This window comes from Alosa sapidissima, chromosome 12 (genome assembly GCF_018492685.1).
Source record: "Alosa sapidissima isolate fAloSap1 chromosome 12, fAloSap1.pri, whole genome shotgun sequence".
In the NCBI taxonomy this organism is placed as follows: domain Eukaryota; kingdom Metazoa; phylum Chordata; class Actinopteri; order Clupeiformes; family Clupeidae; genus Alosa; species Alosa sapidissima.
Window position 1 is genome coordinate 35,246,651 of NC_055968.1, and position 71,367 is coordinate 35,318,017.

At 46.5% G+C, this 71,367-nt stretch overlaps 3 protein-coding genes and 1 long non-coding RNA gene across 7 annotated transcripts in view; 2 read left to right on the top strand and 2 right to left on the bottom strand.

Annotated features, from left to right (window-relative positions):
* mllt1a (MLLT1 super elongation complex subunit a) overlaps positions 1-9,722 on the top strand; it is a 14,329-nt gene extending 4,607 nt beyond the window's left edge. Inside the window, exons 2-12 of one of the 2 annotated variants that reach the window (XM_042111554.1) lie at positions 1,013-1,193; positions 1,572-1,654; positions 3,549-3,692; positions 4,203-4,328; positions 5,776-6,450; positions 6,907-7,000; positions 7,685-7,793; positions 8,537-8,633; positions 8,961-9,029; positions 9,180-9,251; positions 9,333-9,722. In XM_042111554.1, coding sequence (XP_041967488.1) covers positions 1,013-1,193; positions 1,572-1,654; positions 3,549-3,692; positions 4,203-4,328; positions 5,776-6,450; positions 6,907-7,000; positions 7,685-7,793; positions 8,537-8,633; positions 8,961-9,029; positions 9,180-9,251; positions 9,333-9,461 — 1,779 coding nt within the window. In that variant the 3' untranslated portion in view covers positions 9,462-9,722. The remainder of the gene's footprint in view (positions 1-1,012; positions 1,194-1,571; positions 1,655-3,548; positions 3,693-4,202; positions 4,329-5,775; positions 6,451-6,906; positions 7,001-7,684; positions 7,794-8,536; positions 8,634-8,960; positions 9,030-9,179; positions 9,252-9,332) is intronic. The other variant, XM_042111555.1, reaches the window with a different exon arrangement.
* A 3,608-nt stretch (positions 9,723-13,330) lies between these two features.
* Positions 13,331-40,913, bottom strand: acsbg2 (acyl-CoA synthetase bubblegum family member 2). Of its 2 annotated transcripts, none has more exons than XM_042111536.1 (15): positions 40,620-40,913; positions 30,877-31,015; positions 29,798-29,868; positions 26,703-26,986; positions 26,009-26,097; positions 25,229-25,349; positions 25,003-25,083; positions 24,389-24,538; positions 23,551-23,727; positions 20,287-20,468; positions 18,856-19,098; positions 18,250-18,467; positions 17,900-18,039; positions 16,003-16,249; positions 13,331-15,723 (listed from the first exon to the last, which is right to left on the bottom strand). In XM_042111536.1, exons 2-15 carry the CDS (start codon positions 30,990-30,992, stop codon positions 15,605-15,607), a joined length of 2,238 nt encoding a protein of 745 aa, XP_041967470.1. In that variant the 5' UTR covers positions 30,993-31,015; positions 40,620-40,913; the 3' UTR covers positions 13,331-15,604. The 2 variants fall into 2 exon arrangements, with proteins under 2 accessions (XP_041967470.1, XP_041967469.1); XM_042111535.1 differs by lacking the exon at positions 40,620-40,913 and adding an exon at positions 34,023-34,181.
* LOC121724790 lies at positions 27,446-29,538 on the bottom strand. The gene is made up of 2 exons (XR_006035299.1): positions 29,035-29,538; positions 27,446-28,908 (listed from the first exon to the last, which is right to left on the bottom strand). It is a non-coding gene; the product is annotated as an uncharacterized LOC121724790 (long non-coding RNA).
* A 3,408-nt stretch (positions 40,914-44,321) lies between the features above and the next one.
* The window catches only part of rfx2 (regulatory factor X, 2 (influences HLA class II expression)), a 45,245-nt gene continuing 18,199 nt past the window's right edge, over positions 44,322-71,367 (top strand). Inside the window, exons 1-6 of one of the 2 annotated variants that reach the window (XM_042111533.1) lie at positions 44,322-44,537; positions 61,392-61,505; positions 61,638-61,727; positions 65,337-65,416; positions 67,646-67,913; positions 69,649-69,723. In XM_042111533.1, the coding sequence (XP_041967467.1) occupies positions 44,337-44,537; positions 61,392-61,505; positions 61,638-61,727; positions 65,337-65,416; positions 67,646-67,913; positions 69,649-69,723 (828 nt within the window). In that variant the 5' untranslated portion in view covers positions 44,322-44,336. The remainder of the gene's footprint in view (positions 44,538-61,391; positions 61,506-61,637; positions 61,728-65,336; positions 65,417-67,645; positions 67,914-69,648; positions 69,724-71,367) is intronic. The other variant, XM_042111534.1, reaches the window with a different exon arrangement.

Sequence of the window (71,367 nt, forward strand, 5' to 3'; positions counted from 1 at the left end):
ATCAGATAGCACTGTAAAATGTGTGCGGGAATTTCTCGCATTATGATGGCTAGAGCTGCGGGACTTGAATCTTAATCATGCACTATACCCACAATCCCGCGCTGAAATGTAGGCGTTGACGTTGGCGAACATGCAGGAATTTGATGACTGTGTTTTTATTTTTCCAGTTCTCGGGATCTACTGGGAAAGTCCCAAAGATCTACAGGTCGACTGCGATCGACGGGTTGGCAACCCCTGTTATAAACAGTAATTAATAAAAAAAAGCCACACAATTAGTAGTAGTCAGATGAAATATGCTCAGCAACAAGTGTAACACCTCCAGTAATTTCTTGTTTCCATTTTTCAACTGGCCTCTGTCATGTAGTACCTGGGGATAGATACATACCACTACACAGGCAATCAGTAAAACCAACTCTGTAGAACACAACATCAACATGGTTGTCATTTCTGAGCCGCCTTCAGTCATTGTATGTCAGCAATTAGGTGGGGACCACACAGAGCAGCGGCAAGTGGCAGGGTTCCTCTTGTTCTCTACGGTTCGGCAGCGGAACGGTGGCAGTGCTGGCGTTGAACAAACTGAGCGTTGAACTTGGTTCAACTTTCAAAGCGCAATGCGAGCATATTCAATTGTCAGTTTAGGCAAACCGTTTGTGTTACTTAGGAACGAGGTAGAACTTATTATGGTCTGAGCGCTGCGTTACGCTTGCCACTGGCCAATGTGATCCCTGCCTTAGAGTAGAGCCGTGTGTGTGTTTGGGGGGGGGTCAGGTGAAGATGGAGCTGGGCCACTCTGTGTGTGTGTGTCCGAGTGTGGTCCCTTAACACACCATGTGCTCTGCCTCTTCCCTGTGTGTGTGTGTGTGTGTGGTCCCTTAACCCATCATGTGGTCTGCTCTTCCCTGTGTGTGTGTGTGTCTGAGTGTCGTCCCTTAACTCATCATGTGTTTTGCCTCTTGTGTGTGTGTGTGTGGTCCCTTGACCCACCATGTGGTCTACTCTTCCCTGTGTCCAGTGTACGGTCCAGGTGAAGCTGGAGCTGGGCCATCGAGCGCAGCTGCGTAAGAAGGTGACGTCGGAGGGCTTCACGCACGACTGGATGGTGTTTGTGCGCGGTCCAGAGACGGGGGACATCCAGCACTTTGTGGAGAAGGTCGTCTTCCGGCTGCACGAGAGTTTCCCCAAACCCAAACGAGGTTAGGCAGAGCTCGGCCGTGCGGCTGCCGCAGTGGCTCTCGTTATGAGTCATTTTGTGACGTAAAATCTGTATTGTTACTACATGTACAAAGAGAAATCTTTTACTTCAATTTTGTGAAAGCTATGTGAAAGAGTGCACTTTTATATAAAATATAAGGCCATTTCTGCTATGAAGCGCTACCACCCCCTGTCTGGGGCTGTGTGTTCTGAGGGATCAGCATGAGCAGCATGATGCTACATGTTGCGTTAGCTATGATGCTACATGTTGTGTTAGCTATGAGCAGCATGATGCTACATGTTGTGTTAGCTATGAACAGCATGGTGCTACATGTTGTGTTAGCTATGATGCTACATGTTGTGTTTGCGTTTGATTGCAGTCTGTAAGGAGCCGCCCTATAAGGTGGAGGAGTCCGGCTACGCAGGGTTTCTCATGCCCATCGAAGTTTACTTCAAGAACAAGGTCAGTGTCCCCTCCACACACACGTCAACACACACCTGAGTTCCGACGTCACCAGTGGGGTATACTACGAAGCACGTTAGACATATCTAGGCTATGTAGACATATCGAGGCTTGACAAAGCCTTGACTCAGGGGTATACGTTAAGTGATACTACGATTGCAGTTATGTGATATATTTGTCAAACTAGGCTTTCAGCTCAGAAATGTGTGCACGTTCTCGGTGTTGGGATGACTTTGGCCAATCGTGTAACGTGGAGACGCACAAGACTGCCTCTATTTAAAAACAATTACTTCCGCATTCATGAGCGATAGCTTAATCTACACTGCGGTCATTTTTTGTGTCTAACCTATAACATCAAATAAATCAATTGGCATCAGTTGTTGTATGGTATGCACGTCCATAGTGGGATATTTGCACACACAGCACTATTAAAGCGCATTCGAGATCCAAAACGAGCTCCACCTGTAAGATATATGACAGAATCCTACACGTGAGAACTTCGTTTTTAAGACAATTGATTGGTCAGTGTGCGGTAGATTACAATTTGAGCTATAACTTAGCGCACAACCTCCTCCCGACCAGGTTTGGTTGACCGCATAAGATACCATGGTGATATAGCGACACTAAAACAGATCCACTTTCGTGTCACAGCATAGCCTGGCTTTGAGCGCAACATACCTCGCTAACCCACTAATCGAGATTCGTAGTACACCCCACTGTGCCCCCTCCACACACATACATCAACACACACCTGATCTATGACATCACATGACATGCCCCCTCCACACACACACACACCAACACACACCTGATCTATGACATCACATGACATGACATGCCCCCTCCACACACACACACACCAACACACACCTGATCTATGACATCACATGACATGCCCCCTCCACACACACACACACCAACACACACCTGATCTATGACATCACATCACATGCCCCCTCCACACACACACACACCAACACACACCTGATCTATGACATCACATGACATGCCCCCTCCACACACACACACACCAACACACACCTGATCTATGACATCACATGACATGCCCCCTCCACACACACACACACACCAACACACACCTGATCTATGACATCACATGACATGCCCCCTCCACACACACACACACACCAACACACACCTGATCTATGACATCACATGACATGCCCCCTCCACACACACACACACACCAACACACACCTGATCTATGACATCACATGACATGCCCCCTCCACACACACACACACACCAACACACACCTGATCTATGACATCACATGACATGCCCCCTCCACACACACACACACCAACACACACCTGATCTATGACATCACATGACATGCCCCCTCCACACACACACACACCAACACACACCTGATCTATGACATCACATGACATGCCCCCTCCACACACACACACACCAACACACACCTGATCTATGACATCACATGACATGACATGCCCCCTCCACACACACACACACCAACACACACCTGATCTATGACATCACATGACATGCCCCCTCCCCTGGGGTGTCCTGTTTAACACTTACAGCTCAGAACCACTTCTGCTCAGTCAAACTGTAGGTAGTTTAGAAATGTTGATGGCAATTCTGGTGAAGGGTAATTTTGTCAGTAATCTCATACTCCGGTGTGGTTGTGTTTGGTGGAGTGGGTAATCTGCTCTGGTGTGGTTGTGTTTGGTGGAGTGGGTAATCTGCTCTGGTGTGGTTGTGTTTGGTGGAGTGGGTAATCTCCTGTGTGGTATTTGTGGTACATGTGTTTGGTGGAGTGGTATTGTGTGGTATAACATGCACATTGGGTATTGTGTGGTATAACATGCACAAGCTGCTTTGCTGACAGTCTGTCCTCTCACAGGAAGAGCCAAAGAAGGTGTGCTTCAACTATGACCTCTTCCTGAACCTGGAGGGCAACCCACCTGTCAATCACCTGCGCTGCGAAAAGCTGACCTTCAATAACCCCACCAGTGAATTCCGCCGCAAGCTCATCAAGGCTGGAGGGGTGAGCAGGGGCCGGCGGCCGAGGAATCATGGGATGGGATGGGATGGGGGGGATGGGGGGGGGGGACATGGAGTGGGTCTGTCTAGACTAGAGGCAGTGGGATCACTGTGGGACTAGGGGCAGAGTGTGTTTACATGTGTGTGTGTGTGAGAGAGAGAGAGAGAGAGTGTTCCTGTGCATGTGAGGGTCTTCCTGTATGACATGTCTGTGTGAGAGTCTTCCTGTGTAACACATATGAGTGTGTGAGAGAGAGAGAGAGTGTTCCTGTGTGTGTGTGTGTGTGTGTGTGTGTTTCCTCCTGTGTAACACGTGTGTGTGTGTGTCCTCCTTTGTAACACGTGTGTGTGTGTGTGTGTGTGTCCTCCTGTGTAACACGTGTGTGTGTGTGTGTGTGTCCTCCTTTGTAACACGTGTGTGTCTGTGTGTGTGTGTCCTCCTGTGTAACACGTGTGTGTGTGTGTGTCCTCCTGTGTAACACGTGTGTGTGTGTGTCCTCCGTGGCGTATGCAGATGCAGGTGGTTCCTGAGGGAGCCGAGGCCGTGTCCAGACCCAGTCCCGACTACCCCATGCTGCCCACCATCCCCCTCTCCGCCTTCTCCGACCCCAAGAAGACCAAGAGCTCGCACGGGGCAAAGGTCAGTACGGAAGCGCTGCAGGCTCATCTCTGCTGCTGCTTAGTTCAGCGGCTTAGTTCCTACAGACGCGTTTCCCTTCAAGTCCGAGACGCTGGATGTAAATACTAAATGTATGTAAAACGACACGCCGTTAGAAGAGCTTTGATGGCTTTACTGTCCTGCGACTGGACGTAGTTACATAATAACAGCTGAGGCGAAACACTCGTCCTGTTTCACTAAATCAAGATGGTTGTAACATAGAATTTTGTTCAGGTAAAAAGGAATCTAACAAATTCTAATCAAGCTATGCTCTGTCCAGTGATTCCAGATAGTGGTTCCCCAGATATGAGGAGACATGCAGATTAGCGGTATCTGCGTCTGCCTGTGGCTGGCTAGCTTTCTAGCCTGATAGCAATAGCTCTTGTATAATATACAAAGCAATGTGCACACAGCTCTTTAAGTAACTGAAAAGGCAGTGTGACTGCTTGCAAAACCCCTCTCTACGTTGTGTAATGATAAGTTCAGGTTGTGATGAAAAGTTGTACTGCTTACAATAACGTCACATTGGACAGTCAGATTGTTTACGAGCCTTTGTTGAACAGTAAGCTATGCTTGTCTGTTTACCTGCACCAGGGAAGTCAATTTGTCTGACGTGTTCATTAGAAGTTGTTAGTTAGAAGTGAGAAGTTGTTTGTTTGAAATAAGAAGCTGTCAGTTTATTAATTCGTTAGAAGTGAGTGTTGTTGGTTAGTTAGATGTCTGAAGTTGTTAGTTAGAGGTGAGAAGTAGTTTATTTGAAGTTAGAAGTGTTTTGTTTGCAGTAAGAAGTGTTTTGTTTGCAGTAAGAAGTTCTTAGTTTGTTTGACATGTGAAGTTAGTTAGTTAATTTGAAGTAGCACGTGCCTACCGCCTGTGTTTGTTTGTTGTATATTGTGAGGCAGTTAAGTATTGTAAACGTGTCTGCTTGTTGGTGAGTTCAGTTTAGTGTTCTGATCGTGTCTGGTTGTTGGTGAGGTCAGTTTAGTGTTCTCATTGTGTGTGGTTGTTGGTGAGGTCAGTTTAGTGTTCTGATTGTGTCTGGTTGTTGGTGAGGTCAGTTTAGTGTTCTGATTGTGTCTGGTTGTTGGTGTGGTCAGTTCTGATCGTGTCTGGTTGTTGGTGAGGTCAGTTTAGTGTTCTGATCGTGTCTGATTGTTGGTGTGGTCAGTTCTGATCGTGTCTGGTTGTTGGTGTGGTCAGTTCTGATCGTGTCTGGTTGTTGGTGAGGTCAGTTTAGTGTTCTGATCGTGTCTGGTTGTTGGTGTGGTCAGTTCTGATCGTGTCTGGTTGTTGGTGTGGTCAGTTCTGATAGTGTCAGGTTGTTTGAGAGGTCAGTTCTGATCGTGTCTGGTTGTTGGTGTGGTCAGTTCTGATCGTGTCTGGTTGTTGGTGTGGTCAGTTCTGATCGTGTCTGGTTGTTGCCCTGCAGGACCCCAGTAAAGAGGGAAGTGGTGGGAGCAAAGGGCCCAAGCCCCACAAACTGACCAAGGAGCATCGGGAACGACAGCGCAAGGACTCCGAGAGCAAGGGCGTCTCCAAGGGCGACGGAGAGCGCGACGGCGCAATGAGCGGCAGCAGCAAGAGCTCCCGCGAGCCTCCCACCTCCTCCTCGTCCACCTCGTCCAAGAAGCCCTCCGAGACGAAGACCAAGGATGAGAAGGTCCTGCCCAAGGCCGCCTTCAAGGAGCCCAAGCTCACGCTGAAGGAGGCCAAGCTGGAGGGCATGTCTCCCAAGGGGGGGGGGTGGGGGGGGCGCGGGGGCAGGCGGGGGGTGGGGGGGGGGCTCCCGCCCGATGCCAAGGCGCCCAGCAAGCGTCCGTCGGCCGTGGAGTCGCCCAAACCCAGCGTGAAGAAGCAGAAGAAGAGTGCCTCTGGCTCCGCCTCCGAGCCCAAGGGTGGCGCCGGGGGAGGGGTTTTCACCGGCACCTCCCCCCGCGTCTCCTCCTCCTCAGTAGTGCCGCCCTCTTACACGGACAAGAAGCCGCCCAAGGAGAAGGGCCGCTGGGCCAAGACCAAGTCCGACGCACCGGAGGTCAAGGAGCCCAAGAAGATTCCGGAGTCGGATGACTCCAACTCGGAGGATGAGGCATCGTCCAAGTCCGAGGTTTGTGGATGTGTGGCGTTTGGCTGGAAGAGTATGTTTTAGTGTGTGTGTGTGTGTGTGTCCATGAGAATATTAGTTGACATCCTGTTGTAATATGCAATATAAAGCAAATTATATACATTATGAAGACCATGCAGTGTGATTGCTATGGAGACCTGGAGTGAATGTCCACTGATGACCATATGTAGTCAAAGTGCGCTGAGCAGCTTTGTGTTCTTCTTTGGAGGGGGTGTCACTGGCTGCTCTTGTGAACAGCTCCACACACACACACACACACTGCTCAGGCAGATATTAATAGCCTCCTCTAGCCCCCTCTGCGGTGTGTGTGTGTTCAGAGCACAGGGCTCCACTGCCACCGCAGGCCTGACTCAGGCAGCAGTGGAGCGAGAGATGCGCTTCCGCACCCGCACTGGCTGAAGTGTGTGTGCGTGTGTGTGTGTGTGTGTGTCTTTTAAGCAGCAGTCGGCTCCCTCCAGTCCCACCAACTCCAGTTCCAGCTCCGACTCCAGCTCTGACTCAGACTTTGAGCCCCTGCAGAAACAAGGCCAAGGTGAGCCTGTGTGTGTGTGTGTGTGTGTGGTTTATGTTTTTGTGTCAGGTGTGTATTAGAGCAGTGAGATCTAAAGAACTTAAACATGTTTAGTTTCCTTTCTGTACACTATCAGAATAGACTACACACACTCTCTAATACTCTAAACTATCAAACGAACATGGAACAGTCTGAGAATGCATTTGAACTGTAAAATATAGATTCTGCTGGGATGTTTTTTGGTCACAATATGACATGAATAGTTGTTTGAGCATGGACAGGTTATAAAGCAAGAAACCACAATTTGCATAAGTAGTATTTATACTGATTCAATGTGGTATCAATTAGTCCTGAAGGTCTGGTATAAATTCCTAATTTGATGCTTCAGACCCAGGGTGCAGTTCTGTATCCTTTGGTGTGTGAGTAATGATCCGCAGAGTGTTATCTGGACGCTTTAGAGTGATCAAAATTCTATAGCTGATGTTTTTAGTAAGGTCCCACCTTTGAAGGTTTTAGAATATCTTATTAGCATAGATTTTAAAAAACATATTTAAGTTTCTGTAACACACAGTGCTCTGGCCATTAAATAGCCTTAGTTGCGGAAATGGCCTTAAATTAAACAAACAAACAAACGCTTTAGAGTGTGTGTGAGGCTTTAGAGTGTGCCTGAGGCTATGCTGGCTAACACCCGCAGTCCTCTCCTAGGTCCTCTGCGGTCCATGGTGGAGGACCTGCAGTCGGAGGAGTCTGATGAGGACGACAGCAGTTCTGAGGAGGAGACGCCTGTGAAGAACAACCCAGCCACCCGGGACAGGTGTGTGTGTGTGTGTGTGTGTGTGTGTGTGAATGAAAAACAACCCAGCCACCCGGGACAGGTGTGTGTGTGTGTGAAGAACAACTCAGCCACCCGGGAAAAGGTGTGTATATGTGTGCATGTACGTATGTGTGTGTGTGTGTGTGAAGAACAACCCAGCCACCTGGGACAGATGTGTGTGTGTGTGAAGAACAACCCAGGTGTGTGTGTGTGTGTGCCCTCTCAGGCAGACACAGTTGTGCAGTGCCTGTCAGAAGCTGTGGCATTAGGAGAGTCCGTGTTGTGCTCATGGTTAACGGGGGCATTAGGAGAGTCCATGTAGAGCCCATGTTGTGCTCATGGTTATTTAGCACTTCCTTTAGCACATGCTGTCGTTGCTAATGACCTAATAAGCTAATAATTGCTGATCTTTTAGTTGAAATGCGCAAATCCCTGCTCCAGTCAGATTGGTCAGCATATAGACCAGTGATCATACACTTAACAATAGATAGCTGGACACTCCTTTCCTAAGCAGAACTCTAGAGGAAGTGAGTTAGCTGCATGGATGACTCATTTTATTTGATGTTGCCATACGGTCGTAAGATGCCTTTGTGTACGTAGTGAAATCAATCCTTCATCACGTCTCTAGCCAAGTTCCTGTTCCAGGAAGAATGTTCCCTACATCAATACTATGTTAAGTCTTTGTCAATGACTAACTAACAATAACTAATTCGACATTCTGCTTGACCTCTGACCTTTTGCAGATTGAGCATGGACAGTGAGAGTGACAGCAGTGACGGACCACACCGGCCCAACAGGGACCTGGCTCCCCCGCCCCAGAAACACAGCTCCTCCATCAAGGTGAGACACACACACACACACACACACACAAATTGAGCAAATTTGGAATTAAATTTGGATTCACCCAGGCTACCACACCTCTCCATTAATTTAATCTGTGTCCCGTCTCTCTCTCTCTCTCTCTCTCTCTCTCTCTCTCTCTCTCTCTCTCTCTCTCTCTCTCTCTCTCTCTCTCTCTCTCTCTCTTTCTTTCTTTCTTTCTTTCTTTCTTTCTTTCTTTCTTTCTTTCTTTCTTTCTTTCTTTCTTTCTTTCTTTCTTTCTTTCTTTCTTTCTTTCTTTCTTTCTCTCTCTCATCCCCCCACCCCCCCCCTTCATTCTTGGTGCAGGTGTCGGGCAGGAAGAGTCCTGACCAGTGCTGTCGTCCTGAGAAGGTCCTCAAGAAGGGATACGACAAGGTAGGTGGAGCTCCTTTACTCTCTCATTCTACAGGCCAGTTTATTTCTACAGCGTGTGTGTGTGTGTCTCTGTCTGTCTGTCTGTCTGTCTTTGTGTGTGTGTGTGTGTGTGTGCTGACCTTCTGTCCTCCCTGTGTGTCCACTGTTCAGGCCTACACTGAGGAACTGGTGGATCTGCACCGCCGACTCATGGACCTGAGGGAACGCAACGTCCTTCAGCAGGTGTGGGTGTGTGTGTGTGTGAGTGAATGGGTTCTGTTAGTGCTGTTGGTGTGTAACTCTAAAGTCTGTTTTTCCTCCCAGATCGTCAATCTGATCGAGGAGACGGGCCACTTCAACGTCACCAACACAACCTTTGACTTTGACCTTTTCTCATTGGACGAATCGACTGTCCGTAAACTACAGCGCTACCTGGAGGCCACGCCCACGTGACTGACGGACGGCCAGGGGTGGGCTTCTCTCCCCCCCCCCCCCCCTCCCCAGGCGCCCAGAGAGTGTGAAGAGGAGAGAGAGAGAGAGAGAACGAGGGAGAGCAACAAGAACAAACAGAATACAAACTGTGGTGAGGAGAGGAGAGGAAGAGAGGACAGCGGCAGCAGATAGAACCTTGTAGAAGGTTCTGGAGCCTGACAAGCAGGCAGGCATTCCAACTATTCTTCCCAACAGACCGCCATAGCACTGCGCTGGGAGGGAGGGGGGTGGGGGGGTGGGGTGGGGGTGTGGTGTGGGGGTGTGGTGTGGTGTGGGGGTCAAGTTCAGTTGGCTGCCAGGTCCGTCTCTTTTGTGGAATCTTGTATACACAACCAGAATGGCAGGAACAACTCTAATACTACCCCCTCATCACCACCTCCAAAACACACACACACACACACACACACACACACACACACACACACACACACAAACAAATAAACAAACCCATGAACAGGTGTACTTATCCTGTACTAAGCTCTGTGATCCTCAACCCTCAACACTCACACTCCCTGTCCCCCTTTGGAAGTGCACCTTCCTCTGTGTATGAGGAAGATTTGAGTGTGTGTGTGTGTGCGTGAACATGTGCATGCACGTGTGAAGAGTAGCCACCTCATGCTGTTTCTAAGAGGTTCGAGCACAAGCTGCTGTGGCTTTGTCTCAGTTCTTGTGTGTGTGTGTGTTTGTGTGTGTGTGTCAGATCCACCTCCATGCCTTCTCATAGTAAGTTGCTTCATCCCTGGGGGTCCCTTTATGCTACCCTGTGCCCTGTGGGGGGGTCACTGACTAAACGCCTTTCCCAACGCCACAAGCAGACAGGAGGAGCCATATCACACCAATTCGGAAGAGGAGAACACGGGCCAGTTTTTACAGTTTTTATTTTTCTACCGATATGTTCAAAGTATTTTAGGGAATGCTGTTACCCGTGAAGAGAAATTGAATGTATGCTTTTATTTTTCTAGGGCTAGATGTTAGTGCCTTTCAGCTCCCGACAGACAGAGTGCCAGTGGAGTGATCAGTGAGGGGTCAGAGGTCATGGGGGTTGGGGCAGTGATTGGGGGGGTGTCACATGATTGCCGGTCCTCGCCGTTAACAATGTTTCAGAGCCGCTAGTCTCTAGAATGGTCCACTGAGGTCTACTACTGTGAGAACGTGTGTTTTTATCAGTGTTGGTGGTGTCTAATGAAGGCCTTACCTTTCACCAGTTATGGGTGTTGTTAGTCTGCTTGTTGGCATGGTTACCAGTGTCAGTGTTAGCAGTTATATCATATCCTAGAGGCTGATGTGCTCTCGTCGCGGCAACAAGCCTGGTCTGCTTCTGAATCTGTGGCCATCCTCTACTTCTGCTGTGTGTCTGGATGCGTGTGTGTGTGTGAGAGTCATAGTTGCCCCCTCTGCCCCCCCCCCTCCCCCTCCCTGAGAAGAATTAAAAGCCCTCTAGTCTCCAGACTCCCACTCGCACTGAGATTCAGAAATGATGCCCCCCCCCCCCCCTCTGGTCCTTTTCTATTTATTCGGATGCTAATGCTAATAGCTTTAAGATTTGTGTTGCCTTGCCTGAAGAGCGAGCCCTACCCCCCAAATGTCCTCCGTCCCTGCGCGGTGGGGGTGGGCAAACAGTGTCCAGTGTCTCCTGCGGAAACAGAAGACGTCTCTGCCCTGTGGTCAGCATCCATCATGTCTGCCTGCGGAAACAGAAGACGTCTCTGCCCTGCGGAAACAGAAGACGTCTCTGCCCTGTGGTCAGCATCCATCATGTCTCCTGCGGAAACAGAAGACGTCTCTGCCCTGTGGTCAGCATCCATCATGTCTGCCTGACAGATCCCAGGTTTATTCCTTTAAAACTTTGCCATTGTTTGAGCAAACAGCAGTTTGTGTGTGTGTGTGAGCGTAAGAGAGAGTGGGTGAGAGTGAATTGAGGGGAGGGGGGGGGGGGGGGTTGGGGGTGCGAAAGATGTACTGTCCTTTATTTTTTGCTTTGTGAACTTTTAACTTCCAAGTCCGAGTTCATGAACTTTGCCCTTTGACCGGGCGTGGGGTCATTTGCTGGTCATGGTGGGGGCTGGAGGGGTACAGGGTCAGCTCCGAGGAGAGAGAACCCCGTCGTTTGTATTTATGTACCTCTGCACTTTTGGCTGTGGTGACTTCAGTACTTAATTATCTGAACTGTATTTTTTAAGAATTTTATACACTATTTACATGCAATATGGTATTGATTGAAATTTTTTGCCAACTGAAAAAAAAGGAAAAAAAAAAAGAATTTCTTTTTATTTTGTACTGGCATGTTTTGTCATTACCCATCTGAGACATGTCCATGAACCAGACTGTTATTTTCAGGCATAGTGATGTGTGTCTCAAAAGAATGTTGTATTGTGTTCATAGTTACTTGCCATTGGACATCATGGGACTAGTGTTGACTGGTTAAAGAAATCTGTTTGTTGACAGAAGTGTTTATGATGCGTATCAAAGAGGAACGAGTCTTGTTTCCATTGAGGATTTCTCATGTTATTGTGATGCGTATGTCCTGCGGTGTTTTGAGTGTGATTTGACTCAAAGGATGTGGCAGCACTCTGTGAGGTTCGGTCATGCCAACCGCGGCGGTCTGACACAGACACACACTCACTCCCCTGCCTCCGTTGGGCCGCGCGCTGGGATTCTCCTCCAGGACTGGCCCGGCCTGCCCGAGTCTGACCTGCCGGTACGACCCGAAGAGGAAGAGCAGCGTCCACGCCACCTCAGGAAGCCATAGCAACCAGGACCGGGCCCGTGGTGAGCAGAACTCACAAATGAACTCTACTCCTACGTGGATTTGTTTATTTTTTTAGAGCCATGAGTGGACCTGGGCAGCGCCTATGCTATTCTGGAGCGCGCTTCCCAAAACCATAGTTGCTAACCTGTTAGCAAACCTGTTAGCAACTTAGTTGGTTGGAAATGGGAAATTGCATTGTAACCAACAAAGTTAGCTAACGTAGTTAGCAACTATGGTTTTGGGAAGCACGCCCCAGATGGACTTCCTGTTGGCTGGCCGTCCTCAGACGCTGCTGTCTGGATGAGCGAGTCGAGTGGCTCGTGTGCGGGGCATGGATCGGTCACTTCCTGTGTCGGTGGTTTGTCCTACGTGTTTGTGCTGGGGGGGGGAGGACTTGGCTGTATTTATCTGAGTGGGACTGAGGGTGGGGGAGGGGAGGGGTGGTTGTTGTCGGGAGGGTTCTTGTGTTCTGGTGTTCTGGATCGCTGAACAGTGGGATCTCGTGTTATTTAACTTGGCGTACAGGGCCACTATGTGGCCATGTGATTGCAAGTTGCAAGGACAAAATGTTATTTTAATTTTTATTTTAAAATCATATAATAAAAGTCATCAAGTACTGTCACTTTTGTTTTGCTTTTGCTGACTACACGAACACTTCTGCACAAATGTGAGCAGCATTATCAGGAAGCAGCATGACCAGGAAGTCTTATCACAGCTGTTTCCTCACGGTCACTTCACTAGATCGGGGGGGGGGGGGGGGTCAGTTCCTCAGGGTTCCCCACGGTCCCTTCACTAGATCAGGGGGGGTCAGTTCTGTGCCAGAAACTGTTTCATGCTCTACTCTGCAACACAAGCTCAGCTTTACAGCTGTAGATGTGCGCAGGACATTCCTCTCTGGGCCGTGACCGTACTGATCCCATAACGAATGTTACCTCATCTGTTATCAGTTAACTCAGAAGCAACACTGTAAACACTAAGCACAAGTCCCTTCTTATCTAACAACAGTGTCAAAACACAACAGGAAGTCTGTGTAAAAAAAAAAAAAGTCCTTTTTCAGCCCAGTAAGAGACAGGAGGCGTCATCAGGATGAATCAGATTTATTTCTGTATCTGCGCACACTCACATGCATCCAGTCTGAATATAGACACACACACACACACAGAGGGGTTGAGTGACTCCACATAAAGCCAGGAGGGCTTGGGGACAAACAATGACATGCACAAACACTACACACACCGCGCAGGTGTCGGTCAGCTCGTCTGGCTGCGGTCAGGTGAGTACGAGTCCTCGCAGGCGGGTTTTGTACCGAGTGGAACTCCCATCGCACAACTTAGACACGTTTGTTAGGCTCAGTGGCCTCAGGTAGAAATAACTGGCACAGGATGGCAAATGTGTTCATGTTTGGAGATCGTTTATGGACGGTAAATATATACGATAGTCCGTCAGGGTATGTGTGTGTTCTTTTAAACACAAAAGCCATCAGATAAATCAATAAAATATGGTAATTATGGAAATTACAAACTTATTTGAACCCCGTAAGATCACCTTCATACCCACTTTCATCAGAGCTCCAACAGAGTGTTTGACATTTCTGTACGGGAAACTATATACACCTTTAGTCATTCTCAATGGATGGCCAATTGGCCTTTCGCTGCACTAAGTCTGACTAGTAATGACATCTGACAATTCTCTTTGGATCGAGCCTACGATGCTGTCAACTTTAACAGACACTTCATTTGATGTAAATAAATAATGACGGGCCCAGTCTAGGGACTAGATCTTTGAAATGGCAAAAAAATTATGAACTATGCTTCAGTGGCAAAACAGTTCTTAACCCTTCACGATTTACAAATGTCCAGATGTTCCTAACATTACCCCGTCCATAAGTAATCTGAACCTACATTACCTAGTCTAGATCATAGATATTACCCCATAACTGCATTTAGTGCACCCTCCGAGAGCCTTCACATTTTACATCTGCATTCAACTTGGCAGTCAAATACATACCAGACATTCTCTCTATTCTCTATCCACCACACATGGATTTTTCTACTTCAAAAGGACCACTCTCCCAAGAACCTTTTCTACTTCAAAAGGACCACTCTCTCAAGAACCTTTTGAATGCAACTCTGCCATGACCTCAGCTAGGATTGTCAGAGATACAACGCAACGCATATGAGTGACAGGCAGGTGTGCGGGTCCAAGTCCGCTAGCTTAGGATCGTATAGTAGGTACGGCACAGCGCCCGCGTCCTCTCTCGGACAGGGCAGCACTCAAATGAGATCACAAAGAGCACAGATTGGTATGCAAAACATATTTAAACACGAAACAATTACAATATTTACAAAAGAAAGCTTACACGAGGCTCATCACACAGCTGCACTGGCCCGCATGTCTAGCTCCAGCCATCGGCTTCTCTTTGCATAATAAACCCATAAGAATGGCATTTATGGCTTAAATGACCTGGTTTAGAGGTTGCTCCAGTGCAGTGCACGACCGCTGCTCTCAACGCTGATTGGTGCGAGTGCTGACCAATCGGCTGGCGCCTGCACTTGACCAGTACCTGGAGTAGTTCCCCCAGGACCGTCAGTAGAACAACCAAACCAGAACACAAAAGAAATCAAATAGAACAAAAACGTAAAACACAAACAAAAACGCAATGCCCCGTCATTCCCCGTGTGTGGTTTGTGTTGAGGAGCAGTGGTAGTGCAAAGAGCAACAGAGTGAAGCGCATCCACTCAAGGCATCTGGCATCAGTTCTGTCAACATTTGGCCAAATAGGTGTTCTATGTATACATTAAGAGAATATGTGGCTAAATGTAAACAATAAATATGAGATATCAACATTTCTATCAGTATCCTCAAATCTCTATTAGGTCCTTATAGCTTTGGATTTCATGCAGTTTGTCCTGTTCATTAAAAAAAAAAAACGAAAATCTCAATGATATGGCTCACTTCATCCAATCGTACTATTGTACTTCATCACAATAATAACAATAAATAAACAATCAAATTAACCTGACAATTCCTCTCTTTTTTGGAATACAGATATTTCACCAATGGCTTATGACATATGTTCTTCACCAATGGCTATGACATATGTTCTTCACATACAAATCACACTGCACAAATGTAAACAAAAACAACGAAGACCCCAAACTGACCCACACACTAGAGAACACGGACAGGACAACAGGAACGCTTGAGTGCACGAGAGATCAGTATGTAGGATTTAAACTGCGCGCCTGAGGGTGACCTTGCTTGTGTTTGTGTGTGTGTGTGTGTGTGTGTGTGTGTGTGTGTGAGACCAGTGCCGACGTGCCAGTCTCCTGATCCGATGGAGCCGTGTCTGTGTTTATTTGGGGGGCAGCTGGGCATCTGGGGTGGTGGGGCTTGGAACCTCTTTGTAAAAGTTCTCAATCTGCTCCTTGTACATCTTCATCACCACCGGCCTCTTGAGCTTCATAGTGGGGCCTGAGGAGGAGAAGCGTGCAACTTTAGCTTCTGTGTGATGTGTGAGGGGTGTGTGTGTTTGTATGTGTGGGGTGTGTATGTGTGTGTCTGTGGGTGTGTGTGGTGTGGGGGTGTGTGTGTGTGTGTGTGTGTGATGTGTGGGGGGTGTGTGATGTGTGCGTGTGGTGTGTCTGTGTGGGGTGTGTATGTGTGTGTCTGTGGGTGTGTGGGGGGTGTGGGGGTGTGTGTGTGTGTGTGTGTGTGATGTGTGGGGGGTGTGTGATGTGTGCGTGTGCTCACCCAGCTCGCCACCGGTGATTGAGAAGTCATGCTCCAGGACTGTCCACTTCTGGACGCGCTGGGCGTTGGAGGAGGCGCGCTCGTTGACGCGGGTCACCCCCTCCTGGATGGCGGCGTGCACCAGGCGGTCGCGGCCCCCGGCGAGGTCGGACACACGCGTGCTGCTGCTGCCCAGCTTACGGCAGAACTCCAGCGCCTCGGCCGTCAGCTCGTCCTCCGGGGCACCAGTCTCTGAGTTCACCTCACACTGACACACACACACACACGTTAAACTCAAGTCAGAATATCACCCTGGGAAATGACCTCTCCGTCAGGTCTGCTGATGGATGGCTTTTCCCCTCTGGCTCTGTGCCCACTACCGGTTCTGCAGTTCTACTGGTTCTGCAGTATTCATGAGAGAACTTAAGGCGGAGAGAGAACTGAAGATGACTGAACCTGTTCAACTCATCGCAGAATCATTTTTTACGTTGATTGGGCCCATTGCATTGAAACATATAGAGCTCACGGCTCACGGCTCACTAACATGTTATGTTACTCACTACCTAACAGAGTAATAGGACCCAAAAACCCTCCTGTTTAGCAGCTACAGGGCTAGTGGACAGACCACCACAGATCACAAGAGCTACAGGGCTAGTGGTCAACAAGAGCTACAGGGCTAGTGGTCAGAATCTACCACAGATCACAATACTGAGCTAAGGAGAGAGAGAAGTTGACTTTTTAACTCTTCAAATGTTTAGTACAGAATGCTAAGAGAAGAGTGAGAAAATCTAATGTTGAAAAGACTTCAAATGCAACACATACTACTCACAAAAAGTCTGGGATTTCGGGTGAAATTTCAGGATGAACCTAAAATCCACTATAACCTTCACAGGTGAACTTAATGTGACCTTCTCTATACTTTTGAATGTGCATGTCCAACAGTTAATGTCATTTAACTGTTAGTACTTTCTGTACTGAAACATTAAATTCACCCGAAAGCCAGATATCCCTAACTTTTTGTGAGTAGTGTACGATAGAGTTGTTATTTTTCTTTCCCACACAAATACAGATTGCTTTATTTCATGAAGTGTATTTTCTACTTTGTAATTAGTTATTTGTTGAAGCAGAATTACTGTGAAGCCAGCAGTGTCTATAATCCAGTCTTTCAGTGTGTGCAGCGCTGTTCTGCTCTGAACACCTACTACTATTTTACTCCACAAGGTGGCAGTATTTTATAACTTACCTTAAATTCTATAACTTTTATAGCCAAGTATTTTAGTTATAAAATACTTAGTTATATAACTAACTTTACGAGCCTGCGGATCTACCAAAGAGTTTTATGACTGGGAGGCAGCTCTAATCTATGTATGGCAGGGTGTGTATGTATGTATATATATGTGTGTGTGTGTGTGTGTGTGTGTGTGAAGCAGGTTATCAGAACAGATCTAATCATCATGCATGACCTCCAGATGCAGCTGAAGTGCACATGCCAATGAGGAGATAACAAGTTTACAAGAGCTGTAATCTCTAAAGCGTTGTCCGATTCCGATCGCTGCCTTATCCAATATGGGACTGCAGATAATGTCAATATGAACAGACAACAGCAGTTCTGTTCTTGAGGACGACTTACACAAACAACTGGGAGTCCAAACATCCAGACACTGACTGACTGACTGACTGACTTATTAGGGCCAGTTACCTCAGAGCAACTCCGGGTGAAGTGCCTTGCTCAAGGGCACCGGGAATTGAACCCTCAACTTTTCAGAATACTGCCTGCTAGCCCAGTTCCTTAGCTACTATGCTACACCCCTGGGGTGGTGCTGTTGTCAACATTACAGTAATGTAATGTAAGTAAGGTGATGGTGTTGTTAACAGTAGTACCGTAATGGTATGGTGATGGTGCTGTTAATAGTAGTACCTTGATGGTGAGCAGCATGGAGAGGAACTTCCTCTTGTCTCCGATGAGCATGGCGTTGCTGATGAGCGGCACGGCCTCCTTTAGGGCATCCTCGATGGGCACAGGGGGGATGTTCTCACCTCCAGCAGTGATGATCAGCTCTAAGCACACACACACGCACCCGCACACACACGAGTTAAACACAAGGGTTGATACAACTTGGCTGCATATGAAGACAGCACTGCTCTGCTGTGAGTGAAGACAATGCCTGAGTGTGTTTTGTATGTGTGTGTAAATACACGTGTGCTTGTCTGTGTGTACACATGTGTGTGTTTGTGTATGTGTGTATAAATGTGTGTGTGGTCCCGTACCTTTGATGCGGCCGGTGATGAACAGGAAGTCCTGTGTGTCGTGTTTGCCCAGGTCCCCAGAGTGCAGCCAGCCGTCAGCGTCCAGTGCCTCCGCGGTCTTCTCGGGCATGTTCAGGTAGCCCATGAACACGTGGCGGCCCCAGAAGCAGATCTCGCCATTGCCCTCCTCATCAGGCTTAAATATCCTCGTCTCGCAGCCAGGGATCACCTTCCCACAGCTACACACACACACACAGACACACTTTAGATCACAGGGAAGTAATGTATAATGTATGCGTTAATCTGGACTAGCTGAGTGTGTATGCATCTCTATGAATGTGTGTGTAGCTGGTTAAGGAGAAGGTGTTCCGCAGTGAGATCCTGTGTGTGTGTGTATACCTAATTAAGTGGAAGGCATTGGGGAGTAAGATAGTGTGTGTGTGTGTGTATGTGTGTACCTGGTTAAGCGGAAGGCTTCGGGCAGTGAGATGGTGTGTGTGTGTGTACCTGGTTAAGCGGAAGGCTTCGGGCAGTGAGATGGTGTGTGTGTGTGTGTGTGTGTACCTGGTTAAGCGGAAGGCTTCGGGCAGTGAGATGGTGTGTGTGTGTGTGAGTGTGTGTGTGTACCTGGTTAAGCGGAAAGCTTCGGGCAGTGAGATGGTGTGTGGTCCGGTGCTCTCGCTCATGCCGTAGAGCTCGTAGAGCGGGATGTCCAGACTCAGGAAGAACTCCAGCGTATCCTTGGTGATGGGCGCCGCACCCGTGTAACACTTGGTGCAGCGGTCAAGCCCCAGGGCCTTCCGCACCTTCCGGAACACCAGCTTCTTGGCCAGACGGTAGTTCATGGGCTTCCTGGCCACAGCGCCGTTACTACAGGGGACAGAGGAGACACTCGCCCACTTCAGTAAAAGGAAAAACAAACTAAACACAAAATACAGAATACAGACGCCCAACGGGCCCAACTCATCACTTCAGCCATGTTATGTTACTGGTCACCGTTAATATAGAAAAAGTAAACAGGCACCAAAAAAGGAAAGGGCCTCGTAGATCTGAAATACAAAAGCAGCAGCAAAATAACGCCAGCTTGTCTGAATGTTAGCTTGATGTACTTCAGATTAAGACCAGATGAGAGTGCAAATGTGTGCAGTGACCGCTCTTGTTGTGACAGGCCGAGGGGGGGCAGTGGTGCTGCTGAGGAGTCTTGCAGGCACTCAAGTTGACCTGGTTTCACTTCTGACTTCCCCCAAACGTGGGAAGCAGCAAGTCAAACAGCAACCGGGCCGGACATGATGCGCAGCACACACACACACACACACACAGTCTTGCCAGTAGGCCTGTCCTACACCACCACCACCACTGTAGTAGTTTCCTCACTAAATACTACAGTAAACACTGTCTGTAGTTTACTCACTAAATACTGCAGTAAACACTGTCTGTAGTTTCCTCACTAAATACTGCAGTAAACACTGTCTGTAGTTTCCTCACTAAATACTGCAGGTTCTGTTTTGGCACTCACTCGTTCCATACTAGATAATGTGTGCTCTGGGCGCTGAAGGGTTTGTGTGTTTTATAGTCTTGGCCATCTAATAAGACACCACAACACAAAACAGGCGACCACGCTGTGAAAACGAGTGGCCTACCTTATTGACACAACGCAGGGTGCAATCGGGCATGAAAGGGTCGAGTAATGGGCAAGGCACTCCTTAAAATGTGCCTTTCTCGACTACAAATGTCTTTATTGACTGGACATGTCCTTTATGGACAGTTGCTTATCTTTTTCTAAGAAAATTCACGGAAGAAATTGTGGCTGTGCAGTAATTCATCTACAGAGAACTTCCTTGTTTGTGCTCCACACCTGAGCACACCTGAGCACATGACGGAGACTCTGTTCTCGACTCTGATGTGGCGTGTGGTCTTGGAGAGGCTTGGTGCACCACTCACCCCTCCATCACACACACACACACCCCTCCATCACACACACACACACACACCACTCACCCCTCCATCACACACACACACACACACACACACACACACACACACACACACACCACTCACCCCTCCATCTTGCTGAGGTTGGTCTGCAGGCCCACTTCCTTGGCCCAGGACGCCACCTTCCTCCTGACTGTGGACGACTTGGCGCCGATCGACTTCATCTTCTCCTGCATCTTCTCCCAGACGCGCGGCACGCCCATGAACGCCGTAGGCCGGACATCACGCAGCGTGTTCGCCAGAGAGCCCTGGGGGGGGGGGGGGGGGGGGAAGAGTCAATGTTTGCACACAGATAATGGACGTTGCACATTTAATGTGTAACTGATTGATGCTGTACAGTCATCCTGGCTGCAGACGCCCTCTCGTCTCCATCTGATCTCCAGTACACTCCAGCACTGAGGACAGGGACACACTCCAGTACAGTGCAGTACACTCCAGCACTGAGGACAGGGACGCACTCCAGTACAGTGCAGTACACTCCCGCACTGAGGACAGGGACACACTGCAGACCGGACGCCTAGAGAGGAGAGTCTCTCACTGACACACTGCAGAGAGGACAGGCTCTCACTGACACACTGCAGAGAGGACAGGCTCTCACTGACACACTGCAGAGAGGACAGGCTCTCACTGACACACTGCAGAGAGGACAGGCTCTCACTGACACACTGCAGAGAGGACAGGCTCTCACTGACACACTGCAGAGAGGACAGGCTCTCACTGACACACTGCAGAGAGGACAGGCTCTCACTGACAGCAACTCTACTCAACTCCCACCAAGACTCGGAGGGGAAAGTACACCCTGGAGAAGGAATGAGGGGGGGGGGTGCAAATGAGAAGAGGGGAACAGATGGAAAGAGGTTGATCTGTGCACCCCCCTACCCCCCCCCCCACCCAAGACAGCTGCTCTGACTTCCTAAGGAAGGAATGCATGACCGTGGAGGCCAAGGAGTGTGTGTGTGTGTGTGTGTGTGTGTGTGTGTGTGTTGAATATCATTTTAAGCCACGTCAGCCCTGCAACACTGCCATTTCCAACGCTGTGGTTCCCCTCCTAGTACAACGGCTTCCTGACTGCAGTGGTGTTAACAGCTATCCACCGAGGGAGGGGCCGCACGTATCGCCCCCACCCCCACGCACGTACCCATCCCCCCACCCCCACACACACCCGGACACTCTGAACTTGAATTGCCGCACGTACACTCACTGAACCCGAGTGCCCGTGTTCATTAACAACTTTAAACACCCGAATTGTCGCACATATGGGGTATATACGGCCCCTAACCCACACACACCCACCCATAACTACACACAAACATGTATGAACCAAAGGTTGTTTATATAGACACACGTACACACACACACACACACACACACACGCCCTCTGCCCCAGCTGGCCTCTAGACACCCAGCACACGCCAAGCACCATGACTGGAGTCACGAGTCTGGGACAGCTCGAGTGCCATGCCTGTCAATGCTGTGTGTGTGTGTGTGTGTGTGTGTGTGTACATACGTGTGTGTCTATATAAACAACCTGCTTGTTCATGCATGTTCGTGTGAAGCTATGGGATTGTTTGCACTCTGAATGAGGTCGTTGGCCTTCAGACATTTTTTTTTTTTAAACACATCTATCTGTATTCAGCAAGTTCAATATTTTGCATAATTACTTTTGATGCCAATGGAAATATGATCGACAACGTATGCCTATAAAGACCACATGTGTGTGCATCTTAAAAGGTCAAAGGGCGTGGCATGCAGGCCAGGCCTGATGTGGGGATCATAGAAATCACAATTACGACACACTAGCCACCTTTACATGGACACTGTCCCATAGAAATAGAAAAGGAATAACTGTTCAATCGGAATGAAAAATTCTCATATAAACACCTCAATCGGAATAAAACTGCCTGATCTGATTAGAATTTTATTCGTAATGAGAGGTGTAGTCCGTTCCTATTCCGATTGAACAGCATGTAGACGGTCCATCGGATTGCCTGCTGTATCCTGCTGCGCTTGAGAGCACCTCGTCGAAATAGAACATACCCCATGTAAACAGGAATGACAATGCAATTACAAATTAGCAAACTGAACTTGGTTTATAGTCTCCAACATAATGAGGACATGTATTTGCAGTAAACAGGACTATAACGAGGATGTGTATTTGCGGTACACACAGGACTATAACGAGGATGTGTATTTGCGGTACACACAGGACTATAACGAGGATGTGTATTTGCGGTACACAGGACTATAATGAAGACGTGTATTTGCAATATACAGGACTATAATGAGGAGAGGATGTGTATTTGCAGTATACAGGACTAACGAGGATGTGTATTTGCAGTATGGGTGTACAGATAAAGCTATATTGAGACTAATCAGTCACTGAGAATTTCAAAGCAATTTAAGTCAAGGCACATGGCACAAGGCACTACGTATCCCATAGTGCAGTGCCAACATGGCATTGGCATGTGTGTGTGTGTGTGTGTGTGGACATCTGGTGATGAGTGCGTCATCTGTGTGACTGGAAAAGACATCAGAGGAGAGGAGAGTTCCACTAATACTGTCAATTAAAGTTGTGCCAAACGGCCGCCGATCTGAGGCTAAACTGGATTACACACCAGGTTTACTCTAACGAGATTACCACACTCGGGTGGGGGCGGGGAGGCAGCACTGCAAAGACTAGCCTTAGAGGACCTCCCTCTCTCTTTCACATCTTAAAGGATCTCTCTCTTTCACATCTTAGAGGACCTCCCTCTCTCTTTCACATCTTAAAGGATCTCTCTCTTTCACATCTTAGAGGACCTCCCTCTCTCTTTCACATCTTAGAGGACCTCCCTCTCTCTTTCACATCTTAGAGGACCTCCCTCTCTTTCACATCTTAGAGGACCTCCCTCTCTTTCACATCTTAGAGGACCTCCCTCTCTCTTTCACATCTTAGAGGACCTCCCTCTCTCTTTCACATCTTAGAGGACCTCCCTCTCTCTTTCACATCTTAGAGGACCTCCCTCTCTCTTTCACATCTTAAAGGATCTCTCTCTCTCTTTCACATCTTAGAGGACCTCCCCCTCTCTTTCACATCTTAAAGGATCTCTCTCTCTCTCTCTCTCTTTCACATCTTAAAGGATCTCTCTCTCTTTCACATCTTAAAGGATCTCTCTCTCTTTCACATCTTAAAGGATCTCTCTCTCTCTCTCTCTTTCACATCTTAGAGGATCTCTCGCTCTTTCACATCTTAGAGAGAAAGAGGTCCTCTAAGATGTGAAAGAGAGAGAGAGATCCTCTAAGATCCTCTTTCACATCTTAGAGGATCTCTCTCTCTCTTTCACAACTCACCTTCAGGGCGTCCGGCTGGGCAAAGTAGGTGGCCCCACCAATCTTGATGGTGAGCCAGATGTCAATCATCTGTGCGGCGATGTGGCTGAGTGGTAGGTAGCTGACCACCACTTCCTGAGACTTATCCGCGTCCGCCAGACGCACGTTTCGGCCGGTGGCGAACGCAGTCCACGTCAGCTGCAGGGAAATGACCAGCAGTAAGGATCAGGACCATCATACTGACCAAGAGTTTTAAGGAGGGCCATTACATTGTCATGACAACACGACTCTGCTGGTTAACACGTGCAACAGGGGTGGACATTATGGGATGGTGATCTGAGCCATTACATCGTCATGACAACACGACTGCTGGTTGACACGTGCAACAGGGGTGGATATTATGGGATGGTGATCTGGGCCTTTATATCGTCATGACAACACGACTCTGCTGGTTAACACATGCAACGGGTGGATATTATAGGATGGTAATCTGGGCTCTTTACATTATCGTGGCTGAACATGAGGGGAACTTGATAACATACACGAGTGATCGATATTATGGGATGTGTGAGAGGTCCCTTATGTTGTCATGGCTGAGCATGAGAGTAACCTGGTAACATAAGTGAGTGAGGGTTATTATGGGATGTCTGAGGTCCCTTACATCGTCATGGCTGAGCATGAGGGTAACTTAGTGACGAGTGAGTGATGGTTATTACAGGATGTGTGAGGGGTTATTATGGGATGTGTGCAAGGTCCCTTACGTTGTCGTGGCTGAGCATGAGGGTAACTTAGTGACACAAGTGAGCGACAGTTATGGGATGTGTGAGGGGTTATTATGGGTTATTATGGGATGCCTTACGTTGTCGTGGCTGAGCATGACTCCTTTGGGCTGGCCGGTGGTGCCCGAGGTGTAGATGAGCGTGCAGCACTGGTTCGGTTTCTGGGACGACACGATGGCATCCAACTCCTCGTCCGCCTCGTCCTTCCCCAGCGCCATGAACTCCGCCCACTGTGGGTCACATGACCAGAGTCAGCACGCAGCATTGCAATGTAGCCGCCGTACAGCAACCGGAGTTGCAGTATTATACAGTACACCGTACCTACGGCTACCCTGCGGCCACTACTGCGGCGCCTTTTCTATTTTTATTAAATCACTGGAGTCTCAAACTTGTTAAACTAGTGAGATTGGATTATTAGCTTGGAATGTGACTTCATTGTGTGAGCAGATACCGATACTGTGGAGCACACTAACAAAAGTCAACAAAAGGAAACACATACATACCGTGTAGAGGTTGGGCCTTTACATATATACAGTGTAGAGGTTGGGCCTTTACATAAGTATAAGTATATATACTCTTTTGATCCCGTGAGGGAAATTTGGTCTCTGCATTTATCCCACTCCGTGAATTAGTGAAACACACACAGATATACACAAATATATAGATATATAGAGTAAAGGAAACTCATATATACCGTGTAGAGGTTGGGCCTTTTCTCTTTGAGTTCATCTTTGTACTGAATGATGGCTTTCAGATGCGGGAGCTGGTCCTGAATCTATGACGACGACGACAACACACACACACACACACACACAAACACACAGGTTAAAAGGTCAGAAGAACATATTTGTAGGTGTACTGGTGTGTGTGTGTGTGTGTGTGTGTGGAGACTGTGGCCATGCTCTCAGGTGCTCACTCACCTGTAGGATCTTCTGCAGCTGCTTGTGGTTCTCCACCACCAGGATGTTGGCCTGGCAGTTCTCCGCCACGTACTGGCACGCCTCAGCGGAGTTGGTGGTGTAGATGCCCACGGCAAACCCACTGCAACAACAACCAGCATGGCACTTGCCATTAAACAAGCCGCAGGGCACACAACATTAGACAACACAGCAGGGCACTTGCCATGTCACTACTCCATAACACTACTCTATATACTATTGACAGCAGTGCTAAGGACTAGACTACTCCATAACTCTATATACTATTGACAGCAGTGCTAAGGACTTGCCATGTCACTCCTCCATACACATAGTCATTATGGAATAAACAACCTAAACTAAACTAAGAATCACACGCCACAGACAGCGTGCTAGATGTGTAGAGCTTGAGAACACACTCCTGCTTTTTGGACACATGAAACTGCTCTAGCCAAAAACAGAGTGAATCACTGTGTACGCGGCTGTACTGGGGGCAGGTCCATTAAAGCTGCGTAGCTCCTGGCTGCGGGCCTGGTCGGCGTGGACAAAGGGACAGTAAAGAAGCCGCACAGCGTGACGTTTTGTTTAGGAAAACAAACACACACACACAGGTATTCATGCGTCATGTGTTGTGAGCTCAATGAGCGACCTGCTCAGTCATCAACACAGAGGGGCCGTGCCACACCGTCTCTGTTTACAACCTAGCACATGGGGCTCATATACAGTTACACCTACACACACACACACACACACACACACACACACACACACGAGCACACTCACCCTGCCAGGATGGCTCCGATGTCCGCGATGAACCACTCAGCTGAGTTGAAGCCGAGGATGCCAACCCCATGGTAGCGCTCCAGGCCAAGCTGTTAAGAGACGCGCAGTAAACACACACACACACACACACACACACACAGGCAGACACACACACACACACATTGTTATATTCACTCTTCCCTTTTGTTTAAATTTCTTCTGTTTGGAGAACTGACCGCTTCAAGAGCACTTCCTCTGAGTATGATGGAACTTGAGCGCTTGGCTTTAACAGCTGACTGAAGAGGAAACAACTCATGCCTTTCAAAGAACACCAATAGGTTTATCAACTTAATATTCACAAGATTTTCCCCCACCAACCAACACATTAAATTCAAGTGTTAAACCTCAACATGTCTTTAGCACTCTACCAGTTTAGAGTTAACTCACCGCTTTAGAGTTAACTCAGCGCTTTACCAGTTTAGAGTTAACTCAGCGCTTTACCAGTTTAGAGTTAACTCAGGACTTTACCAGTTTAGAGTTAACTCAGGACTTTACCAGTTTAGAGTTAACTCAGCACTCAAAGCTGCTTTTCATACACTAAACATATGTTTTCATGTAGCTTTTTGGCCTACGAACGGGATCCTCTACGTTTCTTTCTCTCTCTCACTCACTCACACACTCACTCACACACACACACACACACACACACACACACCTTGAGGAAGCTCTTGGCGGCGTTGCGGCAGCTGCGGTAGTACTCCCGGTAGTTCATGGTCTTCCACTGGTCCGCCTCCTTCCAGCCAAGGGCGGTGTAGCTTCCGAAGCGCTCCACTGAGGCGTGGAACATCTGGTGCACGGTCAGCGCCGGCTCGGCCCCTGGGCCCGACTCGGACATCCTCAGCTTGACCTCCCCGTCGCCGTGCGTGGTCCATAGACCCGTGCTCGCCGATGCGGTCGCCGCCGCGGTCACCGCCAGAGAGTTGGGCCGCACGGCGTTGGCTGCAGAGAGCAGGTTGGGCTTATTAATGGGGTTTTACTTTACGAATTCATTACTTGATCTTTACTTGATTAATTACTTGATCATCTCATTTGTCTTATTAATTCATTCCAACAAACTGCAGATATACAGGAGAATCAGAGGGCTAGGAACACCCAATTGGCCAAAGATATCAATGTGATCTGTCAAGAATGATGCGCGTGTAAAAACACACGCACACACACACACACACACTTAGGTGTTGCAGTGCCCTTCCCCCTTATGTCCGGTCTATTTAGTCTTCCTGGACTGGACCGGGTCAGAACCAGATCAGGGTTCCAGAATCGGAATCAGCAGCCATGTGGGTTCAGGTGCGACAGACTGGACCGTGTGCAGCTAGACTGGGGACACTCATGCTGAGCCACGACAGGCGCAAAATCACCCCCCCCCCTCCACACACACACACAATGTCAAAATCCCCCTCTTTTTCAGGTATCTTCATTCATCATCATGACTCCCACTCTGACTCATATGATCTCCCCAACAGTGCAACAGTGGAGATTGTGGCCTTGAGGTTGCATCATCACTACTACTAGAACACTCTAGTCTCTGATTACGGGCCAGCAACAGGGCCTTGGATTAGGGATTAAGAGATGAATTAAAACAATGGTACAGTAGGTTGCAACATGCCCAAAAAACACATTAAAAGGGACGTTTTTTTAAAACGGATATTAAGAAGCAACTCATGACACAGTGCGTAACTAAATCTGTCAAGACCATCACACACACAAGGATTAAGATAACATAACAAAGTGACACGTTTTTTTAAAACGGAGATTAAGAAGCAACTCATGACACAGTGCATAACTAAAGCTGTCAAGCCCATCACACACACACACACAGGGATAACATATGGGCTGCTGTCCATGTGTCCAGTGTGTGCCACAGAGCTGTAGCGCACGGCAGCAGGCTCACTGACCCAGATCGGCCGCGCGGGCGGTTGTGTAACCCCAAACAGCAGCAGCAGCAGGAGGAGCTGGGCAGAGGAACGTTCTGGAGTTGGACGCTGACAAGCTGCTGAGCGCCGTGCTGTTCTGCAGCTGTGGAGCACTTTAACGTAAACAAGGTCACGGCGCATCCGGGAGCCTGAGAGCTGCCTACACTTTATCATCAGGGCCAGAACAGCAGAGGTCACACACACACACACACACACACACACACACAGGGCCAGGTCACCCACTCTCCACAAAGGCCACACAGAAGGTCACCAGTAGTATTTCTATGGGAGCTTTTGTACTCCAGAGTAAAAGTAATAGTCAGATAACAGGGCTGAAATGGCTCACAGGGCATATTCTTCATTTGATACGGTAAACGCTGAACACAAAGAATATGACGCCTGTCATTTAGTGGAACACAGAGCAAAATTCCTTTGGGGTCAGTCAGACTGGCGTTGCGTAAGATGCGTAGGGTCACTAGAGAATGCTGACTAGGTTAGTGAGGCCAAACAGGACATGCTTTCCCATTGTCCACCATGATCCCCATCAGCAGGAAGTGATGACACTGGGCTGGGCTCAGCGCTGGAAACAGGAAACAGGGGGCAGGAACAGGATGAGACCCTGAACAGAGCCAAGTCACAGGTGTCACCCTCACTGGCTGCTGCAACCTCATTGGCTCTCTGACTGGTTGCCACAACCTCATTGGCTCTCTGTGGTGTCTCTGATTTGGGTTCCGCAACCTCATTGGCTCTCTGTGGTGTCTCTGATTTGGGCTCCGCAACCTCATTGGCTCTCTGTGGTGTCTCTGATTTGGCTGCTGCAACCTCATTGGCTCTCTGTGGTGTCTCTGATTTGGGCTCCGCAACCTCATTGGCTCTCTGTGGTGTCTATGACTTGGCTGCTGCAACCTCATTGGCTCTCTGTGGTGTCTATGACTTGGCTGCTGCAACCTCATTGGCTCTCTGTGGTGTCTCTGATTTGGGCTCCGCAACTTCATTGGCTCTCTGTGGTGTCTATGACTTGGCTGCTGCAACCTCATTGGCTCTCTGTGGTGTCTATGACTTGGCTGCTGCAACCTCATTGGCTCTCTGTGGGGTCTCGGACTTGGTGCTCCATGCGGGGTGGGTCACAGTTGAGTGTGACGGAGCTCGTTTCCTCTGATCAGGCCATCACATGCTCAGGCCCGGCAGCAGCAGAGAGATGGGCAGGCCAATGGCCATTTGATTCAGCTGACCTCTGGCTAGTTACACACATGACAACACGACAAAAAGTGTCCATGTAAATGTGGCTACTGTGAGCAGACACACAGTTTTAGCATGTTGTTATGTGTTCTATAAAAACTGAGTTCAAGAGCTAAGGCCCAGGGGTGTGTGTGTGTGTGTGGTTGATGTGAGGTTGCTAAAAACAAACTTGGCTCTTCAGTTTTTGTTGGGAAGATATACAAAATACAGTGTAACCTGAAAGAGTGTGTGCGTTTTGAGGGCCATATAAAAGGACCATCTGCCTGTGGATATTCTTCTGTGTGTGTGTGCTCACCTTGTGTGTGTGTGTGTGTGTGTGTGTGTGTGTGTGTGTGTGTGTGTGTGTGTGGTGTGTGTGCTCACCTTGTGTGTGTGTGTGTGTGGTGTGTGCGCTCATTTCCTCCTCTCCCTCACCGTGTGTGTGGTGTGTGTGCTCACCTTGTGTGTGTGTGTGTGTGGTGTGTGTGCTCGTTTCCTCCTCTCTCTCACCGTGTGTGTGCTCACCTTGTGTGTGTGTGTGTGTGTGTGTGTGGTGTGTGCGCTCATTTCCTCCTCTCCCTCACCGTGTGTGTGTGTGTGTGTGTGTGTGTGTGCTCACCTTGTGTGTGTGTGGTGTGTGTGCTCGTTTCCTCCTCTCTCTCGCAGGCCGACTCCTCCTCTGACGACTCGCTGGAAAGTCCAGCGGAAAAGGGAAGAGGGAGAGGAAGGGGGCGTTAATGACATTCCCAGAATCCCAGAATTCCCAGAATCCCAGAATTCCCAGAATCCCCCCCCCTCTACAGCTACAGCCAACACGGAGGGATTAAAGGACATCTACCTTCCTACCGTCAAGCCTCAAACACACACTCAGGACTGACAGGGGAATTCTGACATTACCCATTTCTAATCTATTTCGTCATATGGCGCAACATTCAATTCTAGACCCCCCCCCCCCCCGGTGTGACATCACCCATTTCTAATCTGCCTGGTCATGTGGCGAAACCGCCACTTCGCACCTCTGGCAGGGTTTTTGGGAAATTTCAGGGACATTACCTATTCTGATCCATGTTACTATTAATCCATGTTATTATTACCCCCCCCCCCCCCCCCTTTAAAACAATAACTCAACCAACTGAGCGCAATAATCTTATAAACTGCTCTATTATTAGTATACTAGTACACACAGTGTAAAGCCTGATGGGGAGCCTACACCAGGCACGCAACTGAAGCGCTCCGTTAGAGGAGTGCGTACATTTGAACAAATTAGACCAAGTCTCCTAAAAGTATTTGTACTACCTTCGCAAACGGATCGCTTCAACTGTGCACCCGGTGTAACCTGGCTGTGACAGCCATGTAACGGATCCAGCCATGATGCCCTGGCACACACACACACACACACACACGCACACACGATGCCCTGGCAGCAGGCCACACCCTTCCTCTCTCTCTGAGCAGCTCTTATCTTAGGCAATTCTTTATGAACCAGAGAAGGGCTATCTGGTTTACAAGCAACAACCAGCTGCACCATAAACCACACACACACACACACAGATGAGGAGAGGGTGAGAGGGAGAGGACAAGAGGGATGATGACAACAAGGAGGAAGAAGAGGAAGATGAAGATGACAAGAAGCAGAATTAGAGAATGATAGAAGGGAAGAGGGAGAGGAGGAGGAAGAGGGAGAGGGGTGTTCCTCACTTGGCTGCCGACTCCACGGTAACGTCCTCCAGGGATGCGGCGCTGTTTCCCGTCCCGCAGGACTGCAGGTAGCTGGCGTCCCCCGCGGAGGGGTCCATCACCACGGCACCGGACATGGAGGCAGGCTCACACGCGGTCACTGTCAAGGTCAAACAACAGATGTACACGCGGTCACTGTCAAGGTCAAACAACAGATGCGTCTACAGGGGAGTTTATTGCTTTATGGAGCCTCAGTAGACCCATGGCGTCATACAATCGGGTGGTCATTAAACCGTGTGTGTGTGTGTGTGTGTGTGTGTGTAGACATTTTATGATGACTGATGATGCCTGATTAATTAGCTCAGGCAAACCAAATATTGTGTTTGTGTGAGGGGCAGGGAGGCAGAGAGATTAAGACATGAGGAAAACAAAACACAGTTCATTTACTCTCCGCTAATTCACTGGCCTGAATAAAGAGTCTTCCTGCCGGACAAACAACTCCACCTCATAAATGCATTGCTAGCACCGGTCCATCATACTGGACACTTTATTGGATTTCACGTCCCTGCCAGGGCCAAACACACACTCTTTGGCTTTTGCACTCACGCACACACACACACACACACACACACACAATCCAGAGAGATTTACTGTCCACTGAGGACAGTCAGCCAGCACTGCGGCCAGCCACGAACGGCCAAGGCCACTGGTCACTCAGCCACACGGCTCACACACACACACACAAGGCCACTGGTCACTCAGCCACACGGCTCACACACACACAAGGCCACTGGTCACTCAGCCACACGGCTCAGCACCATCAAGACCTCAGGCAGACGGAGCTGATGGCAACACCTGGGTGGAGATGTGTGCACACTGTGTTTTCGTGTGAGTATGCGTGTGCGTGTGTGTGCGTGTGTGTGTGTGTGAGAGAGTGTGTGCAAAAGCCAAAGAGAAAACACAAGGCACTGGAGCATCTCTCACTACTGCGCAACATGCTCGTCAGTCCACTGCTCTCGGAAGGACCTGCAGACTGATCTCCATAAACATGTGACCAAGCCATGGGTTACCATGGCATCCTCCATAAACATGTGACCAAGTCATGGGTTACCATGGCATCAGAGGCAACCTATAAGATACACACACTCCAGCCACGATACACCTCCGTCACCACTCATGGACGCCATTGAAATGTGTAATAGTCAACAGCCACTGTACTGCACTGTAGGCTAAATCTCTAAACTGAGGGCTGTGTGGGTAAGATAGGGAGAGAGAGCAGGCTTGTGAGATGCCTCTAGCCATACGCACAACCAAATGACCAATGGCAATCTGTCCACCCTCCTTTTAAAAGAGACGGCTATCTCCTCTGCTGGTTATCTGTGTTGATTAACAGTGCCGGACAGTTGAAGCTCCGAGATCCAAACCCATATTACCCAGATGAGATTAGGTAGACATGACAGCGCAGCGCAGGTAATCTGATGATCTCAACCCCACAGGCTCTCTGCTGCTCAACACACCACTGCATTCCTCTAGCCCACACACACTCCACAAACACACTCCTATAGCCCACACACACACTCCTCTAGCCCACAAACACACTCCTCTGGCGGGTCACACACACACTCCTCTGGCGGGTCACACACACAACACTCCTCTGGCGGGTCACACACACACTCCTCTGGCGGGTCACACACACCCACAGTGCTCAGCCCACAGGAGTTCATATTCCACACATTCCTCAGGAAATATCCCCCCTGGGTGTTTCCCCATCTCTCTCCCACTCATCCCCCTCTCTGTCACTCTAATGACTAAACTAAACTCAAGTAAGTGAGACATGCCCTGGCGACTAGCCACCTGACCTTCCAGTAGCCAAGAGGAAAACCTCACCTCAGTCTGTTACGTGCGAAACGCAAGCTCAGGTAAAAGGCAATACATGAAATGTGACTAAACCCTGAGCATTTCATATGTTCACACTTGAGGTCTTCTGTTGATGGTTTAATCAGCAGTGACCAGAGCAGTTGGGCTTCCTGCTCCTTGAGGTGCTGCTTGTTCAGCTCAGCTAATTGTTTTGCTTCCCCCCTTGGAAGAACCCTACAGGGATCTTACCCAAATGAGACTCCTGGGAAACACACACACACACACACAGAGTACTAATGACATCACCCGTCACAGGGCATTATGACCTCGATCATGATTCAGAGAGCTGAGCAAAGCTTTGAGAGAACAGGGCACACATCCACACACACACACCTGTCCTCCCCTGTTGCTCACGGACACACTGCATCCACACACACTCAGAGGGTAGCAACGGCTGCGCTACAGGCTGAAGTGTGTCCTGTGCAGGGTCATGTGTGTAGGGGGTGGGAGGTATGCAGCTCACACTCTCTGGGTGGGAGGATAGCATTATCAAACGACAGCTGGGGGAGGGGTCCATCCCACGCCAGAGAGCCCCCCTTACACACACACACACACACACACACAGCCACACCCAGCGCCTGAAATGTACACAAACCAACCGACACGTAAGCACAAACACAACATAGCCGCCACAACACTGATCTAGAGCAGCTGGTGGGGTAAAAAGCACCACATCTACCACTAGGACCAGAGTCTGGATGCCCCAGTTGCTGAGCTAGACGGCCAGTCCTGTTGATGCCGGCTTTTAATGTCCGTTTGTATGGAAGCCAGATCTGCCTCCTGCCTTCTGTTGCAACTCCGTCTGAACGAATGAATGGCCACTAAGCGTGTGCTCCTCCCAGCGCAAGCCGTCTCCCTATACTAACCAGCCTGCTGCTGGCGACCGTCTGGATCTCTGGATCATAAGCCCTCTCTCTCTCTCCCGTGTGTGTGATCACATGCAACAAGCCCCAGAAGAGAGCCTCACATCAAATAAGATCAAGCACCATCACCATAAATGAATCATAGACTGCAGTATCACAAGAACGCACCACCCAGTCCAGAGGCATCTTCAGCATCTCTACCTGATCTCTAGCATCTACTAAGGCACTTGTAGAATTTCTCGATTTAAATCGACATTACTATTTAATGGAGCCTACATTTGAACTTTTACGGGTCACATTTGCATACAATCAAAGTAATGGTAACATGGTAGCATCACTTGTATTCCAAGAATTAAAATTAAGAATTTCAAAATAAAAAAAACTTACAGTGCATCTTTGGAATGATGTTGGTATTGATGTGGTTTCCCTTGAAAGCGTCTGTGAAATCAAAGCTGTTTTTAAGGAGCTTTCTAAACGCCGGTCGACTGAAATATGTGAGCCTTCCCTTACTGCCTTTGCTACTGACTAGAACACATCATCACACACACACACACACATTCACACAGCTTTCGGCTTTTCCCTCTAGCCACACCCACCCAGATCCCCACCCCCCCTTCCCCTCTCTACTTCCTCAAACACACACTTCCCACAGTACACATCAAGCATTCCGCTCGCCCTGATTGGCTGAATCGTCTCACACCACAAAGCTCATGTTCCAAATATGGAGGCTAGGGCTCCAGTGAAAGCAGCATGGGCGGGGCTTCCTCCTCATATCCTCCACACACCCCCCCCCCCCCACTCAAACACACTCACGCTGGCAATGCAAATGCGGAGGGGTTACTATGGGACAAACAGCTGGGGTGATTCGGTGCGGTGCTCTCCGCATCTGCCTGGGCAGAGGCTGCAGACGCAGCTGCGCTGGCTAAGGATGCGGCCAGTGGACATCCACAACACAGCACACGGAACCGGCAGGAGACGAGAGGACGGACGCAAGTATTAATACACCACAGCGGCTGCCGACTGACCTGCTTTAGACAATGTGATGGATACAACACATTTATTAATACAAAAAAAAGCCCCCCCTCATTATCAACTGTGGAAATAAAGACTTCATAAATTGAAATTGAGTATGAACACAGCTGAGAAAATCCACGCACACATTTCATTTTTTACACACACACACACACACACCCACAGCAGTGACACACACCCACAGCAGTGTTCTGCTTCGCTGTTGTAAGATAAGCAGGTCGATGGTTATCGGCGCTCAATCAGGGGTGTTGCATCTCTGACCAATATTTGCACAGACCTGTCTGACCAACTGACCGGTGGCCTGACCAACTGACCGGTGGCCTGACCGCGTCCTGTAAGCACTGGGGAAATGGAGGGTCACACTTCCCATTAGGGCTGCACAATTAATCGAATTTTAATCACCATCACGGCTTCCCACGATCAAATTTGCGTGATCGAGCGATATTTCAAATGCGTGCTCTACCCATAGAACCAACCTGGCAACCCATAGAACGCTCCGCTACAAAACAAATCAAGCGCTGTGCCTGCATGCAGCCTACCAATGACAGCTGTTCCCTGCACTGTTCAGCCTGATGCACTGTGGACTATTAGTAGCTAGTAACTATTAGTAGGCTAGTTAGACTATACAATAAACGACGATCAAAAATCAAATGTGTGGCACAGCAGAAGGCCAAGAGCTTGTCCCTCGAAGCGGATCATCCATTGTTCGAAAATATTTCTGATTTCAGGCAAGTTAAGTTAACCAAAAATATAAGCAAAGCAGGACTCTCAACTCATACCGTGAAACACATCACATGACGTAAACCACTCATGCCTTTTATATCACGTTAACTTTTAGTCCTTGTTTGCTTCCTCCGATAGCCTATAGCCTAATATAATAAGAGTTGAGCTAACGACGGGATCCGTGAATTTTATTCATGTATTTTATAAGCTACATGTGCAACCTACAATGCATATGCGTTTCAAGACACAGCCTACTCAAAACGAGTGAACAATAATGAAAATGTAGCCTACACGTCAGTGTTTTACATATCAACGAATGACTAAACCAGGGGTGTCCAAACTGCGGCCAGCCATGCACTTTAATCCGGCCCGCCGAGCATTTATTAGTTTATCATAGGCCGCTCGCTATTTTTTTTCAGCGATAGACGACGTTGTGGTTAACTTTAGGCTACTACAAACTGCTTTACACTCTTCTTAGAGAACGTTTACAATGTCAATGTCAAAACAGCTCGTCACATCGAGATACATAGTATCTCCATTGCAGCAGATCTAACTACGTTATGCTAGTCCATTTAATTGGGGACGCATTTGAGCGTGGGAGAGAGGGCGATAGCAACAGTACTTCCCACTACTGACCATTTATAAACTGTGAGAGGGCACAGCCATAGGCACAGCACTAGCCATTGGCTATTTGAGTGGAGCTGGCAAAGAGTCTTAAAGTGACAGTGCACCATTTATAAATGAATTAAACAGCATCAAATTAACAGTATTTAAGAAATTAATTTTCTACAACAAAATTATTTTGTCATTTAAATAATACAAAACGTTATTATTATTATTATTATTTGTGTGTGGCCCGCTGGCCAATTTTCAAAACCCAATGTGGCCCTTCAGTCAAAAAGTTTGGACACCCCTGGACTAAACGATTACAGTAAACTCATGAACAAGAAGCAGAGCTTAAGTGGCTAATGGGGAGCGTTGGGAGGATTCCCGGTGGGCTGTTAACGTTTTCCCAAATATTAACAAAGTAGCACGCACAAAACATTTGTTTGGAAGTTTAGAAGTCGCAGTCAAATCTATATTTGCAGTAATTTAGGGGAGTAAATGTGAGGGGAAGAATTTGGGTGAGCCAGATAGCAAGTCCAATATGTTTAGGGAAAAAATATTTTTGACACTAAAATTAATTAATAATCGTGATAAATAATCGTGATCTCAATATTGATCAGAATAATCGTGATTATCATTTTGGCCATAATCGTGCAGCCCTACTTCCCATCATCCCTTCCTTTAGCTTGTAAGCAAAAGAGGCTTGTGTGTGTGTGTGTGTGTGTGTGTGTGTGAGAGGTGTGAGGTGTGTGTGAGGTGTGTGTGTGTGTGTGTGTGTGTGTGAGGTGTGTGTGTGTGTGAGGTGTGTGTGTGTGAGGTGTGTGTGTGTAGTCTTGATCAGAATGTGCTATTCAGGCCACAACCTCATCCTCTGCAGCATGTGGCTCTTCCAGTCTAACGACATCACACCATGCACACACTGATACTGATCATCAATCTCCGACTGCAGGCTCCCGGTGGTAACCGGTGGTAACCATTGGTCTCGGTCCTCCTCAGGCTAGCCTGTCAGACAGCTCGTACCAGTATTTCCTGTTTTGGTCAGGGAGCAAGTGTGAGGGAAAACTTGCAGAAATAAACATGCTTCTCCCCACTGATGCTGCACATGTGGTGCTGTGAGTGCATGATGCCTGGGCCACAATGTCACATTACAGTCTCCACTCTGACTGCTGCTGGTGTCTTATGTACGTCAAGAGACAAGCATGAGGAGCAGCCACGCCAAGCAGCAAAGAATCCTGAAGGCCTCATAGTGTTTTTAGATTTCAGCCGAAACCGGAGCCATTCTGCTTGCCAAAGTCAGCTAGTGGCAAGCACAGTGGGCTGATTAGTCCTGCATTATAAACTACCCAGTGCAGTGGTACCCAGTGCAGTGGGCTGATTAGACATACATTATAAACTACCCAGTGCAGTGGGGATTAGTCCTACATTATAAACTACCCAGTGCAGTGGGGATTAGTCCTACATTATAAACTACCCAGTGTAGTGGGCTGATTAGTCCTACATTATGAACTACCCAGTCGATGCCGTCGCTGCCTTTCTCCTCTGAGTGAAATCTCTGTGCAATTGTTTGTGTGGCGAATGGCGTGAGGCAGTGAACTATTAAGCGGGGACACAATTTAGTCAGCCTCACGTGATGAACATCAGCTCAGTAGTCAAGGGAACAGAAGAACCTAGAGATCTTGTAATGCCCACTTACATAACAGGACAAGTTCCAGAACAAACAGTGCAGCGAAACGGCCTTGGGTGCAAATTTAGTGTTCGTCTGAACACCTGAACAAAGGTTCACTATCAGGTGTCACTGAGGCCTCCAGGCCCCCCGCGTAACTTGCAGTTAAATATTAACATCATAGGGAACGCTGCAGTGACACTGTTTGCATGTGCAAATTCATTTTTTAGTAGCTCAACTGGTCATGACATATACCGATGCTGTGGAACAGCTTTAGGTCCCTAAGGGAGACATTTCTCAGAAGCTCCAGTAAGCTAATCCGGACAGTAAACCTGATTTTCTGCACTGCCATACCACAATCAGCCAAGTATGCCCTTAAGTCAGACACAGACTTTGCTTTGGGCATTTCAGAGTGGAGAACAGAGGGGCAATTTGATACAGAACACTTAGGAAATGAGCAAAACAGGTTTTGTGTTCCTCCTTTAATTCAAAATCAACTGCAGCCATTTGTATTGAGTCATCTTCTTTGTGGACTTCCCCCCAAAATCTCATCTCTAGCCATGGAGTTTCACAGCCACCTGCTAAACGGTCTCGTATCATCACTTCCTGGATTGCTGGTCATCACAGGTAGTCAACACAAACTGCCTCACAGTTAATCAATAAAAAAGACAAAAGGTTGCCCGAAATCCACACACTTCATAATCTGTTTCTTATTCACGACTCACATTCATGATTACAGTTAAAGATTACTAAAGCAGTATATTTTTCCCCATCCATGGCAGTCTGGGTCTCTATGATTCTGGACCCAAGCTAACACACTAAGGGGAAGGTCCAGCTGACTAAATGTACTGAGCTTAATGACCATCAACAGCATGTCAGGCTTCTGGGGAAATAACATTATAAGTCATGAATGAATGAACCATCATATTATCTTAAAACAAGAACAAATACATTTCTACATAAGATATGCCATATGTACAGAAACTGTCTCTTGCTGTTCTATTTTTTCACCTTTTTTAATAGATTTGCTAAGAGCTGTAATACTATTCATATACAGAAATATAGCCTAAATCAAAAGCACCCATCCTTTTCTCACGTGACCGAAATACCAGAATGACACACTCAGGCGCTCACCAAAATAGAACGCCAAACGTGTCTTTCCACTGTAGCCAGATCGCATCTGCCAATTACGATGCTAGACGTAAAAAACATAGCATTGCACCCCACGGACACATGACCAGCAAACCTCCTCATCATTGGTGCAGTCTTTTCGTGGCAATCATGTCAGTATCCCGAGGTTACTACCGGGCATTGGCATCAGTTCGTTCCGAGGTTTTATCAGCCCTGAACACTATGTAGTTTCCGAGCATGACATTATTGACAACATGAGCAACTAGGCTACGCATTTCCATTCAGATGTCGTTATGTCGATTATTGTGTTATTTAACTTAGACCAATGATTAATTTTACAGTGTTACAATATTGCAACACATCCTAGTTATCAGCACAAACACGGTCAATACCAGTGAGATCCCCCGTTACTGTGGCTACGAGGGCTTGAAAGGTATACCTTACGACAGTTTTTCCTATGAGTGTTTCCCCCAACGCATCTCTAAAGAATTGTCCAAATGTCTCTCACGTATATTGCGCATAACGCTGCTTGGTCCATGTTATTATTATTAGAGAGAAGGCTAATTGGCTAATCATGAAATTCTAAAGTCAAAATAAATTTGATAGACAGAACATTTAATGCGGACGTGGGGGCCTTATTATCTGATTAACATCACAGAAAAACAGTTCATGCTATGCCGATTTGGGTGATATTGAGAATTGCAATACATTTAATATATATATAGCCTAATTACTCTATAGAAATAATATACACATGGTCATTTTCACCATGTCAAGTTAACGGAAACACGTGCTGTTTCTCAAGTATCTGCTTCTCAAACTGTAAAAGGTGCACGTTCTTCCATACGCAGCTTGTGAACAGATATGCTGTCTATAGGCGTTCATATTGAGGTATAATATTTTCAGTGGACAGCTAGCTGTTTTATTATAGTTACCACTTTTTATTTTATTATACAACCACTAAATTGAAGTTAGTTGATGCAGGCAACGATGGCTTTGATAGTGGCCATGTGACTAACATCTCCGTGTCTAATTCAATGGAGATCCATTTTGCTGTACAGGAGTCCTGTATCAGCACAGGATCTCAAGAAAGATCTAACGTTAGCCCGTTTTTGTGTCACATTTCTCTAAATCACTACTAAAGTAGCCTACATAAAGCTAATAATATCCAAAAGTAACGTTAAATATTTTAATCAAGATAAACAAAATGCTGATTAAGAGATACAGAAAAAATAACTGTCTTATACTTAAAGAGCAACTTGCAGGTAAAATGTGTCACTCGTGAACGTATAAACGTTTAAAAATGATTTTATATTATATTTGAAGTGACCTACAGCAGACAACTTGGTAAGGCAAGGCGGTAAAGTTCGTTTTTAAGCAGGAAAAGGCTTTGGCGTCAATGTATGTGGCTACAACACTGAATGAAAAGAAAGAAGAAATTAAGATTTCACCCAGTTTCATCGATTTTATTGTATTGTGTAAATATTGATGACTTCCACGTGTTTGGTATTATTTTCAGTCTTACTCATTGTTAATTAAAACGGAAGCTTGGAGCCAGGGTATATCCTGACGTCGAGTTTTTATTGAAAGGAGTTTGGCTGGCCTAGAAAGTACAGGAGGATGTGCGAACTTGAGTTGACCCGATGCCGTCCACTAACAGCAGGACTCACAGGAACGTTAACGTTCGCAAACATTTCCGATTAACGTTAACTATCTGTCTGTTAAACCAAACCATACATCATTATTAATTACTACCTCTTTAACGTAACGTTAAATACCATTTATGTTAGCCTGCTATCATAACCGCTAACGTTAGTAAGTGGACTTACCGTATACAAGTGATCAGTTTATAAAAGTTCACGCAGCCAGACAGTCACGCGGCCGCCTAAAGTGCTGGACTTGATGAGTAGGGAAACCGCTTGAACTTGTTCCAAAGCGGTTAAGACGTAATGAGTCTGTCTGCTTACTAATTATTTCCTAACTTACAATATTCACCTGCCGCAAGTCTGATACAGATCTGTCTCGCTTTCCCAGACAGCGCGCGTGTGTGAGGAGGACTAGAAATGGTCTTATTTAGTGCCAAACATTTTGCAGTAGGCTACAAGTCAGCAATCAGCATATGAAAATAGCGCCAACTTCAGGCTCCCACCCACTTTTACACTCCGCCGTCGTATCACAATCACCTGTAGGCTGTGTGTGGTTCCTATTTATATACACAAGACTATGGCCTATAAACTATGTAGACTAATGCATGGATGTGACAGATATTTTTGCAATAAATGTCCAGCAAAATTATTATATTGTGCAGTCAGAGATGTAGCTGCTGCAACTGCCTGCAGTCAGAGCCATCTTGATATACAGCTCTGTCTACCGAGTCGCTATATCTACAGTAGGTATATACCGCCATCAAGTGGTAACAACAGTTTCTTACACCAGGAGGGTATTCCAAGTAGGCTACGTGATAGTGACAAACCTGGGTAAATTAACTCAGAGTAAATGGTAAACCTCCTACAACAAGAGCCCTATGACATTTGTTAGGAGAATGAAGTCATACAGCTCTTCTATTAGGAGGGTTACCACTAAATTACATACTTTGAATTACCCCCTGGTTTGGTAGCCTCTCTGTTTCTCTCTCACTCTCCCATCCTTTCACCCTTTTTTTTTGACACTTGATGGCCTTCTTCTGACTCTTAAATCCCATAGATTAGCCCTCATTCATATTTCATGAATTCACATATTCTCACTACTCATTTCCATTCTCACTCATACCTACACTCATACTTACCCAATAATACTCATTCTCAAGCACACTCATTCGTAGTAGGCCAGCCTTTGCTTTGCATGCACTGGCTTTTCCTTCAGGAAATTTTCTATATCATCTATAGCTATTACTTTTATATTACCATTAGCAGTAGTAGTGGAAGTAGTAGTAGCAGCAGTAGCTGCCATAGTGAAGTAGACCCAGCTACTGCTGCAAATAATAATAATCATCATCAAAATAGCCTTTAGCTAAGAGTGTGGTGCAAATGACAAATGACAGCATAAATAACAAATGACAGCAACCTATGTGGCCTACTTGATTTATTAAAGGTGCTCTAAGCGATGTTACGCGGTTTCTAAGCTAAAACATTTTTTGTCACATACAGCAAACATCACCTCACCATCCATTAGCTACCTGTGTCCTGAATACATTGTAAAAAAAAAAACGCGGCCTCTGTGGACAGCCCACTGGAGGGGAGTGTCTCCAGGATGCTGGTTTCACTGTTAAGCCTTCATGAGGTGTCGTGGGACGAAACATCAGTGAATGAGGGTGCCCACTTGATAACCCCAATGATAACCTCCAACTCTCCGTTGGCTTAATTGCGAGCTGGAAAAATTAAACTTTGATCAGGCCAATCACATTGTGTAGCCCATAGAGTCGGTAGGCGGGCTTAACATAATGATGGCAGAATTGCAACGGTTCGCCATGAATTCCCTGCTACTACTTAAAAACAAAGAAGATGGATGCTGCTGCTGGCGAACAACTTTGTTGGAAAAGTTGGCAGTTGGCAAAATTTTTTGATCATATTCACTGAAACTGACACTATGCTCCGACAGAACAACATAAATCAGCCAGTTTTAGAAAAAACCCGCACTTCTACCTCCACCTAGAGCCTGTTATTTGTTATTTTATTGTTATTTGTTATTTTGCAAAAATCCACAGCTCCCGGTTCTTCTGGTCCAATCAGAACAGGACTGTGTGAGATCTGACTGTCAATCACAGTCTGGTGTGCACTGACAAGCACGAACTTGATGAGAGGGTGCTCGGTGGTAGTGGGGGAGGGGCATGAGAGTTGTAAACATTCAAAATTTTGGCTAAGTCCCCTCAATCTGTCAGACTTGCCAACTGCAGCTTTAAGTTGGCAAAAGTTTGAACAAGCGGAAAACGCATGCAACTAATGAGTTGCAGCGCTATCCTATTGCGTGTGTAACGGATGCCAGCTAGCTTAGCTGTGCTTGTGGAACGTTGGTAAACCTCACTCCCCGACGCCTCAAGAGTGCTGCTGGCGTGCGAGCCAGTAGCCTGGGCTATTGACTCAATTGTTAGCACGCTCGCCTCCCGATCCGAGGTGCTGCTGTTCGCGGGTTCGAGTCCGGGCGTGTGCAGGGCTGAATCGCGCAGGTTCAACACAACGCAGTTTACACGTGCAGAGGGAATGTGAAAGACAACTGTTTATCCCGCCCCTCGGACTGAGCACTGCAAATGGTGTGTTCCCAGACCTTACATCTTGATGTGGGTCTGGCTCGTCAAGCTAAGGGAGAGGGAGTAGCGAGCTAGCTCTCTATTTTGTTTGAAAGTCAACAGCGTTACCCAACATCGCTTAGAGCACCTTTAAGCAAGTATTACATATCAACATCACAGTATTGTGAAATTTCATTTTTATTGAAAGAGGCTAGCAAACTCTCTGATAGAGAGGCCACGATAATGATGGTATCACAATACAGTGATACACTGCAACAAAGTATCTTACAATGCATCATATCTGTGTACCTGAAGAATAAAGGCATAAAACAGGAATTATGTACTCTAAGTACAAATTGAAGTCATCCTACTGTCTAGCTTATTTTCTTCTTGTGACTTTCTTCTTTTTCACTACAAGTTTACCCTCATTCATTTGATAGGCCTATCCCCAACACCAGAAGTCATGAGGTGGCCTTGTTACTCTGGGAAGTCAAATGGCCGGGAATCCATTTTGCAATATGCAATCCATATACAGTATGCAATATTCCTATGATATATCACCAGCACCTGGCGATACAATATTCCGATATTAATATATTGTCCCACCCCTATTCCAACAGCTAATAGACCTAGGCTAATTTCCCATCTCAAGAGACATTCTCTCAGTATTTATCAACGTGACGTCATCTGTAGGCCTACCTGCTTCTAACTGCAATGACAAACTTATGCTTCATGTAGAGTCTAGACTACAAATTAAAGTTTCCCAAGGCCTAATGGACATTCATGAAAAAAGTGCAAAAATGCAAACAATGTTCTGCAGAAATGTATCAGTTGATTTTGGTCTGAATACCTTTTTTATGACTACTATTTAATTTATTCTTTAAAGTTGAGCTGGCTATTGAGCACAAGAAATGTCATTACTGATAATTAATTACATGACAATAAACTTGAACTTGAACATCATACAAGCACTAGAATTGGACAGCAAGCACAAATAGGCTTCATAACGTCATGATTTTTTTTGTCTCTGCATCACTGTAAAACATTTTTTACATTTGGAATGGATGGAAGACTATGCTAAAATATGTACTACCTGACAGTACCACTAATAGTGACTTGACACCAGAGACTGTAAAAAATCGTGTTGTTGCCGCTTGCTTGACACCTACAAGCTAAGAGTTTCGCTCCTACACCAACAGCTTTCGCGGTGCAAACGTGAGGTTGGCGGGTTTCCGCAACTCTCGCGTGCAGGGCGGGAAAGGAGAGCTGTGGCGGGTAGGAGGGACCTTTGATCCACACCCCTTTTGTTTTTAAACACTGACGTATGCACAGAAGGGTAGCAACAGTTGCCTCGAGACCCCCGCGCGCCATAGAGACTGTAGTCGTGGAGACAGTTACTTACCAACGGGAGCAACACTCAGCAACAGCAGCAGCAGCAACTGGAGGCGAGCGAACAAGTGAGAGAAAAGAAAGCACAGCCAGGGCAAAACTAATCACGACAAAAGAAGAAATATTTTGTCACAAGGTAGAGACCATGATTTTCTAACTTTATTTTTCATGTAACTGGATGTTGAAGTACTTTTGTCCTTCACACAGAAATGTCCCCTCATTCTACACCCTTTAAAGAAGCTAACCAACTAACAGTTAGCTAGCCAGGCCAGCTTGCTGAGTAACTTGTTGAGTTAGTTAGCTAGCGGGCTAGTCGTTTATAATTCCTAGCGATAGCTGTGGTAACCAGCTAGCTCATACGCTAATCTGAGGTTACGTTAGCTACCCACCTTGCTAGCTATCGGTAGCTTGCAAGGGTACCTACCGTCGGCTAGTTAGCCAATTAACTTGCAGAGGGCTGGAGCTAATAGCGAAAGTCAGTGGTTGACAAATCGAGACATTAGTCTGTCATTGAAAGGAGTCAGTCAGTTGTTTTTAAATGTTGCGAATGAAGTGTTAAAATCAGAACCATCTGAAACGTCACTGAACAGTTGAGCCCAGATTTCTGAAGGTGTTGGCGAATATTTTTTTCTGAACTTTGCAAACACCCCATTAACCTTTTAAACTTTACCAGAAGGTAAACTATAAAACAAGTAGTTTCAAACAATAGTTAGGTTTAATGATAATGCAATCTGCTGTTTCTGCGGTAACGTTACTGAAGATGACTGTTGCTGCCCACATCAGTTGGACCACTGAAGAAATCAGATCGCTAACGTTAACATCCATCCTTCGCCACCGCTGCTGCGAGCTTTTTTTTTCTTCTCTCGATTTCTCGAAGTCTCCGTTAGATCAAGCTGGTCAAAAGGTTTTGATTAAAGTAACGTTGCTTGATATTGGAGAAAATGTTAACATTAAAACAAATGTTTTTAATGTTTAGAAATGGTTCAACCTGACGTCTATATTGTAGAGGTAGCGTTAGTGAATGGCCGCCTCAGATTCAAGGAAATGGTCAACAGGTTGCTAGCTGAATTTAAAGGGCCAAGTGAGAAACCTAACGTTACACATTTGGTATTTGTTATCGGTGGCTTCAAGATCATATGAGAAGGTACAGCGATTTTCAGTGCTGATAGGATTAAAACGATTGCTATAATCATGCGATCATATAATATTAGTGTTAACACCAGTTACATGTGAAATGTTGTGCACCATTAATTTGACATCGCATTCTTTTTACTGTAGGCTAAATAATATTAGGCATCAAAAAAATAATTTGCCTTTAAGTTTCGATAACAGCTTGAATGACCTGAGCGTGGTAACGATCGTCAGCTCTTTATTTATATATATATATATATATATATATATATATATATAATATATATATATATCTGTGTGTGTGTATGTGTGTGTGTGTATGTGTAAGGTCAGTATGTTTTTAAACATAGGGAAATATTGCCAGTCCCCAGACAAAAATATTATAAAGGGGGAAAAAAGGGAAATGTTTGATTAATAATCTGTACATATAATACAATTCACATAAATAAATTAAACACTACACACTTTAATTTGGCCATGTAACACTTAGGTTTAAGCTTAGTTGCAATGGAGTATTTGTTGTCAGTTTACTTTGTTGGAAGGTATACCACAGATTTAGATAACATAGATACTCTTTCATGTATTGTTTACATTGCAAAAGAAACTCGAAAACACATTGAACTTTGATAAATTTAGCATGTGGTTTATAATTCTGTGAAACATTAATCACTAGTTAACTTTAGTCAACTGTAAAACTAATAAACTTAATTTTTACGGTTTGTGAAGGGTGCAGTCCCGTCCTTTATTTGGCCAACGCAGGTAAAAATAATCTCCTTTACTTTCTTTGGTTGTAGGATAGTCCGCGATGCACATTAGTTTTGGTTATCACCGCAAGTGCAAAGGCTAGGCGTACCCAAGTTCTAGGCTATTCCGTCGCCACATTTATAATATTGCTATAATACCTTTGTTAGTAACAGTCGATACTTTTGCTTGCATCAAATCGCGCATTTGCATTTAGTGCACATCTATAGGCTTAATTTGAGTTCTAAGCGTCTTTGTATGCTCATATCTGACTTCACTATGAATGCATTTATTTATGTTGTAAGACATGTAAAATAAACGAATGAGACTGGCACTATGCACAAATGAATGTAAATTTACACCGCACTTCCCTAATAACTTAAGTTCTCTCGCGTCACTGACAGTAGTATAAGTATATATACAGTACTCTTTTGATCCCGTGAGGGAAATTTGGTCTCTGCATTTAACCCAATCCGTGAATTAGTGATACACAGCGAGGTACAGCACACACTAATCCCGGCGCAGTGAGCTGCCTGCAACCACAGCGGCGCTCGGGGAGCAGTGAGGGGTTAGGTGCCTTGCTCAAGGGCACTTCAGCCGTGGCCCACTGGTCGGGGCTCGAACCGGCAACCTTCCAGTTACAAGTCCAGAGTGCTAACCAGTGGGCCACGGCTGCCCAGTAGCTAGAATGCATAAAAAAACACCGGGAAAAACAGTGTTCAGTCCACCAAGTCATAAGCTATCAGCACTGCGCAGCACCAGTTGTGATATTTATCCTACGGAGTGTAATCGTAGGTATAATGTCATGTATGAAAACTAGTATTGTTAGGCGTCCAGGGCAGCGGAGGTGTGGCGATGACATCATCGATACGCTAGTAGGATGTGCGGTTTCGCTGTCCAAATTTCAGATTTTTCCACTCTGGGACCAGGTTAAAAAAAAGTGCAGTTTTGGGCAGTGCGTTTACCGGATTCGTTTGGACGCTCGGACAAGACAAAGTAAAACCTCTGCATTTAACCAAAGAAGCATCTCCGTGTGGACGGGCCCTTTTCTTTTACCGTTTTGACACCTTTAACGACACCGGTAAAGAAAAAAACTTGCGTGCACACACAGAGGTGTAACCGGCTAAATGTGCTGTAGTGCATATGCCAGACCAATCGATGGCGCCGGCCGTGCAGAAGCTCACGTTTAATTCGCGTGAATCGTGTAGAAGAAAACATTGTTAACACAGTTTGTTAAGCAGTCGCATGAAATAAGGAGACTACAGACAATTCGGTTTTCAATTCAACTGTTAAACTAATAAAGTTCTTTTTTTTTTTTTTAAGGTATGTGACTGCTATGTGAAATTTCAAATGCCTAGCCTACGCATTGCATTAGGTCTGAGCACCACTGGAGAAAACACTAACATGCAGTAAGCTAATGTTTAACTAAGTTAAGGTAACGTGTGCTTCTAACTTAGCCACAAAAGGCTGATAGGCTACATTGTGCACATAAATCATGACGGGGGAAAGAAAACACATTTTAATATGATCAATAAATGGTTTGGTTTGTTTTGACAAGTAGTGTGTCAGGTTGAGTGCCGTGGCTATGTCGTCATAAAATTGCCGGCTTCGCACCTACAGGCGTCTACACGGCGAAAGTTAGCCGGCGGTTTCAAAAATTCCCACTTCGGAAGCCGGTTTCAAAAACTATCGGTTTCAGTCTCCTAAACTGCCGGCGTCATGTACACGCAAGGCTTAACCGTTAACAAAACCTCACCGGTTTCACAAAAACCGGCGTCGTGTAAACGGCACCTTAGGCAGCTGTCATTGATTTTCTTGCAACACAGTTCTCAACTTTTTTTTAAGGTAATATAAGGTAAACATGTCTTAAGGTGCAGTTTATCACTATGGTGATGCTACACCTGCTGAAGGAAATGGACATGGCTCTTTAATGAGGTCTCTTCACAACAATGGTCCAGGTGTCACCTCTCATTGCCTCCATGGCGCTATTGATTTGTCTTTAGAGTTGAGTGGCCATACCAGTGAAAGCCATGGTGATAATGAGGGTAATGGCTGTACTGACCGCTAATGTCTGTGTTGCTTCTTCACATTTAATTTTACTTCCTTTCTATGTGGAAATGATTGTGAAGGTTTTGTCTCCTGCTCCTCTCCTATCCTTTAGTAATGAGCACACACTAGGAGATGCTAGTCAGGTGCCTCTTTGTTAGATGTGTCAGCCTTAAGTCAGTGACTCTGTGAAGACTGGCCCAGCGTGTAAACACGGCTTCTTTAATTAAAGACTGGGATATCTGGTTTCTAGTAAGGGGATATGCTGTCACATGAGTGCTTCCATGCAGGATTTGTCCTTCTGCTGGACAGCTTAATTATTAATCCCATTGGTATGAATTATTGATTAATTAAAATTTCTCCCTTATATGTGAATATGGGCCTGCGCTCTTTCCCACTGAGCTCTCATGGTAAACTTGCACAACCAGAGTGCTGACATTGTTCACAAGTTCACAAAAGCCTGGTCTGAATATGAATCATAGAATAAAATCAACAGCTGGCCTTGTTTAATCTCAGATAATTTCAGATAATAAAAAAATGTGTTTATAAATAGGATCAAAAAATCATTGCCAGAAAAAGTTCATTAGTTTTACTTGTTTTGACAGAACGCTTAAGGCCTGCAACAATCAGGCTCGTAATTGTTACACACCCAGTACAAAAGAAAAATAAAGGAATGGCAATGAAATGTCCCAAGCAACCAGAAACCCCAGCAAGCAGCAGTTATGTTTACATGGCAACTTGATACACAAATACACCCAAACTAATGGAGGGGGAAGAGCTCTGCTTAGGACCGTTGTTGGGGAACAGTGGGGGTGTGGGTGGTAGATGCAGTATCGTGTTTGAAATTCAAAGGTATTAGTGTTTTTAACCATGTTCTAATCGTCTCGCCATATGATTGGCGTGCATAGGTTAGTCTTGCAGAGACAGGTCTGAAGAACAGGGGGAAATGGAGATTGCGTTGTGTGTGAGTGTTTGAGCCTGTGCAGAGGGAGCAGCTGTTTGCTGACAAAAACATTCCGTCTCCAAAACTGGCTAAACTCCCCACCTGTTTTTCAGGTGTGAACCTGAGGTTCTTCCACCCTGGAAATACTTTTTTTTTGGGGTTTGTGTGTGTGAGCACTCAGAAGGGATGCCCTAAAGTACTATGTGGTAACCTGTCAGAATTTAGGAAAACCACTGATACCACAGTATCAATACGCTTTTATGTAACTGGAAGTGCGGTCAGCCATGGTAAAATGATCTCACCAGTTCTGACCGTGATTTGAGGAAGCTCAATGCTGGAGTGCAGCACATGTTAGTAAGCGTGGTGATGAGTACAGTTTGTTGGGGCGCCTGCAGAGCTAACAACATGATCACACAGAAAAGCACCATCATCCACTCCGTTCACTCTAGCAATCAGCCCCCTGTAGCCCTACTGTCTTATTCCTCTTGTGTCGGTGTGGCATGTCCAGGGTGTACACACGCATTGGGCTTATTAGGTGATTGTGGATAAATAATCAAACCAAGTTGTTCAGTTGATAGTTGTAGTGTTGGTTAAATCCAAACATTGCTCAGTCAGTTACTGCAAGGTTTGTGCACATTCCTCTACCTGTGATCCAAGTGAGAACAGACTGGTTATGATGTTGGTTACAGTCAGAATTAGACACACACACACACACACACATTTTATATATATATATATATATATATATATATATGCAATGCAATGCATACACACACATGCACACAGGGTTGCCGAGAAAATGTGATCAATGTCTTAATGCATTGTGACTCATGCCTTGCCACCTGGCCCTCAGGTGTGCAGTGGAGATTGCATCTGCTTCTGACTGACCTCACAGGACTAGGCTTGTGTGATCATTTCAGTGGAGCCCACAGTAACTCAATAGCATGGCCAGTTTTAAATGGACATGTCCATGATGCAACACCACCGAAGAGACAGCTGCAGTGTTGTTTGATGGGGTGGGGGGGGTCACATGTTAACCCTGAAGAGAGTGTGTGTGTGTGTGTGTGTGTGTGTGTGTGTGTGTGCGTGTGCTGAATTTAGCCTGTTTGGAAAAGGCCCAGCCCTCATGAGATGGCCCGTGGTCCTTTGCTGTACCTAGCACCTGCCACTCCTCCTCATGGGCAGACACGGAGCAGGCAAACTTGGGACTCGCTGAGCAATGCCACTTCAGTCTTTGTTGGGCAAAGCAAGTTTAAGCTACTGTGTTTTTAATGCTCATCCTCGCTAGAATGCTGTTGTAAAACCATAGGTTTCTTTTTGCTGTCGTTTCTATATATTTTTTTCTGAATACTGAACTGTACAGTGTACGGAGACCCCTGAAACCCATTGGTTTTCTGTCCAAGTGAAATGTACCGTACACTCTGCGGTTGAGTCATGCCTGTTGAATATTAAATTCTGTCCTTTTGCTTGGCATCTGCACTTTTATCTAGACACTTTTTCTCTTCAAATTCCTCTGGTGCCCCATGTAAGTATTGGGCCTAATTTCATTTCAAACATGGAAGGTTCTCTTCATGTCTATCGAAAAAGGCCTCATGTGAGGCTCCCATGCACTTTCAACAGGTTGTAACTTGTTGGAGCACAAAGTGTTTTTCATACCCCCCCCCCCCCCTCTCTCTCTCTCTTTTTTTTTTTACCCTTTCTTCTAAAGCTCTCTTCACCAGGGCATTCTTTACATTCCACCTGGTCTGTATCATAGCTACACAACTGCTAATTAAATTTCCTGCCACAAACAGCAGACATGGCTCTGACATTTGCATCACAATGGTTGTCTACCCCCCAGCCCCTTGGGCCTTTCATGCAGGAGCAGTAGAGACATAAAGAACCCTGCCCCCTCTCACTCACCCCCCTCTCCCTCCTCTCATATGGCCCTTTATAACAGATTTGCTTCTTAAGACTTAATCCTGGATTACTTTTTTCCCTTTAACAGTTTGATCATTTCTGCTTTCTACATGTTTTTCTTTTTGTAAATAAAAAAAAGGGAAGATTAAATCACCAGCTCATACACACAGTGTAAATATTTTAGCCAGTTTCATTCTTAGGCTTTTAGAGGGGTATCAGGCGGCTAGGCAGGCTCTTAGGATAATCTGTGGTTTTAGATTAATTGGTGGAGTTGACATGAATCAGGCAAGACTTCAGAGGGACACTACTCGCGCATGTGTCTATTTTAGCCCTTCTCAACACAAAACAGGCAGGTGATGACTTTTAAACAGGTCTCTTTCTTCCTTGTCTCCACTACAGACTCGAACTTTCAAACTAGGACACTTTTCTGTAGACAGGATGTTGTACTTCATAGGAAAACAGAATTTTGTCCACAAGAGAAGTTGCAGGTTTAAGGTGACATACGAATTTTAGCTTGAACATATTAAAAACATACCATTAACATTACTATGTAAAAATGACCTAGCAATCTACAGTGAAAAAAAACATTTTGACATAATGTAAAAAGCTGTTAGCATGTTAACTGGGAAGGGCCACTTTGTACTTCAAGAGGTGCTAGTGAGTCAGTATAGGAAAACAGCAAGACAAAATGGATGGTGTTTTTAAGTGGCAAAAATCCCATTTCTGGCTAAAATAATGACTGTTAAGGTGTTAACCAATCTATCTATCGTAAACGTGCTAATTACCAACCATTTTGTTCGAAAATTCTAAAACAATGATGTTTTTTAATACTTCAAAATAACGTTTGATAAATGAACCTTACATTTTTCAGTAGCCATAGGTGTGTAGATTTGAACAAAATCTAGTTTGGTTCTTACCGGGGCTTTTACTGCCTGAAATATCCGATTTTGTTTACCACACTCTGAGTTTTGTGCTGGGCTGGTGGGTGCCTATTCCCAACCTTTCTCACGGCGCATCAACAGTTGGCATGAGAATTCTCGTCACAATTCAAAATTCCACTGGAGCTCCAAGCGGATTTGTACACGCAGCCTTACAAGACTGTTTACAGCTCTTTGAGTCACGGTAAAATGTAATTTTTGGTACATAGCTAATTTAGATACATTTATGGTGTGGGTGCTTGTTTCTTTAGGAATCCAGTCTTGGTTTGTATAGAAATGAATATTAAGTGACACATACATGTAAGACGTTGGAAATACGGGATGTTGGTAATGTGTGACGTTCCGATATCAATCTTATGTTTTCACACTATGCTACGATAGCATCCATCACAAAACATTATACAACATAATGATGGTAATCGTAGTACAGCGATTCGATAGATTCCTGGACATGGAGGTGAAGGGAAACTAATTGATTAAGCCTAATTTATTTTTCATACAAAAAGGGAAAAGCTCATCTCAACTGTTGATTTGTTCTCATCCATATCCAGAACTTTAAAGGGACACCAGGCAAGCCTGATGCTTTTTCTCTACGAAACTCCCTCTCGCTCGGTCTGAAGCTCTTTTCCTTTTCTTTGCATCTTCAGTCAAGAGATTTTTCGCTGCTTCTTCGCCGGCTCTGCCATTATACACACATTTGCTCGCTAGCGTTTCTTTAGCCTGCCTCTGTGCTGTGGATGCAGGATGTAAACTGAAACTGCTTCGGTCGGCGGGTACGATACACTGAACTTGCAAGCGGGATATTCTTCCTACAGGCAGTAGGGGCGGACGAGAGAGTCTTCATTCGCCCTGTAATGAATCATTTAACCATATACCGACTTACGAAGATGAGTAATTAAAACGAAAACGTTGCCTGGTGTGCCTTTAAAGTGATTGTGCAACAAACCTTGAGCCTTTAGGGGAAAAAGTGGTTACAGGTTGGGTGAATAAATTTGTTTTCTATCTGTGTTTTTCCCATCCCACTCCCAAAAGTCCTTCAGCTTCTGCCACTTTTGGCCAACTTGGCCAAAACTTTGGCCAAACTTGTTGGTTACTTCAGCACAGGGAGAGGGGATAAGGGTGGACAGACAGTACTATACTCTATAGTGCCCCCAATCTGCTCATGTTAAACAGTATGAAATCATTTAGCTCACTAGCCCACAAGTAGCCAGTCTTGTATATTATTCCTTAAAGGTGCTCTAAGCTATGCTGCCATTGCTTAGAGCACCTTTAAAGAAAATAGTCTTCAACTCTTGAACCTGATTGTTTGTATTTCCCACATGCCCTAGTGGAGGGCAAGGGAGCCAATGCTGGCCCTATTAATCAGTTTTAACTCTGTTATGTCACTGTAGTCTGTGGATGAACTCCACAGATGTCTGTGGATGTTAATCCACAAGAAGTGTGCTTTACAGTTAACTGTTGCCCATAAATGCCACGATCCACCACGATCATCTTCTACTTATTTTTTTTTATGACTGTTGGCTGCCACCGGAACATACTCCTTAACTGCTGAACCATATTCCTGAATGCTGATATGAGGATAATGGCAGTAATACAATTGGGTGTGAGTTGTTTTCTATGACTCAATCATCTTGATTTACAGAATGCTCCTGCGGCTGATTTGCTCTCGACGACCTTTCGCTTGAGTACTACCAAATTAGCTTGGCTGCTGAAATATTAAAATGCTCTCTTTTTCATCCCATTCATACCATGCCCAGGGCTGGTGGTGAAGCCATTAAGACCAGTAAAACAACAAAATGTTTCAATCCCCAACCTTTTTTTTTTTTTTTTTTTTTGCGTGAACAAATATTATGTGGATGGTGGCACTATTTGCTAGTAGTTATTATGGATACTACATGTTAGTTACTTGTTAGCAAGCTGAAGGTGGTCTTGCTAAAACTGTGAAAGAATTTAGCTTGTTAGTGTGCGCTTCAAAGCAAAATGGTCATTGGACTAAAAGCTCCCCAACTGACCAGAACATGCTTTTAATAGTAACTTTTTATGGATTTAGGCTACGTTGTTAAAGATGTCACAAAATGCTGATTTTAATATTAGCAACATATTCCACAGCATCACCGGCCCTGGACCCTTGCTTTGGATAGGAGTGGAAATAACTTATTGTTTAAATCCACCCAGCACTAAGCTATAGCATGTCCTGGTATGTGTTTCTTTGAATTACCTGAAGCCCCACGGTTCACTCCAAATCAGCAGAGTGGTGAAGCATGAGGACCATGAGGACTGTGCTGCTCCCTCTGGGCTAGACGTAATGTGGAGATCCTTTTGACATGACGGCATGAGCCTAAAGAAAGCTTCTTGTGGCTTTCTGTGGTTTTGGATTTTTGCTACGGTTTCAGCAGCTACCCGACAGTTGGTTGGGATTGAAATTGTGACCGTCGTTGCACTGTTTCTCTTTTTGTTCCGCACGCAGTCATGATTAATGATTTTGCAAAATGAAATCATGCAGTAGCCTCTTTTTCAGTTGGCACAAATAAGGTCCATTTCCTGTACAGTGCCCAGGTTCATCGATCTCTTTTAAGAGAATGAGATGCATTTATCTACTTTCGTGTATATTTCGGCTTTTCATTCCTGTAACATATAGTATCAGCCACCGTTGGCAAAAAGGGATCAAACTAGTCCTTTCTTCCTTCCCCATAGAAGTATTTCTCTCTGTGTTTTTATCCATGGCCAAACAAAAGATAGTGACACTAGACTAGACACTTGTTCTACGACAGGATGCAGACCAGTTTTTAAAAATGCTTTTGGCATGGCTGCCCGGCAACCATGGATGCACCACTGCGTGTTTAGTCTCCGGCATCACAGGAAATCTTTAAGCCCTGTTTATCAGAGCCCATTAATAAATGGCTTTGGGCTAACCTGTGCGTGTGTATGTGTGTAACCACAAACTTTTACCCTTGATTTAATCAGGCTAATACAAACAGATGTTGTTGCAGAAGTTGTGAAAGGAAAACTAATCTTATAATAAATAAAAACAAATAACAAGACATGGGGTAATATGTAAATGATCCAAATAATGTTTTATTTGGACTAAACATCTGTTTGTCTTTACCAAAACCAAGTTCTTACCGGCTAGCTAGTGGTTTTACAAACCCCTTGCCCCTTGCATACTGTTATCCTGTTGCCAATGGCAACAAGGTGCTATGACGACAAAGGTTGACGTTCCACCATTTTGTCATCAGCCAACAGCAAGAGAAAAGTGGAAGATCGTGACAACCACAGAGATCTCCACATGCAACAGTTTGCCTTAAGGACATTAGTTCTGCATTCTCCCATGCCTGAGAGAGAGGGAGAGGGAGTCCGAGGGTGTGTGTGGTGTGTGTGTGTGTGTGTGTATGTAGAAAAACTGTTCTTTTAGCACTGCTTTTTTTTTTTTTCCTTGAGTGAGGAATATGCTGCTTTTTTGGGTTGGGGGTGGAAAACTGGAAAGGGTTATGGAGGTTGGGGGTGGAGAGTTGTAAGTGTGAACAAACGGTTTCCATGGCAACAGATGGCCGATCTTCTCCCTCTCCCTCTCTCCCTCTCTCCCTCTCTCTCTCCCTCCTGCCCTGATGGACGGTGAACAGAAGTGGGTGCTGGCCATCGAGACAGAAAGAGCGGCTGAATCTGTCTGAAGAAATATATTCAACGACTATATTGTTGCTATAAGACAAGTTTACAAGGAAATAGATTTGTAAGATTTTGAATGTAATGAAAACTGGGACATGTACCTGTTGTCAGAGGAGCAGAAGTTGTATTTCAGTAGAGAGCATCCATGTGTTCAAATTGACAGAAGGTTTAAGATGAGCGTTGTCAAGAATATTTGAATGGTCATCTTTGCTTCGTGTACCATTGATAAGTTTGTTTGTTTTAAAGTGATTCTGGGACTTTGCAAAAGGGCCATCTTGCACAGATTTCCCCCAACATTTAATAGTTGACATGAACCCATACCTGTTCATCTAAGGCCTGGCTCTCAAAAGTAGTGGGGGAGGTCTGTGGACAAGCAAACCTCACCACACATGAAAGTGTATAGAAAGTCTCTGTAGGGTCTGTCCTATTGAGAATGACCACATCCAGGAGTCATCCTGGCTGATCTTCCTGCCTAAGCTACCCTGTCTGCCCCCCCCAGAATCATTGGATTAGGGTGCTGCTCGGACGAAGCAGGAGTCGGTCCTCTTTTGTCTGGCCAGCCCTGAGAAGCTCCCCTCGCTCCCTGATGTTCAGTATGTGGACTGAGCGACTGGACGCCGCCGTTTGAGGCTCTTTATACTGGCGCGGTAGATGTCTGTGCGTTGTGTCGTGTGGACATGGATAATTAAGTTTATTAAGCCAATGAATATGACACAGCCGTTCCTCCCTCCCCCAGGGGAAGCAGCCCTTCTGGGGTGAAGCGTGGCTGTGAAACTGAGTGGGCTTGGGAGAGCAGGTGAGCCTGGGGTGGGTTTGATCTTGAGCAGGGGGCTAAACCATCATAAACTCACATTTGCAAATGTGAATTTTGGGTTTTAGTGCCGTGCCAACTGGAAAGCCCCAGAGCTCCTTACGGCACAGCTAACAAGTGCCTCCAACTATGCTTTATTGCTAGGTTGGTGTGTGTGTGTGCTTGCGCTTGCTAAGCAGGACTTCTCCGTGTGGATTATTTAGTTGGAAAAGTCATTTAAGATTTGTATTTCATAGTGCCTGTTGTTTTTGGAGTTAGGAGGTGTAAGTCAGGAAGAACCTCTTCTCTGCCTTTTTGCTTTGCCATATGACTGTGATGAGTTTAACATTCCTGCTTCATATGACCACTGAATGCAAGAGAAAAGGCTTTTTACATAAACAGCAGCAGTTGCAGTTTGCTGTTGTGTTTTTTCTCTCTCTTTGTGTGTGAACTCTGTTCATGTAGATATCTGCATGAAATTCTCTAAGTCTGTACACAATTTTTAGACTGTATATGATTGCATTCACACAATAGTGTGGAAATGTGCCAGGCACATGCTGTGTAAATTTAATAGCCTGGGTATTTATTGTTATAAGTTTCTGGTTAATGTGAGATAGAAGGATCAGTTGGGGGGGATGGCATTGTTTGGTTTGGGAAGTATTCTGTTGGTTGCATAGCAACAGGCTCCTGGAAACGGGAGTGGACGGTGTTGCCACGAGCAACCGTTGTTGCTCTGCAAACAATGTGGGCCAGTGCAAACATGAGCCAAGACTGCGGGCTCCTGTTTTTAATTGAACATCTGTATGTGTTTTTCTCTGATTGAGTGCTGTTTAAGTTTAGATCTGTCACTGACATATGTGCTTACATCCTGCCCCACTGCCTCATACTTAATAACAGGTACACTTAAAGTGCGGTGAATCTCAAAAAGACTAAAAGCAACCAGTTTAAGTCTCCTTTGTACTTTATATCATTGCTGTTTTAATAGTCTACTATGGTGGTAGAGAAGTTTGTACTTGTTTTTTTTTTGTGTGTGTGTGTGTGATAAAAGAGCAGTCCTATTGAGACTGGTGAGGGTCTAGTGTTCAGGGGTCCTGCTGTGACCAGTCATTGTTGAGCTCATAGCAGCTGGTGGGGAATTTGTGCCTTTTAACCTCTGCTCAGCTTTGGCTGGCTGGCACAAAGCACAAGCCCCTGGTCAGCCTCTTTCGTGTGTGTGTGTGGTGTGTGTGTGTGTGTGGACAGCCCTTTAATACTCTTTAAACACCAAAGGGTTCCATGTTGGCACCACTTATTTAGGGTTGGCCTGTCTTGTTTCTACCGTGGAGCATGCGAGTACCATGGTTCATGCAAGTCCTCTCCTCTCAGTGCACAAACTAGTCACACATGACCTCTGAACTCAGTTGCACCCTAGGAAATGTTGCATTGCTGTAGTCTTCTCAAAACTCCATACCACACTGTATAGCTCGCTTTAGAATGGAAGCTGTTGAGTTGTGGCAGGTTGTTCAGCGCACCCATGCCGGTAGTAAGTGGTTATCGTGGGTTGTGTGTCCCTGCCAGGCAGCCCTTTGCTGATAATGAGCAGAGTGCTTCTAGACGTTTGCAGACACGTGCTAATTTTGCATCCCCTCCGCCAAATACAAGAGGTGGTGATGAGCGAGTGGGGTTGGCCAACCCAAATGCCTGCAGGCCATGCAGACCTAGTGGTGACTCTATTACTATGAGGAGCATTGCAAACTGCTTTAAACATGTTGTGCATCAAGTCATTGTGTAGCATTTCGAGTTCCAACTCCTGCTGTCTTACCCAACCGCCATCTTGACCAATAGTGCTCTGAGCCGTAGGCGGCGGCCACGCCCTATTAGTCGGCTTTTCCTAGTACTGGATGTTGTGAGGCGTAGCTGTGATTTTGCAACGTCTGAGCCGACTGATGTGAAATCTTTTTGTTTTCCTTTCCTTGCCTTTGTGACGTTTGTATTTGTGATGGGCCTACGCTAGATAGATGCCTTGTGATTTAGCAAATGGGTGTTGTCTGAAGTTGCGGTCATCACAACACACGTTTGCTCTCTGATCTTTACCACCACAAGGATATTGGTTATGATTTATTTTCTCTTTTACAATTTAAAGTTTAAAGATTTGGGACCTTCAAGCTTCAGTAGATGCTCATTCTGCCCCCTGGTTTGAGGGTCCATAATCATGTGAATGTCCCATGTGGTGCAGCCTTAGATGGGTTTTACCGTGTGTGTGTGTGTGTGTGTGTTCTGCACTGTATGAAAGCCAGACCAGGGCCGTGTGTGTGTGCCGCTGTGGTGTAGCAGGAGGCATGGTGTTCCAGCGAGAGCAGCTCATTAGCCCAGAGAGACAGGTGGACAGCTCTGGCCTCCTCACCTCCCCTCCTGGGCGGGGGGGGGGGGGGGGGGGCTGGAACTGGACCGCGCAGGAAGTGTCTTGTCCGTGTCTGGCGTCCCATTAAGCCTCGTTTGTTGTGCCTGGGGATGGTGCTGGACTACACAATGTTTCCTTCACACCCCCCCCCCCTCTCTCACTTTTGTCCTCTGTTCTCAAGCGTCTTTTCCTCCCTCTCTCCTCTCTTCTTTCACTCTTTCCTCTTCTCTCTCATCCCCTTTTCCCCCTCCTCTCCTCTGACCCTCTTCTGCCCTCTCCTCTCTTATGTCCTCCTGCTTTCTCCCATCATGGGTTCTCCTCTCTCCTCCCCTCATGTGCTCCTCTCCTCTAGGGCTAGGATAAACGTTTATTTTTTTAAACGATTAATCTAACGATTCATTTTTTCAGTCTGATTCGATTTGATTCGCGATTATCTCCCCATTAATTGACTAATAGCGATTTATACGTTGATTTACATATCTGAATAAAAAACATGAATTCCTTAACATTGCAATATATGTTTATTGCTCTTAAAATTCCAAAATAAAAGACTATACAAGTGCAAAGTAATGCATTCTTAGTCAGAGGTAGCATTCAATAAAGTTCAATAGTGTATAGGTCTAATTGAGTGCCCGTCACTTTAAGACGTTCGTGAGGGAACCCTTACCATTGTAACACTAACGCAGTTAAAAGGCTGCTGTTGTGTGGATGCAATTCATAACGTAGTTCAAATAACGGTTTGTACTTCTCCTTGGGACAAGCACTTTTGAGTCTTGGAAAACACTTTTCCATTTGCATCGGGATTTTGCAAACATTCAGTGTCTGAGTCAATAAAATGAGCCCTGCATGAGTAACGAAATTGACAAGCAGCTGTAATACTAAACTCAACATCCAAACAGTATTTTACCGTTAGCTTTGAGATACTGCTTGATTGCATAGCTTAACTAAGTTTAGTCTCCTCAATGTACTATGTTGTGATGAGACCTTAGCAGAGTTAACTTGACTGCAGCAGTTTTGAACAAATTTGCACAGCATGGTCATGATGCTAAGCGGATTTAATAGCAATTTAGCCACTCGTGTTCTATGCAATGCTTCTATGTGGCAACAATCCTTCAACAATCGTGAATATTTTGTGTTAAATGCACATGCAGAGGAGGGGCAGCGGGCTCGTTACGAGAGACATTGGGCGGGGCAGGGAAAGGCTGCGTGCGTAAAAAGTGCAGCTCAATGAAACATAGAACATCAATGTGTGACGGCCGATTTTGATTTCGTGGCACCCCACCACAGATTAGTCAACGTATGGGAAACACTGAAGGTGTAAAATTCAAAATATTTGGCAGCATGCGTTTTGGGTCTGACAAATCGACGCGCATATTTTGCGTCGACGTATGTTTTGCGTCGACGTTCATCGATTACGTCGACGCGTTGTCCCAGCCCTACTCTCCTACCCTCATGTGCTCCTCTCCTCTCCGACTCCTCTGCTTGCCTCCCGGTCTCTTGTGCTCCCCTCTGCCACATGCTGTAAAGTTCCTGCCGGAGCTTAAAAAAGAAAAGGGGGGGGGGGGGGGGGGCTGGGAGGGAGGGAGGGAGGGGGTAAGAGTTAGGGGTGGTTGTCATGGATCCCTCACCATAGCAACCGACAAACGTTTACAAAGCACTGTGGAATTTCCTCCTATCAGCTGGATTATTGCAGCCCCTGGAGGACAGCCCTCGCTGGAAACAAACGCTGGAGATCATCAGCACCCCACATCCCCCCCCCCCCCCCCCCCCCGCAGCCCCCCCACTGCTCTGTTTTTAGGGGTGTGTGCTGACTGATCTGGAGATGTAAAAAGCCTCTTTATTTCCCCCTCTCCTTGCCTTCCTCATATCCTGTGGCTCTGCTACGCAGGTCTCAGTGTCTTTGTGTGAGTTTGTGTTGCTTTTTAATCTTGATCAGACTGTTTAGCTAAAGGGTACTCTCAACATCACATGTATGTACACAAGATGTTTTTTATTTACGTGGTGAAGGCTTGCGAACACACAAGTGGTCTGATGTGGTAGTTTGCACGCATGCTGGACTAAGTTAGCCTACAGATTAAATTGAACAATCTGGAATGTTTATGCAAAAATTATCAAAAGTTTGCTGTGTACTTTGACTTCTTTTCGTAGACTGTGTGTGTGTGTGTGTGTGCGTGCGTGCGTGCGTGCGTGCGAGCGAGCGATGTGACGTTGAGGTTGAGCTGTGGTACTGTGCAGATGAGGATCTGTGCGCTCTCGTCCTGGCCAGAGTGAATGTGCTGGTTCCTTCAGGAGGGGAGCACCTCAAAAGGCCTTTTGTCCAGCCCGTTGGCACATGCACACGGCCCTCGCACTCGGCCAAGTGTGTCTTGTGTTCTCGTGTCAATCTGAGGAAGCCTTCCCCTGTAATGCTGACCATGTCCTCGTTAATCACTCATCTTCTCTTCCTCTCCCCCCTCCAGTATCCCACAATGCAGAGCTCCGAGGGAGGGTCTGACTCGCCAACGACGGTGGCTCTGCGCACTGCCACCTCTGCCCAGGCCCCAGTGGTGCAGCCCGTTCCTGCCTCGCAACAGGTGCGCACACAAAGTGACAACACACACACACACACACACACACACCCATCTTAAACAAGTGCTGGAGAAAAGATGCAGTGCACAGTGAAGAGTTCACAAGTTAATGTGTGTGTGTGTGTGTGATCCCTGCAGCGAGTGCTGGTTCAGGCTACAGGATCATCTCAGAAGAGTCCTCAGGTGCAGCAGCTCTCAGTTCCCAGGGTACAGCAGGTGTCACAGCAGGTACATACACGCACACGCACGCACGCACACACGCATACTTACTGATCTACACTACACGCACACTTACTGATAATCACACACTCCAGCAGGGCTAATCAGTCCCACTCTGTGCTCTCTGTGATGTGATGGAGTGTAGCGGTTATTTGTGTATCTGATTCGTTGTCCCCGTTTTCCTCGTTATGCCCTCGTTTGTGCTCATCCCACAAGAATTCCCGTCAGTGATGCGCTGACACAAGCTTCCCTGCAGCTCGTTAAGCCGCCGCTCCTGCCGGGGGCGCGCAGGGACTCATCACCGGCGCAGTGTGTCACAGCCCTCGTCAGACGAGCATGAGCCGGTGCAGTGTGTCACAGCCCTCGTCAGACGAGCATGAGCCGGTGCAGTGTGTCACAGCCCTCGTCAGACGAGCATGAGCCGGTGCAGTGTGTCGCAGCCCTCGTCAGACGAGCATGAGCTGGGGAAATGAAGTGAGCTGTGTGCGCTGTGCTTTGGCGTTTGGTGCTCTTTCAGTTTAGTCCGTCTCTGAGACCGAGACGCAAAAACATTAATGTCAGCTGCGGCTGCCCACAAACACTTAGGCGTCCATGTGCCAAGGTGGAGGAGAAAGGGCGCAAGAGGAGAAGGGAGGAAGAGGAGGAGAAGGGAGGAAGAGGAGGAGAAGGGAGGAAGAGGAGGAGAAGGGAGGAAGAGGAGAAGGCAGCGCGGAGGTAGAGCTGCACACGCTGGCTCTCGTCTGGCTCTGTCTGCATGGAAAGGTTTGCAGCAGATGTTGACGCTATGCCTGGATCTCCATACCGTTACTCCCTAACCACACACACACACACACACACACCCACACACGTGTTCAGGAGCACAGGTCAGAGAGGCTGCTTTGTGCAAGTGTCCTTTCATTGTCTATACGGAAGAGCAACAGGATGCAACAGGCGTGCCATTTCACGGTCTATTCCAGAATGCAAATCATATGAGAACCACCACAGTTAGAGCTCCGTATGAATGAAGCAGAGTTTTGGAACCACCACAGTTTGAGCTCCATATGAATGAAGCAGAGTTTTGGAACCACCAGAATTAGAGCTCCGTATGAATGAAGCAGAGTTTTGGAACCAGTAGGAAAGGAAGAGAACGGAACTAGGATGGCCACTTGCTCAAAAACAGATTCCGCCCAGACTGATCTGCTCTGGAGTCAGATGTGGCTACAGACTGAAACCAGCCAAGATAAATATTAGTGCTGTCAGTTAAACGCGTTATTAACAGCGTTAACGTAAACCTATTTTAACGGCGTAAATTTAAAAAATAAAACGCGAGATTAACCTTCTTTTTGGTTAAACAAACTTTGTAGTTTTTTCACATGCTGTTGCAACAACTAGTAACATTAGAACAACTACAACACCACACTGGATTTAGCTAAACCGGAAACTAAACAATACGCACTGACGAATGGAATGGAACATTATATGTGCTGCACGTACACGCCCCCTTTTAGGGAAAAGATGACTGATATAATGGAATCCTATGCTGCATCAAAGTGGGGAGTGAAAAGGGCTTATACTTACTAAATCTTGAAAAAAAAAAAAAGTGAATAAAAGGCACAAAATAAGGTTGGTGTAAGAGTTATCTGTGTGTTTATGGGATTAATGTGACCATGTTCCTATGGTTTGCTCTTTCTAGTTTACAGGAGTGTCACGAATGTATCGATAGGCACAGTCAAACTGCTCGTGGCTGACTATAACTAAGTTCAGCAAACTTAACTTTACATGTCATAACATAAACATGTCGTAACTAAACATAAGTCACACATTCATTCTATCACTTGTAATATGAACGTAGCCTATTTCCTACAACTACAGTAGGTGAGATTATTGGCTATGTTATACTGAAGTTCCACAGTTAGCTAGCTAGCAAGCTAACCGTTTTGCATGGGATATTATGGTAAGTGTACATGCTAAATTTGTTCTCAACATGGGGTATTGCAAACGAATTAGGTTGGTAATGTACATAGTTTCGACATGAGTAAGTTACATAAACATAATTCTTCATAACTGCCGTGTTGGTAACATGATTGAATGTCCTGTGCATTAAAAATAGATGTAACGTCAACGTGTGATTACTAGCTGTCTATCGATGATATAATGTTAACTTGTTTTCCTCTAAAATGGGGCGTGATGCAGATTAAATGTATCTTTATGATGATGCGCCGTTAGTAGGCTACGTAAAGGCATGCTGCACACACTTGTTTGGGCTTACGAGCCAGCCAAAGAGTAGTAGCCTAGGCTGACACATTAAATGTGTGCCGCCAAAGATTCTTTCACCGTCACTTGTTCTGTTATCAACATTCCTCTTTGGCTGAGTACTATTTGCGATGCACTCTGCTTTCGACATTCATTTACATTAGATTCCATTCTTTTCAATACAACTCCGCACACCAGCATCACACTTTGGCGCCATGTAAATCACGATTCAGTTATATTTGGTCGACACTGCTCCATAAAATCCATTGTTCATCCAGTGTTTGCCTGTTAAAAACTCCGGCGCTGATGTGTGTGGCAAGTGACAGTGCACCATAGACTGTAGGCCTATAAAATGGCAATGCACTCATGTTGAAATCTTCCTTATTTTCAACTGAACTTAAAGATAATGAATATAGTATGAATAATATTTTCTGTTTGTTATGCCCTTTTATAATGTGTGTAGGCCTACATTTTGTGCACGCACTTCTTCGGTAGCATTTATATCAGCTACATTTCTGAAGAATATTGTGTTGCCTCAGGTCTGCTGCACATCTTTTGAAATTTGATTTGAAATAATCAAATAGACCTACGTCTTAGTTCAGTTAATAAAGTAACTTGCTTTGCTTTCATTTGAATCCCAATCAAGATACACAATAATTGCTTTATTGTTAATATGGACTCCTGGAAAGTTCAGAAATGCAAAATAATAGAATTTTAACCATATGATAAAATATGTGATTAATCGTGATTAACTATAGGAATTCAGCGATTAATCGCGATTACATTTTTTACAGCACTAATAAATCATCATATCTCACCTCATCTTCAGTGGTTTCAGTGTGAGCTGTCGCTCGGGCATCATATCTCACCTCATCTTCAGTGGTTTCAGTGTGAGCTGTCGCTCGGGCATCATATCTCACCTCATCTTCAGTGGTTTCAGTGTGAGCTGTCGCTCGGGCATCATATCTCACCTCGATCTTCAGTGGTTTCAGTGAGAGCTGTCGCTCGGGCATCATATCTCACCTCCATCTTCAGTGGTTTCAGTGTGAGCTGTCGCTCGGGCATCATATCTCACCTCCATCTTCAGTGGTTTCAGTGTGAGCTGTCGCTCGGGCATCATATCTCACCTCCATCTTCAGTGGTTTCAGTGTGAGCTGTCGCTCGGGCATCATATCTCACCTCATCTTCAGTGGTTTGGCAGGTTGTGGAAGTGAGCTCCGCTGCAAGGAAATGGAAAAGAAAGAACAGGTTCCCCCTAAACCTCCGAGGGCCATGCACACACTACCAGGCAGCTGCCACTGCAGGCTGCTCCTTATGGTGCTTGTGTTGTCTGTGCTGCTTTCTGACTGTGCGTGTGTGTGTGTGTGTGTGTGTGTGTGTGTGTAGGTTCAGCAGGTCCAGCATGTGTACCCATCCCAGGTCCAGTACGTGGAGAGTGGGGAGGCGGTCTACACCAACGGAACCATGTAAGTTCCAGGCTTCTCTCGGGCCTTTACTCCCTTACGTTCATCTCAGCTGTCCTGCGCAGGCCTTCTCTCAGACAGAACCGGGCTGGAATGGATCCAGGTCTGACACGGCTCTGATCTGGCATCACCTCTCAGTTCTGAACTAAGTCGTTTGAAATTGCTCATGCAAAGCCATCAGCATTATTGCTATTTAATGTGGTTATTCTAAGTCACATTTCATCAGATATATTTTGCTCATTTAAATAGTCGTTAAAGTTAATTAATCTGCCTATTGTGGTGATTATAATTTGAGTAGGAGGGAAGCAGATTGGTTTGCACAATGAAGCACTGCCACTTTTATGACCTCATTTCATGGCAGGCGATGCAGAGAATCACATTTTTCTGTATTGGGTATCATGAATCATATTACCTTAAAAAAGAAGTATAATGTTTGAAAAAACTAAAAAAAACCCCATTTCATTCATTGGTCTGTGTCTTAAATAAAATTCTTGCTTTGTAAGCCTATGCAAAAGGGCATCAGTCTTTTCCAATTATTTTGAAGCGACAGAATCTGTACTGTTTAAAGTTTAAGTGTTCTGTGACATTTCCTCCCTGATGTCTCTGCTAGTGGCAAGAGGTATGAGCTACTCTGGGCGTGTAGGAAGGCTGTCTGTGCTCTGGGTGTGTAGGAAGGCTGTCTGTGCTGTCTGTGCTCTGGGCGTGTAGGAAGGCTGTCTGTGCACTGGGTGTGTAGGAAGGCTGTCTGTGCTGTCTGTGCTCTGGGTGTGTAGGAAGGCTGTCTGTGCTCTGGGCGTGTAGGAAGGCTGTCTATGCTGTCTGTGCTCTGGGTGTGTAGGAAGGCTGTGCTCTGGGCGTGTAGGAAGGCTGTGCTCTGGGTGTGTAGGAAGGCTGTCTGTGCTCTGGGTGTGTAGGAAGGCTGTCTGTGCTCTGGGTGTGTAGGAAGGCTGTCTGTGCTCTGGGTGTGTAGGAAGGCTGTGCTCTGGGCGTGTAGTAGGGATGTCCCGATCCAGCTTTTTGCACTTCCGATCCGATACCGATATTGTAGCTTTTAGCATCGACCGATACCGGCCGATCCAAGCATGTATTAAAGATTAAAGATATTTACTTATTTTGTTGTTATACTCCTGTTGAAAAGGGTTTTACTCTTAAGAACAACTAGCCAACTTAATTAGGTTAGTTTGAATAATCCACAGTGGTTGGTAATGAGAAGCTGACCTGTTTATTCTTAACAGGGTTAAATAAACACAAAATAATAGTCAATTAACCACAGAAACCGAATTGGCATCAGTGCTCTGCTCTTGAACAACAAGAGTGTAAACCAAGGCTTAAAAAGCCATCAGTGCAAACAATATTGTAAACTGTATAAAAAAAGCAAAACACACAGAAAAGCTGAGTAGAAAATAAATAGTCAATTAACCACACAAACTGAATTGGCATCAGTGCTCTGCTCAAGAGTGTAAACCAAGGCTTAAAAAAGCCATCAGTGTAAACAATATTGTAAACAATCTAAAATTATATATAAAAGCAACACACACAAAACCTGAGTAGAAAATAGTCAAATTACCACACACACACTGAATTGGCTATAACAACCCAAATAACTGTCACGCCTTCTACAGTATTGCTATCTCCTCCACACTTTACTGCTCCATCTCCATACTTCTTTCAATTTCTACTGTTTGCCCTGGCTTTGGGGGAAAAGCTGAAAAAAACTGGAATGGATTACCTACATCGGTGCGCTGGAAAACACAGACCAGAGTTTTGAAAACAAACTGGATCGGGAGTCCGGATCGGGATTTTCCCGTGCAGGCCGATCCCACATTTTTTGCTAATATCGGCGGCCGATCCGATTCAAATATCGGATCGGGACATCCCTAGCGTGTAGGAAGGCTGTCTGTGCTCTGGGCGTGTAGGAAGGCTGTCTGTGCTGTCTGTGCTCTGGGTGTGTAGGAAGGCTGTCTGTGCTCTGGGCGTGTAGGAAGGCTGTGCTCTGGGCGTGTAGGAAGGCTGTCTGTGCTCTGGGCGTGTAGGAAGGCTGTCTGTGCTGTCTGTGCTCTGGGTGTGTAGGAAGGCTGTCTGTGCTCTGGGCGTGTAGGAAGGCTGTGCTCTGGGTGTGTAGGAAGGCTGTCTGTGCTCTGGGCATGTAGGAAGGCTGTCTGTGCTGTCTGTGCTCTGGGTGTGTAGGAAGGCTGTCTGTGCTCTGTCCACTCACTGATGTCCCTCCCCCAGCCGGACGGCCTACTCCTACAACCATGAGGCTCAGCTGTACGGCCAGGGCAGCGGCGGTGCCTACTTCGACTCCCAGGCAGGCGGCGCCCAGGTCACCACGGTGGTGTCGTCGGCCAGCGGCGTGCACCCGCACAGCATGGTGGGCATCGCCATGGACGTGGGCGGCAGCCAGATCATCTCCAGCGGCAGCGCCTACCTCATCCACGGCAGCAGCATGGAGGGAGGACGCCACCACAACACGCCCACCTCACGCTCCTCCTCTGCTATGGTACGCGCACACACACACACACACACACACACACACGCGCACGCGCACACGCCAGCCAGCACAACACACCCACCTCACGCTCCTCCTTCGCTATGGTACACACACACACGCACACACACGCACGCACACACACACACACACGCGCAGATACGCACACACATGGGGCAGCCGTGGCCCACTGGTTAGCACTCTGGACTTGTAACCGGAGGGTTGCCGTGGCCCACTGGTTAGCACTCTGGACTTGTAACCGGAGGGTTGCCGTGGCCCACTGGTTAGCACTCTGGACTTGTAACCGGAGGGTTGCTGGTTCGAGCCCCGACCAGTAGGAACGGCTGAAGTGCCCTTGAGCAAGGCACCTAACCCCTCACTGCTCCCCGAGCGCCGCTGTTGTAGCAGGCAGCTCACTGCGCCGGGATTAGTGTGTGCTTCATCTCACTGTTCACTTTGTGCTGAGAACAAATTTCCCTCACGGGATCAAAAGAGTATATATACTTATATACATGCACACACGCATACATGCAGGCGCGCACATGTTCATAGAGAGCTGCTTCGAAACACACTCACCTATTGCATGTAGACTGTTTAGACAAGATATACCAACACGTGTAAATCGGTTGCATTGTCTCAGGACACCCACATCATCCTCCGGCTTAGCCATCACACACACACACACACACACACACACACACACACACACACACACACGCGATAGTGGAAATGTATAGCTCAGAAGACCAACTTCAACTCCTTTGTGTGTGTGTGTGTGTGTTTGTTGAGAAGCCCAAGACGGGGAGTAGATAAAGTGGTGGCGTGAGGACTGGACGAGTGAACTTGCTCTGTGAGTGCTCTGCATAATCAAGTAGCCGGTGGCCTTCATTAGCATGGAAGGCTCAGCACCCTGTGAGAGCCTGCGGAAAGGCTTGGACTCGGGCCCTCTTCTCTTTTCTTCTCTTACTGTCCCCTGCTTCTCAAGCTTGGACACCGGGGCACCACTACTTTTTACAGCGAGCCTTTTTGCCTGACCATTGTCTTCAGTCTTTTATTTTTCTTCTGAATACCCAGTGAGATTTGACCCCCTCTGTCCTCAGGCTGTGTCCTGTGTCCTAGCACACAGCCACAGTTGAACAACACGCCAATCATTTTCCCATTGAGAACATGCTTGATCATTTTCCCGTTAAAGAACATGGTTGATCATTTTCCCGTTAAAGAACATGGTTTATCATTTTCCTGGGTGTTTCCTAAGATGGTGGCGAATGTGAAAGAGTGCTTTGTGGGCGGCATGTTAAGATGCTTCCTGGAGATGTTTTGCGTGGTGGACTCCATCCCTGGGTGACCTCAGTGGTGTCCTGGTCCCCAGCAGGTGTGGGTCAGGCAGAGGCTGTGGGCAGGACCTTCACCCACTGGCCCGTTTGCATGTGTTTGGTCCAGCTGTGATGAGTTTGGCTGCCACGCTCACCCAGTGTGATGGAAATGCTATAATCTGGCTGCCCGCTAACCGTCTGATTTCCTTTCTGTTGTCTTCCCCCTGCCCTTCAAACTATCTGTCGTCCCTCCCCTCTTCTTTCCCCTCCTTTTTCTCTCTCTCTCTCTCTCTCTCTCTCTCTCTCTCTCTCTCTCTCTCTCTCTCTCTCTCTCTCTCTCTCTCTCTCTCTCTCTCTCTCTCTCTCTCTCTCTCTCTCTCTCTCTCCCTCCCTCCCCTGTGTTTCCTCTGCATGCTTATGTTTCTCTCCTTCAGCTTGAAATGGCGATTGAAAACCTCCAAAAGTCCGAAGGGATTGCCACTCACAAAAGCAGCCTGCTCAACAGCCATGTAAGTCACACAGGAACCTGCCTTCCTTTTGGCCCAGCGGAAACGGCCGCCACAGAAGAGGGGGCATGCTGCTACTGCTACTGCTATCCGTCTGTCTGTCTGCTTCCTGCCTGTGGCTGTCTGTCTGTCTGTCTGTCTACCTGTCTCTGTCTACCTGTCTGTCTGTCTGTGCTCCTTAATGCTCAAACGACACACAGCGGTTTCCAGCTCTGCTCTCCCCCTCAGCAATAGCAGGCATTTTAGAGAGCACATAAGATGAGCCTGTAAGATTAGTCTGCCAGCAATAGCAGGCGTTTTAGAGAGCACACACCCCTGTAAGATCAGAAGGCCAGTGGGTGCCTTCCTTCCTCAGGGCTGTTCCTCAGGGCTTCCCTTTGGAGGTTGTGGACCTGACCGTAACAACCAGAGCAGATTGAACTATTGAACTGTCAAGTAAAAGAACTACGGTACATTTTACAGGACGTGACTGGAGAGACTTAATGGTCTTGATGTTAATGAGTATAGGTCACTCCCTAGTGACTAGGGGTCAGTCCCATAAAGCCAAAGGAGACGCAATCCCCCCCTGAAGGAGCAGGCCTGTGTCCTCTACTGTGTAGCAATGTGGGGAGACTGGGACAGAATGTTGGGATAGCTTCTCTATAAGAATGTTGGGATAGCTTCTCTATAAGAATGTTGGGATATGTTCTCTGTAACACCATGTCCTAACAGGATCCGAGTGAGCGACTGTCTACACTGAATCTGTTAAATAGGCCCCTCTATTGCGTCATGTTTCTCATTCAAAATAGCAGAGCACCGCGAGCGACAGAAAGGAAATAGACACGTGGCGTCCGACAAAAGTTCTCTCAAAACGACGCTCGCGTCGCTTGCAGTCAGGGCACTCCAATTGAAAACGATGGAATTAACGGATTTTATCGCTAATGTTCGCTCGCATCGCGTCCGGTTAGGACATGGTGTAAGAATGCTGGGATAGCTTCTCTATAAGAATGCTGGGATAGCCCGCTCGGCCCTAACTTTAGTCACGGTGGTGGGGCAGAGGTGAGACATTTCTCTCTCTCTCTCGCTCGCTCGCTCGCTCTCTGCTAAGCCCCTGGTGTTTCCTTCAGGGCTGTTTACAGCTCTTAGCCTGTTGCTCCCAGTCCCGTCATTCTGACACAGTGCATGCATGCTGACACACCGCTGAGCGTGTTTACACACACACACACACCCTGCCTGCCTGCCTGCAATCAGCCACCTCTCCCTGTCTGACACTAACGCTCTATGTGTGTGTGTGCACGCGTTTGCTATAGTGCCTGGAAAGCAAATGTCCCAGATCTGTTCTGTGGTCAGCAGCTAAGGTGTGTGTGTGTGTGTGACCAGAGATGGTTCCTCCAGCCGTAGGCCTCCTTTGTTCCTCTCTGTGTGTCTCCATCCTGCTGTCCTTGTGGCCAGCAGTTCTGCATGAATAACACAGCTCTACTTGAGATGAATAACCAACACAGCTCTACTTGAGAGGAATCATCAACACAGCTCTACTTGAGAGGAATCATCAACACAGCTCTACTTGAGAGGAATCATCAACACAGCTCTACTTGAGATGAATAGCACAGCTCTACTTGAGATGAATAGCACAGCTCTACTTTAGATGAATCACCAACACAGCTCTAC

What these genes read in the sequence shown, in the direction of transcription:
- acsbg2 (XM_042111535.1), bottom strand. An exon ending in ACACACCACACACACACAAG is followed by an intron (nt 26,987 to 29,797) that starts GTGAGCACACAC and finishes TGCTCTCTGCAG; the next exon opens with CCAACGCCGTGCGGCCCAAC. An exon ending in AACCTCAGCAAGATGGAGGG is followed by an intron (nt 19,099 to 20,286) that starts GTGAGTGGTGTG and finishes TGTCCCCTGTAG; the next exon opens with TAACGGCGCTGTGGCCAGGA.